The sequence below is a fragment of the Cibotium barometz genome, chromosome 14 (assembly GCF_041138505.1).
Source record: "Cibotium barometz isolate CiBa-2024 chromosome 14, ASM4113850v1, whole genome shotgun sequence".
Classification (NCBI taxonomy): Eukaryota; Viridiplantae; Streptophyta; class Polypodiopsida; order Cyatheales; family Cibotiaceae; genus Cibotium; species Cibotium barometz.
In genome coordinates this window covers 52,313,714-52,385,802 of record NC_141059.1, presented here as the reverse complement: position 1 = coordinate 52,385,802, position 72,089 = coordinate 52,313,714, and the positions used below count along the sequence as shown (strand labels likewise).

The 72,089-nt window shown below is 42.5% G+C and overlaps 1 protein-coding gene across 1 annotated transcript; it reads left to right on the top strand.

The window, feature by feature from the left end:
• The first annotated feature begins 59,642 nt into the window (after positions 1 to 59,642).
• Positions 59,643 to 67,083, top strand: LOC147632174 (uncharacterized). Its single transcript, XM_086808809.1, has 5 exons — positions 59,643 to 59,819; positions 60,052 to 61,123; positions 61,292 to 62,402; positions 62,736 to 66,084; positions 66,639 to 67,083. The coding sequence occupies exons 2-5, from the start codon at positions 60,400 to 60,402 to the stop codon at positions 66,666 to 66,668; spliced, it is 5,214 nt and encodes a 1,737-aa protein (XP_086664935.1). The 5' UTR covers positions 59,643 to 59,819; positions 60,052 to 60,399; the 3' UTR covers positions 66,669 to 67,083.
• The last annotated feature ends 5,006 nt before the right edge of the window (positions 67,084 to 72,089 follow it).

Sequence of the window (72,089 nt, the reverse complement as noted above, 5' to 3'; positions counted from 1 at the left end):
CATGGACTTTCACAATTCTGTTTAGCAGTACCCTATTGTAGTAGTCCACTGGCTTCACCTGCATGATTAAAGACATTGCCCTGCATGCCTTCTCTATGGCCTCATCTCTGATGTTCTCATATTCAGCTCCATTGGAATTATAGGAGCTCTTCTTCAGCATAGCATCCAAGGGCATCTTGTCAAAGGCATGGGTGTGTATCTTGACTGGTAGTGGGAGTTGCAGAGCTTCATGGATTAGATCTTCCGTGATCAGGACGACCTGCTCTGTTGTGCCATCGGCCTTCATTACTTTACCTTGCTTGGTAGCTTTGTCATATGTTTTGATGTACTCGGCACAAAGCTCCGTGTTGATATTCTTGGAAAGAATTTGTGCCATTCTGCCCACCTTCTCCAGTTTGTCCTTTACTTTTGCCTCTTCCAGGATTTGGAGGCACTCTAGGCTGTGGTACTGCAGTGCCACCTTTCCATGTGCCGTATTATGGATCTCCTTGCTAATGATGGAACCATGGAAGGCTTGGGCATATGGGCCTAGATAATTCATCTTTGGTCCCCACGTTAGCCTCTTCTTCTGGCTCACCGGGGAGCCCATAGCACTATCTTGTGTTACCATAGGGGTCTCTGCGGCTTCAGGGTATGAGGTCGACTTCTGTACATGTAAAGAAGATCAGTCTCTAGACTGGTGGGGTAGGTACCACTCCCTTTTTTTTTGTATGAATGGCAAGAAGGTTAATCATGATGAGAAGGGTGTTAGTGGTGGGGGCAATAAACAAAGTGTGTTAGTTGAAGAGGTCAATTAAGTAGCGTGAAGGTGCATGTGCTTAATCGTGAAAGTGCAGGTCGTGAGGAGTAATCTTGTGAGACAGAAATCCGTGAGAAGGATTTCCATGAAAGTTAAAGGCGTGAAAGTTAAAAGCATGAGACGAAAATCTGTGAGAAGGATTTTCGTGAAAGTTAAATGCATGAGATGGAAATCCATGAGAGTTAATAGCGTGAGGTGGATTTCCGTGAGATGGAAATCCGTGAGTTTTAATAGCATGAAACTGCAAGTTTTGGTAGTTACGTGAAATTGCAGGTTTTGGGCAGTTCCGTGAAACTGTAGGTTTTGATAGTTACGTATTTATGTTTTGTTTTTTTCTCAAAGATTTAATTAATGTATGCTGTGATGAGACCGCCTAGCGGAGTTTAGAGCGAACACAGTGCAAATCACAAGAAATTGTTGATGAAAATGTAAGACGGTTATTTAATGGGCAAGACTTTGTGTGCCCGACGATACATTCAATTAATCATTATCAAAGTTTGAAAAGATGAAAGAGAAAAGAAAACAAAGAAGGGTCCAAGCTCCCACCTCAATGTGTGAATGTGGATTAGAGTTTGAAGAAGCGGGGATGCAATGCAAGAAGACTGTTTGCGTGAGCACACGATGGAGGACTAATTGCATTGAGCACACAATGTAAAATGATGAAAAAAGGAAAGATTCTCGAATTTATGGTGCAGCCATCCGACTGGGCAGCTGCCTTAATGAAGAATGCCACGTTGCATCTTGCGATTGGCCCGTGAAAAGTGATCGTTTCACAGCGTGAACTGTTTCACACCAGTTCGCAGCGTGAACTGTTTTGGATTAGTTCATGGCGTGAACCTTTTTGTATCCGTTCTTCATGGCGTGAAATTTTTCGGATCATGAGTGTGCAAGATTGATACCTTCTATTTCTCTTCATGCTCAGTCATTCAAACATGCATATAAAGGAGTGAATGATACCCAATTTATTACCTTGTATCCATTTTGTGACTAATGGATACCTTCATCTTTTATTGCCATGTGAACCAAGGTGACACCTTGGTACTTCTGGGTAGGTGTTTTAAGTTCTGATGTGGGAGTGTTTGATTCTTCCCTCCACCCAACTGAACAGTTTTACCACTGAGTCCTATGGATTGGGGCTTTCATTCGTGTCCATTTGCTGAACTTTTTTTTCCCCCTTCAAGGTCCTTGTCCAAGTCCTTGATCGAAGTGGTTACTAGTATTGTTTTGGCAATATTCAACCCATCTTGTTGAGTTGTCTTCTTTCTCCACACCAGTGTTTGTGCAGTTTGAGCATTGGTTTTAGTTGGGAGTTGGTTCCGCATGCTTTTACTTCCCTTTCCTTTGTCTTCGGAGCTGTTTGCAACGGTGGCCACTAGGTGGGGTTTGGGCACCCACATTGTCTTATTGCCTTGGTAGTATCCTTGTGCCAGTAATAAATCCTTTCAGACCCAGTGCTTGTGAATGCCTTGTGGAGTATTGATTTGTCTCTGGAGTACTGCCAACCTGCTTGTGAAGGCCATTTTTTATTTTTGACTCCCTTTTGAACCCTTCTTATTGTTTCCTTATGAACCTCCTTCTCCTCCTTGTGGGGTTGGATTCTAAGTTGAACCTTGGGCAGTGGGCACCCATTACTGTGTACCCTATGACTTAGGATGATTTTTGTGTAGGGATTGCAGAATTGTTGCCTTTTTTGCTTCATGAGTTGATGTCATCATGCTTGGTGATGCTATCTCCTCAATCATGGCCTATTTTCCTATGTTTGTCAGGTTCCATAAGGGTACGGATATAATGTTGTCGCCCTCATTTAGTAATGCAGTCCTCTTCTCCCATTGGATATTAATCTAGGATCGCCCTAGGATCATTTCCTCTTCCATGTAACCTACAAGCATGACAAACACCTTCCTAACTAAGGAATTATTTATAATGGAAATGTTAACACTTAAAATTCCCTCAGCTTTCGTAGTTGTCAAGTGCGCACGGCGTACTTGTGCATTGGTAGGTTCAAGGTGCGGTTTATCTAAGGCTACCCATGTCTCATATGAGATCAAGTTATGACTTGATCCTGTATCTATTAATATGCAATGCTCGTTGCATGGTATATAGCCGTAGAGAGTTCCACCCTGAGTCGTGCTGGCTCAATGTTCAGTTCCTCTTTGTCCAGGAGAGTTAAGGAAGCCATGTTCATGTGCAACATTCTCTTATGGAGTAATTGTTTGGCTTTGGCCTCTCTGGCCTTAGCCTCTTCTTGAGCTTGCTGGATTTTTCCATTTGCGAGCTGTTTTTGTTGTTTTAAGAGATGTTCTGGAATAGCATCTCTTGGGTCAGTGGTCCAAAATATTTTTTGAGTTTTCTCCCATTGACGTAACCCTCCATCTGTACACCGTCAATTGTCTCAATTCTAACCAACACCTAAGGTTTGATCTCAGACACTTAGAAGGGTCCTAGGCCTTTGTACTTGAGTTTCTTTTTCTTGGTGCTTCCTACACCATACATGAGGACAAGGTCCCCAGTTTCCAGTTCTTTTTGTTTCAAGTTTTTGTCGAACCAATGCTTTTTGCATAGTTTCTCAACCATGAGTCCATGCGATGCAATTAGTCTGGTCTCATCAATCTTCTCTAAATCGATTAGCCTTTCAGCTAATGCATTCTCCGTCAAATGTTCTTGCACTACAATCCTTAAGCTCGAAACTAGGTATTCCATAGGAATTACTGCCTCAACACCATAAGCTAGATAGAAGGGAGTGTATCTCATCACTACCTTATATGATGTTCGGTATGCCCATAAGGCTGTTGTCAGCTTATGCTCCCAGTCCGTTCGATGACCTGCTTCTAAGGTTTTCATCAAGATAGTACACAGAATTTTGTTTGTACTCTCTGCTTAACCATTAGCTTGTGGATAATAAGGCGATGATTTCCAATGGACTACTAAGAATCCAGCAAGTAAATGATCAATCACCTCATTAATGAAATGTGAGCTACGATCACTAACTAATTCTAATGGGTAGCCGAATCTCGAGATAATTTGATCATATAAGAATTTTGCTATTGTTCGTGCATCAGCTCACTTTGGGGCTCTGGCTTTTTCCCATTTGGTGAAATAGTCCATGGACAACGATCACATATCAGGCTTGTGATGGATGTGCCACACTGGACTAATAGGTCCAACAAAATCTATCCCCCATTTCTCAAAGGGCAGTCTTACAATAATAGGGGTGAGCGGCATCTTCTCCCTTTGTTGTGGGATAGCAAATAGCTGACATTCCTTGCACCTTTTGACAAATGCTATGGCGTCTTCAAATAACACCATAATCCTGCTTAAAGTACCTTGCGAGCTATAATCTCTCCACCACAATTCCCTCCGGCTATCCCTGAATGAGCTTCATCCAATATCGTGGACGAACTCATCTTCTCCCACACATGTTCTTAGGGGACATTGTCTTTACCTAGCTTATATAGTTCTCCCGCAATTAATTGATAAGGTGCAGCAAGCTTGATAAGCCACCACATTTTATCTTTGTTCGAAGGTGTTTCTTGCAGAAAACCATAAGCTAGATAATCCGATATCTCCTCGCTCCATTCGGGTACCATGTCCAGTTTGAATAAACAAGCATCAGGGAGGTCATCATCAACACCAGTTGTTGGTTCCCCATTTGGAATTCTTGACATATGATCGGCCAACACATGCTATGTCCCTTTTCTTACTGTAACTGTAAAGTCAAATTCCAATAGTAATAGCAACCAACATGTGATTCTTCCCGTGGTGTAAGGCTTGTTCACCAAGTATAATAAGGCCTAATGGTCCATGAAGAATACAAATTTGTTGGCCACCAATAGGTAATGTCGATGCTTCTTGATAGCGTAAACCATGGCCAACCCTTCTCACTCTGTGGTAGTGTAATTCACCTCTGTATCATTCAATTGTGAGACGACCAGCGAAGCAGACTGGATAGTCCAATTTGAACTCACCGGGCTGTGCTAGTACGCATCCAATAGCAAAGTTTGATGCATCGATATGCACAGGAAATATGAGGTCCCAATTGGGGGGGTCTTAGAATTGGCGCACTAGCCAATGCCTGCTTCAATCGATCATATGCTTCATGGCATTCCTTGGTCCATTCAAAGACAATGAGTAGCTTGTACAATGGCCTGGCAATTTCAGCATAGAAGATTATGAAGCGGCGGTAATACCCAACGTGGCCCATAAATCTGTGCACACCTTTATAATTAGTGGGTGGTGGCAGCTCTAAGATCAACTTGACCTTCCTGTCATCCGTGGATATACCGTTCTTTGAGACAATGTGTCCCAATATCACCATGTTTGACCCAAAATTGGCATTTTAAAGGGTTTAGAGATATACAATATAATCGACATCGCTCAAACACCTTCCTTAAGCAAGCCAAATGGTCTGCCCATCGAGAGTGTGCACACAGATCATCAATGAATACCTCCAACCACTTCTGCAAGTAGTCTTTGAAGGCTGTGCACATCAATCTCTCATTGGAATGTTGTTGGGGCATTGGTGAGACCAAAGAGCATGACTTTGTATTGAAAGTTGTCTTATGCTAGTCCTCTGGTGCTATAGACACTTGATTGTAGCCTAAAAATCCATCCAAGAAGCTGTAAGCTTCTTCACCACCCACTCTCTTCAAAACATGTTCCATATAGGAGAGCAATGCATTCTTTTTTGGCACTATTACGATTGGTGACAACCAATCCGTATGTTCTATCTCATATACAAAATTCATAGCAATGAGTTTATCTATTTTCTCCTTTATAATTGCCGCATACTTAGGATTCATCTGGTATGGTTTCTGCCGAGGTGGTCTTGATCCTTCCATGATTGGAATCGTGGAAGGATTCATCTAGTATGGTTTCTGCCTAGGTGGTCTTGATCCTTCCATGATTGGAATTGTATGCTACACCACCTCAGGTGGTACACCCTTCATCTCCTTGTAATTCTAGGCGAAACAGTCCTTAAATTCCTTAAGGAGGGTAACGAGCTCATTTTCTTCAGCCGAAGTCAATTCCTTAGCAATATATACGGGTAACGAGCTCATTTTCTTCAGCCAAAGTCAATTCCTTAGCAATATATACGGGTTTGGCTTCCTCCCCTGGTCCCGCAATATCAACTTCCTTGACTTTAGCTTGGCCACCGTATGATGTGGACAACCCATCTTCCTTAACCCTTTTTGCCGTCAATCAGACCACTTTTCGATCGTCTCAACAGTGTAGGTTTTGAAGTGGTCTGATACTGAAAGCAAGTCTGGTTTATCCTCATTCTCACTTTTTGTTTTAGCCATGACTTTTTTGGCCTCTCGCTTAGCTTCTGCCAGAGCTTTGTTCTGTTTTCGACACCCAGCTTTCGTAAGCTTAGGTGTTTCTGGCTCTTAAAGGATGACTTTCTCCTTATGTTTTTCCTCCAATGATACCTGACTCAATTCCTCACCCCAATTCTTAGAAAACTCATCGTGTACCTTAGGGACTTTGAGGTATCTCAGCCACCCACTGGGCATCCATGGGTTTTCTTTGTAATAGGGCATTTTGTCAGGCAATATATCGTTTCTGTTTTTGTCATCTTCTGAGGCGTTGAGCGGTGGTAGTACGGTCTTATGATCTAGTCCCTTCTATGCTAGAGGCCTCCTTTTTTGATTCTTCATCAATGGTTTGCCAATTAACCATACAAATAGAGGTCGTGGGAACAGTTCTAGATTTCGCATATTGGGTCCCTCTGGGTTGCATCACATCTATGGTAGCTAGCACATGCATCCAGTTTTCGCTAAAATGCGGAGGAGGAAGTGATGCATACATTTCCGTTTCCTTTTCTTCTTTGGAATTTTTCGTTGTGGGCTGCCATATTTGTACGGATGTGGTCCGCTCATTTGTGACCGAATCATTACCAAATAGTTGCCCTTCCATGGGGTGTGCTCTCCACGTTCTTAGATCTATCTTTAAAATTTGTGAATCCCTATGCACATACACATGCTTTAATGCCCAATCGTGCACCAATTTGGATTCCCTCATGAAGGGTCTCCCCAATATTATGTCATATAAGTCTGGTTGGTGCAGGAAGTCCATTACCACAAATGTATGATGAAGCAAAACATAAAGAGTTTCATTTTCACATTCTCCAAAAGTCCAATGGGTCTTGAAGATGTTCCGTCTACCATTTTAGATCTGCTCTTTTTAGATCGGGTTTTTTCCAGTTTTCCCAGTAACGTTTTGTGATAATGCTAATCCCGACCCTACCATCCAGGATAGCTAGTGCCTGGTACCATCATGTGATGAGTCAGGATTGTAGCATTTTTGTCGTCACTTTCGTAATAACGTCCCAATTGATTAACTGGTATCTTGACTACTTTGGTTTTCCTTGTGTGTTTTAGGGCTCTTTCTACCAGAGGTGGAAGAACATCCTTTGTAGTGTCGGCTGGCCTTAGTCCACCTTCTACCCATTCCTTGATGTCTGTCCATAGTGTTGGTGAACTGCGTAGCAGTTGCCCCAATGGCATTTGCACGGACGATGTGGACAGTACAGCCGCAAGGCTTCCTATGTTTCTAGGTTCTCTAGCAATTCAGGGTTCCCTCCATGTGTGTGTTTCATATCCATCCCTAGGGAAGGAATGGATGGACTCACCCTGCACATTTTCCTCAAACATCTTGGACATCGTGTTTGCTTGAGATCCCTCTTTCGTTTCTTCTGGAGGAATGGGAGTAGGTACGTCCAATTCTCTTTCCCTTGTTGGCTTGTTTCTTGGATACATTGTATCCCTGACCCGGTTAGCCCTTAGCTTAGCTTCATGAAGCCGCTAAGGCCCTGGCGTCTTCGAGCTTCCTTATCTCCTCTTTAGCATTTGGGTACTCACCGACTCCTTTAGGGGTTGATGGTCTTTTCCCTTGCTCTTTTTGGTCAGGCTCTTTTTTGGTTGATTGCTTGATCCCCTTCTTCTCTCGATTGGGTGGATCCGGTGTCGAATCGTATCTTCTTTGGATCCATCTTGGATTGTGACCCTGGTATCACCCTTACCCACTTTTTTCACTCTTCTCCTCCGGCCAGTTCTGGAAATGGTCGCCTCTACTCAGTTCTTTCCCTTGTCCCCCAATGGGGCCTGGGCTTGTGTCAGGACATTGAGTGGTGTGATATTTCCAAGCTGCACACTAATGGTCCGGATGGTGACCTGATTGGAAGTGGAAGTTGAACCACTCTTGCATGGTATGGACAATCCTTGATCAAATGATCAATGCCACATTTAGTACAAGTAAGTACTGGCATGTCATTGGGCGGAGCAGTCAATTGTTGGGGTTGGTGCATATGAACCACATTCTTGTTTTTGGACACTTAGCGATTCGATGCGGCCCACCATAGATAAAACATTGTAACGGTCCTTTCCTCATATTTGAATTCATTTCCTTACCGTTCCACTATATTGTGGTTTGAAACACAGGTACTGGCATGTTATTCTGTAGGACATAGAATTCAGGTGCGATCTCCACAGCTTCCTCATAGTACTCTCCACTAAGTTCTACTTCACGTACCATATCAATATCTTCTGACGGCTCTTCAATCAATATTTGGTTGATTTTAGCCTGTAGTGGTTGTGGTGGTAGAACAGGTTGTGGTAGAGGTGAGGCGTCCCCTGTACCCAAAACATCCCCCTAGGTAAATAGGAAGAGTTGGGTTGTCTTGCAGTTGCAGTGATTTGCACAGGTGGTGCTGGTAAGGCCAATGGAGCTCTAGCTACCGGTAGCTATGCAACTCTTTGTAACCTTAGATATCTGCACATTGAAGTGTCATGATTCCCTAATTTTACACAGTGTGCACAATAGAGTAGTGGCCTTGTTCTTAACTCTGGACATTCAGTGGTAGTGTGATTCAATCTGCACATGGAGCACCACACTAATTCCCTACAGGGGTAAAGATGGTTATGCCCATGCCCAGATGTTTCTCTTCCCTCCTTTACCTCAATTTCTCTAGTATTGCACTACTGAGCTCATCCACAGTCATGTTTCCGACTTGCTTGCTCCGAGTTCCAATCTCTTGGTGACTCGAAACACGCGAAGTTGTTGTTGCTGAAGATATTCTGACATCTTCCAATTGCGACAATTCCAGCATATTATCTTCATATTCAATTGCCAGTTTGCAACATGCATCTAGAGTGGCTGGACGGGATAGTACCAGATAATCATGCATTTTGTGATCTCTAACTCCCCCCGGTGGGGAAGCAAGGCAATAACTGATCGTCGGTTAGCCTCTCCCGTAGTTTGTACCTTGAATTTAAGTGCTTTAGTCGAGACACATAGTCTCTCATCGACTCTATTTCCTTTTGTTTGATATTATGTAGTTGTGCCATAGGGCTCCATCTGTTGCCACTTCTGGCAAAGCTGGGCATAAACACATTCTTGAGTCGTGTGAAGTTAACCCTATTTTTGGGTTTAAGGGTTCGGAACCACTGATGCGCTTTCCCTTCTAACGTCAGTGAGAAAGCATGAATCATTTTCACATCACTGTGAGACAGGCCCGCAGGTTTTGTATGTGGATTCAAAAATCTCTACACGTTGAATAGGATCCCCGTCCCCAGAGAATTGTAGAATTAAGAGTTCCATGTGTCCTGTAGGAACGTAGGATGATTGATCATCTGCTCGATGTCCTTTTTGGTATACAGACGGTCCTCCACTTTGCCCGCCGCGCCGCTCTTGCTAGGTTATCCTCTTCTTCTAGGGTTACAAGCTCTTGCTAGGTTATCCTCTTCTTCTAGGGTTACAAACCCTTCCTCCACTCTGGGCTCTTCATCACTAATGGGCTCTAAGTTTGGAATTTCAACTTCACTTCTTCCCATGACTATTTCCGGCCTTTACCTTGTGATTGGAGTAAGTTTACACTTCCCATCTCCTTTTGTTTGGCTCTCACCCTTCGAGTATCGAGCTCTTGTTTCCTTAAGCTCAACTCTCGTAGCTGTCATTCCACCTCGATCCTTTTTAGATCTAACTCTACTTCCTTTGAGGTTGGGAAGAAAACTTGACCCGTCCTGGCCGCACTATCAATGTCTCTCCTCATTCGGGGGGGTGCCAGTGTTCGATAGCCTCGAATTTGACGTTTACATGGGCACTTCTTGCCTTGGACCAAGTCCAGCGCTAGTTGATGGACCCATGCCCGCAGATTGCGCTTCTTTGTCATGGCTGGTTTGGAGACCAAAAAATCCTCGGGCGATATCAATGATACCATTGGATCTAGTTGGGGAGGGTACTTTCTCCTCTTCCCCAAACCCAGAGTATGACAGCCCTTCTTCCATGGATTCTTCACTACTAATTTCAATGGTGGGTCAGATTCCTTAAGACACTCAAGTGAGTGCTTATTGAGTGGCCTGAACCCACACTTTTTTGATAGGAAGATCTAGGGTGATTTGATGCACTATCGTCAGGTGTAAGATCGTCTCCGATGAGCTTTCCAGACCTTAAGTGCATGTATGTATGATTTGATAAGCTATTTTGCTATCCCAATTAAATTTTGATCAGATTCTGTCGACCTGTTTCTAAGGCCGTAAAATTGCAGAGAACAGTTCATGGCGTGAAGTGTGAGAAAACAGTTCACGTTGTGAACAAATTTCTGCACTTTCACGTGTTTAAAATTTTTGCTTTTGGAATCAAAATTCCCCGTTACCTTGTTATGGGTTTCAATTTTTTCAAGACCTCCTTAGCCTTAATCTGACTATACCAAGTTCATGAGTTTGATTTGATTAAGGCGTGAGATTGCATAAAAAGTTCACGCTATGAAGAGATAAGGTTTCACGTCTTGAAAAGTAATTGGTTCACGTCGTGAACTAAAAATGGTTCACATCGAAGGGTTCTAAAATGGTTCACATCGAAGGGTTCTAAAATGGTTCACGTCGTGAACTAAAAATGGTTCACACTGTGAAGAGTTCTGAAATAGTTCACATCGTCGTGAACAATTTTTTATATGTTCATGATTCTTAATTTTGTCAAACCTCGTGGTGTTAGAGGTGGTCAGGATAAGGCTACCTATTTTTGGCAAGGTAATCCTATGAATTGCGGCGTTAATCGTGGCATTGATGCCGGGAGTGGTTCATGGCATGAAGTTACAAGAAACGGTTCACGTCATGAATGATTTTCCTGCAGTTTCACGTGGGAACTTCCCGCATCGACTAATGTGATTCTAGGTGCAAAATACTTATCCAATGTTTCCAAAATGATTGTGCCACGCCTAAGGAGTGTAATACAAGTTCAAGAAGGCACAGTCAATGGCTCCTTCTTTTTTCAATTTTTGTGAATTTTTGAAAAGAAGGAAAAACAAAACACCAACCTGCTCGTTCTCACGTTGATGATTCCAGTGATGCAAATATCAAAATTAACTAGAAAAAACAGTGAAACTCTTTTCCAAGGCCACTCCTCCACACACATACACAACAAACACAACCAATTTCTCACGATTTTTTACTTCCACACAAATCTTATCCATTCATTTCCTACACGATGCATTACCAGAATGCAAAGGCAATCATGAATCTTATGCAATGGGAGCTAAAACTCCAAGAGGAAGGAAGAAACAAAGGTGTTTCCCAGGCAGCGGCGCAAAAAATGTTATGGGCTACCACACCTCCAAGAGAGAACTCAATGCATTTACCTAAAGGAAGAGCAATAGAACACAACTATCGTAGGGCACTTATCAATGCTTTGAACTTGAGTCCCTGAGGCCTCCAAGCTCACTTGTTAAGCTCCACCTCCACGCTGTCATCGTAGAGTCGCTCGCATCATCGTATAAAGCAATCACTCTCTCCCACACAAGCATAAAACACACAAGCATAGAAGAGGCACAAATGTTAGAATTATCTCTCTCAATCTCTCTCAAGACATAAGGAAGAGCTCTCGATAGCACAAAGGGGGATTGTGTCTTTTCATTATGAGAAAATGCCTTATATATATTTGGTCCTTATTCACACTTGGACGCCCAAAAATTACTTAACTATGCCTTGGGTGGCCAATATCTCATCATGTACAACTTTTATAGTGCCTTTTCATGACACTTATTAATGTCCTCAATTGGAGGAGTATACTTGTTAATCCAAAATGGGATTAACAACACACTACAAACCTGTGCATCGGTTGCCTCTAGGTGGGGTTTATTTAGAGCTACCCATGTCTCATAGGAAATAAAGTTATGACTTGACCTCGTATCAATCAATGCAATGCTCGTCGTATGACGAACCTTTGTGAGACATTTACACTAAGTTGTGCAGGCTCAATATCTAGGTCATCCTTGTCAAGCAAGGTGAGTTGATGGCTCATTAGTCATTAGGTGCCCACCATGGGAATGGGTCCTAGGGCATAGGGGGTGCGCTTCACTCACTTCCACCTCGTGGGAGCACCCCATCATATTCATGCATGGAGAATAACTATATCTCTTAGATGTAATCGTAAAAAACAAGCACAGGAAATGAATATACAACAATGGTGTTTTCTCTCTCACATCTGTGAAATTTCCATGTTTAGGCCAAGCCTAAACACTTTGGTGATCTTGCATGACTTCTCAGAATCGGATTAAATGTCTTTCGTGTCTTCATGCTGAAGCGCCACCTTTAGTAGATCTAGGCAACAATAACAAATTTGCACGTCTGTGCTCTCGGCAAGCACATTATCTCTGCGTGCATGCGGCCATGCTGATGGCGACAAGCTCTATGCGATGTTAGCGCCAAAGAATTTGTTGACTGAAGAAGATGATGGCCATTGATTTTTATGGCTATTGTGGAAGCTATAAACACAGCACATAACTCATGCCAACGCAACCCAACTATAGGTGTTTGTTTGCGGTTGAGTCTCGAGAAACCAATGGCAACGATTGCACCATTCGGTTCAGCCAGATTTAGTAAATGATCTGGCGATAGCACCTTGCAGCAGTAGCATCCGCAGTTGGAGCCTGCTACCTCTTTTGTGGAGCCTACGCGATGAGTGGTAGCACTGCGTAGAGGTGTTGAAGGCAGATAGTGTTGAACCAGATAGAACCGAATTAGAGAACCGGTGATCCACCTCTATGGTCGCGAAGGCATGCGAACCGTTTTATCCACCATTGGGAAACCTGCAGTAAAGGCGAAGGAGGAGAATCCGACCAGCACTAGCGTATCCTGTTATCCGGTGTTGCTGATGTCTTCACCTGGGCCGAAGCTGCCAACCGAATTCAAAAATATTCTTTGCCACGTTGCACCTATGCACCAATCGAAGTCTAGATAATGTCAAACTGATCAGAGAGTTTCTAACATCTATGATAAGGTTTTTATGATTTCTCAATTCTAATACATAATCAAATTGATATTATCTTTTGAAACATACATGATTTTCAAATGGTGGGAAAAGGCATGATGGAGATTTTATGTGCTCACTAGATGTTTATTTATCTATGGGATGAGAAGTGAGAGACACTTTTGCCTTGCTTTGAGAATCGAGGGAGAGAGATAATTGATAATACAAATTGATGCATAATTATTTGGCTGCAGTTTTGAGAAATCTGGGGAGCCAAGCGTGGATCTTGGTATAGTATCAAGCTCTACTTTTGTCGTGTGCAAGATTGGTCCCGCGTCGACGTGGTGCCCCGATTATGAGCACCCACATTTCTTATTATCGTGATCAATGGGAAAGAAAAAGAAAAAGAAGTGTGAAATTTGCTTAGAGAGAGATCATAGAGCATCCGAGTGCACATTGTTACATACACCATGTCGTAGAGGGGATAAGTGCAAATATTATTGCATGGTTGATCTTGTTGAGAAGTTGTATGGAATCATTTAAAGCATTAAAGAAAGCATCATCATCTGAAAAATTGGAGAAAGCCAAGTGCAAACCATGTAATTTTTAGATACCCTAGATGATGCATATGATTATCATGGGGTAGACATAAGTCTTGTTCAAGTTTGAGGAGGATAGAAATATTGCAATCAGCCATAGAGGAATTAGAGGAAGCTTATGAGAGTCAAAAAGTGATGATGATGTTGACCTTGATAGCCAGGATGATGGAATGGATACGGTGGGAGTTGCAAGTGCATGGGAGAACCAGGAAGGCCATAAGTGCCAGGAGGAGTTCTCGGATGTCCCTAGCTTCGCATCAGATGGATCCCAGGGTTTGGCAGATAGTTAGGATGATAGATATGCTGATGTGCATAGTTCCGACTCTTTGTCTCTATGATGATGTCATATTGCCTCATAATTTTAAGATCATTGATTATGTGGTACATGATGGATGCCATGATGATATGGAGTATGATGTCCATGATGATGGTGTGATTTTTTTATTTTCCGAAGGAGGATAGTTCTATGGTTGATGATAGCGAGATTTCTTCTCATGCCATTATGATGATATTTTTACACATGATGCGGTGATGTATAGTGATATGGTGGATGATGATCTCATCTAGATTCTTGATGATGATCCAGAGAAGTTAGCTTTAGCTAGTATTGATATTGATGTAGATATGATGAGTATCTTTCACTCTATTTATGATGATCCAGCTCTTCATGCAGGTGTGGAGACTCACATTAAGTCTACTACACATGATCCAAATTTGGAGGTTCCATTGTGATTGAGCCTATTATGCATGATGGTGATGATCACATTGATATGATTTTACTTGATGATTCTCCAAATTCACATGATATTGATGATTTTACTTGATGACTCTCCAAATTCACATGATATTGATCTTCACATTGATGATGTTAATGATGCAGTAGTGATTATGCAGTTTTTACTTTCTCTTGATGATGATGATGATGATGTTGTTCCTCGTGATATTATGTTTAATTATATTTCTATGCATGATGGGATCCATGTTGATGGATTTTTAGAGGGTTTATCCCATTATTTAATAAGGCACGATGGGGCTAATTTGCCTATCCATGCAAAAGTGGGTTTACAGATATTCACATAAGATATATTCATGTTGTTGTCTATGATGGGTAACAAGACGTGTAGATCTTTATGGATATTTCCATATTCGCTTTCATATGATGGTTATTCAGGAATATGCTTATGGATTATATATTACAGCAAGAGAGTATGTATTTTCATATGCTATTGGCATGCAGATATCATACATTTATGGTTCTATGTGTTCATTTTCTTTGATGAGGATATTCTCATGCTTGGAGCACATATATTTCTTGAAGACCCTCTTTGTGCTATGTGGCGCATAGGGAGGAAGGAGCAGATTTTTCTTCACCTTAATTGGTGACATCACGATGATCATTCTTTTGATGATGATGATATCTATTGTTATACTGTATCCTAGTTAGAGTATTATGATGCTCTAGATGATATTCTAGTGGAGGATCATACTCTTGATCTAGTACCTTTGGTGGATCATTCAAATTTGATGTTTTCTTTGGAGGATGATCCGACCATCCATGATTTCTTGATCCAGATGCTTAGATCTTATTTAGCATAGTTTTATGATGATGATCTTTCACCATGTGCTTCATCGACTTATTATTTTGGTGTTGTGCCATCTTGCACATGTCCCAGCTACTGGAGGATCGACATGGTTTTATGTTCCAAATGTTGGCGATTCTTCATTGACATATCTTTATGGTGATAATCTATTTTTGGCCTATGATGCAGATTCTAGAGCTTCATGTAGATTCTTATGTAGCAGTTTTACATGCTGTTGGCTTGTATGAATGTGCTACTGGACTAATAGGTCCATAAATCAATACCCCATTTCTCAAAGGGTTGTCTCACAATTACAGGATAAGTGGCATCATGTCCTTTTGTTATGGAATAGCAAATTGTTGACATTCTTCACAAATTCTATGGTGTCTTCGAATAATGTAGGCCACCATAGCCCTGCTTGAAGCACTTTGCAAGTTGTAACTTCTCTAGAAAATTTTCCTCCGGCTATTCCCGAGTGTGCTTCTTTTAATATCATGACGAGCTCGTCTTCTCGCACACATCTCCTTAGGATATTATCTTTACCTAGCTTGTATAGTTCTCCCGCAATCATTTGATATGGTGTGGCCAGCTTAATAAGCTGACGCATCTTATCCTTGTTCAAAGGTCGATCCTGTGAAGAAAAACCATGAGCTAGATACTCTGATATTTCCTCGCTCCACTTAGGCACCATATCAATTTTGAACTGACATGCATCTATAGGAGGTCATCGTCAATGCCAGTTGTAGGTTCTCCAATTGGAATTCTAGACATATGGTCTGCCCAAACATGTTGTGTTCCTTTTCTCACTGTGACCATAAAGTCGAATTCCAAGAGTAAAAGCAACCAATGTGTGATTCTCCCCGTGGTGCATGGCTTATTCACTAGATATAATAAGGCATGGTAATCAACAAAGAATACAAACTTGTTGGCTAACAAGTAATGTCGGTATTTCTTTACAGCATAAACCATGGCCAACCCTTCATGCTCAGTTGTGGTGTAGTTTATTTCTACATCATTGAGTTGTCGACTAGCAAAGCAAATTGGGTAATCCAATTTGAATTCCCCAAGTTGTGCCAATACGCATTCTATAGCAAAATTTGACGTATCAATGTGCACATGGAATCCAAGATATCCTAGTTGGGTGGTCTAAGAATTGGTGCACTAGCCAGTGCCTTTTTCAACCTATCATATGAATTCTGGCATTCTTCAGTCCATTCAAAGATGATGAGTAGTCTATATAATGGCCTCGCAACTTCAGCATAGAATATGATAAATTGTCTATCAAAATTATGGAGATTATACACAACGGAAGCAATAGTTGATGGCAAGATAGAGCAACATATATGAGAGAGAGTAAGAACACAAGATGTATAGAAAGCTTCTATATTACCTTCTATTTTAGCCACTCCAAAGTTGGCTTGACCTTCACTTTGTGAATGTCTTGATTGTGTTACTTGTGGTACAAAAAGTGAGGCCTCCTACTATTTATATAGGGTCCACCAACAAGGGATAAGGTTGGGCTAACCCTAGATCCCTTTTCCACCCACATGCCCACTTTATTTAGGGTGTGTTCACACCTACATGATCTCTTTCTCTCACCCTTTACCACTTGTACATCATATATTTCAACACCCCCTCTCAATGCCACCATGGGACAATGCCAAACATGGAGCAAGGTGAGCATTGGCCATACAAGAACAAAATGCCCCCCTCTCAACCATAGGATAGAAGATAAGGTAGGTAGTCTTTATAAATTAGGCTTTTACAAAAGTGATGAGTTATAGAGAAATGTGGTTCACTCCCAATTATAGCAAACATGCTTCACTCTTTTATCATGTGAGGAACTTACAAAATTCCCCTCAACCTTAGTAACTTCTTTAGTACCATCACTTCCATAGTGTCTTCGTGCACCACCCTTGTTGCTCCTTCACTTTGATGAAACCATCTTCTTGCAAAAGACAATCTTCAAGTGAGATTTGGATGTACCATTCTTTATTTCATTAGCTTCATGGATTGCATCTTCATGCTTCTCCAATCCTTTCTCGTGTAGACACGCTTCATGTGTTCATGTCTCCTTCCAATCATGCTAACTTCTTTGGTCTAGCTCCACATAGACCAACACATGGCTACCACCCATATTTTAATAGCTTATGCATGTGCTTCTCAATATGCTTCTTGCTTCCACCTTCCACTTCATCATGATACATAAATACATATACCAATGTGAACATTGATTTAGGAGAGGTCTTGCCACTTGTTTATTAACACAAGGGCAGTGTCTAACTCCATTACAATACAGTAGATAACTTCCATGCACATGAGTTCATCAAAAATTTTTAGGATCGTATTTTATGCTTAATGTGTCGATTTGCTTGGTTTCAGAAATTGTGCATACCTTGCACTTCCCAAACGAAAATGGCAAAAAATAATTTCTTTCTCCGCTTGCCTCGAGCTTGAGAAAAATGAGGGAAAAAAAACCTTGAGTGCTTAGAGAAAAAAATGGTTGAGAACCCTAGAGCAAAAGGTTTAAAGAAACCTTGTAGAAAGGTTTTAAGAGGTAGAACGTAGAAAGGTTTCAAAACCTTAGAAGAGATTGGTTTTTTTTTCCTTTAAAAAAAACCTTTGAAAAAACTACAAAGGTTTAAAAATCTTTTAAGATTGTGTTTTTTTCCCCTTCTCTGAAAAACGCGATGCTGTGTTTTCGTGGATGCGCCTGTGATGCATTGTTGCTGGCTGCCTTGCTGTTGATGTCGTATGGCACTACCAGACTGCTGCTAAAGTAGTGCACAAGGCGGGCTTTGATGCAGTATTGTTGTAGTTAAAGCAACCAGACGGGTCAGTCCCATCTTGCAGACAGCGTGGCTACCGTTGACGAACGTCGACGCTGTAGTGGATGGACGGACTGAAAACGCAAAAGGGTGACGTGCCAACTTTGAAGTGCTGCTTTGCCTTGATGTAGCTTACATCACTATTGCTTAAGCAACAGTAGAGCAGCCTAGTTGCTCAAGGCGTTCTGGATGCAACGAGCGACAGAAAGACTGAATGAGTGACGGACGGCCGACGAAATCTGTGATGGACAGCGACGACAGAAAAAGACAGGTCGACAGAACTTTTGGGTTGCGTTTTTTTTTAAAAATTCGCCTATACTGATGATGTTGTGATGATGTTGCTCCCACAAACCAAACAACCTTCCACACCTTTAACTAATCATGAAGCTTCCATGCACCTTCGAAATCTTTGAAGAAGATTGATGACGGAACGATTCGATGGAATTTTTTGACAGAAAAAACTAAAAAAATTACCAATTTGCTTGCGTTTTTTCCTTCTTCTTTTTCCTCTTCTTCTTGTTGATGTGATGAGAATCTTCTTCTTCTTCTTCTTCCAAGCTTCAAGAACTTGTTGATGATGATGGAATCTTCTCCTTGATGAAGCTCTTTTGTTGCCTTCCTTCTTGATGCCTTTTTGCTTCATCGTCCTTCTTGATGAGGATGTGAATGAGAGAGAGAGAGAGAGAGAGAGAAGGGGATTGAAGGGGAACTTAGCCTTTGCAAGGCTCTGATACCATGTCAAAATTATGGGAGTATACACAACGGAAGCAATAGTTGATGGCAAGATAGAGCAACATACATGAGAGAGTGCAAGACCACAAGATGTAAAGAAAGCTTCTATATTACCTTCTATTTCAGCCACTCCAAAGTTGGCTTGACCTTCACCTTGTGAAGGTCTTGATTGTGTTACTTGTGTTACAAAAAGTAAGGCCTCCTACTCTTTATATAGGGTCCACCAAGGGCTAGATCCCTTTTCCACCCACATGCCCACTTTATTTGGGCTGTGTTCACACCTACATGATCTCTTTCTCTCACCCTTTACCACTTATACATCATATATTTCAACATCATAGATAATACCCAACATGTCCCATAAACCACTGCACACCCTTGTAGGTTATTGGTGGGGGTAGTTCCAAGATCAACTTTACTTCACTTTCATCAATGGAAATACCATTCTTAGACACAATGTGCCCTAAGATAACACCGTGTTTGACCAAAAATTATCACTTTAAAGGGTTTAAGGATATGTCGTAAGACGTGGATTGACCATTTTCCTTCACCCTTTTGGCTGTCAATTGGACCACTTTCCGCTCATCAATGGTGTAGGTTTTGAAATGGTCCAGCACCGAGAGCAGGCTTGGCTTTTCGTCCTCATCATCTTCTGTCCTAGCAATTGCCTTCTTTGCCTTTCACAAAGCCTTATTTCATTTTCTTCTTCCTGCCTTAGAGAGTTTAGGCATATCAGGCTCTTGAGGCGTGGCTGGAGAGACGGAAAACTCTCTCACTTGTAGCAAGAGTAGTATGATCCACATGTAGCTCAATCCAATGGGATTTGCATCCCTTTCGGAGCTAGGGGTTCAACCCGTACCGGTGCACAAAAGCTTATCCATTTAATGGAGAGAATGCTAGGAATACTACTACTATTGACATAGACTTAACATACACACAAGCTCAATCTTGCTATTGCTCACTCAACTCCACATTCTACTCATCCATGCATCCAAACAAGAAGAAAGCTTAGCTATTGCCTACACAAGATCAAAGCATTCTTCATTATCAAATAATCATTTCCCTAGCATGCACAAAAACCTTGAAACTATCAACCATGAAACAAGCACACTAGAGAATTGACATGAGAAGAGAGACAAATATCAACTCATTGCATTGAATTAACAAAAATAGAACTTACAATAATGTAGATGGGGAGAGAGAAGAGCTCGCACCTCTATGGGAAAAGAGGGAGAGCTAGTCTCAAGAGAGCTCAAACATGAGTTTGCCCATTGTGTCCCTAAGCTCTCAAATGAGCCACTTTTTATACAAAAACTCTAAAACTCCCAAAAGTTCCCATGTAGGATTATTGTCAAGCCCACTCCCACACTCATCTACAACTTGGAACTCTTTACAAGAGCCCTAAGTGTCTTTTTGTTACATCCTTGCATTGATCTTCACTCGTCACGCAACACTCCCCCCTTCCTATTTCGCGCACGTCCTCGAGCGCGGTAGAAGCAAGAGCTGCAAAAAACAATGGATACAAGTAAAGCCTTTTATTGAAAAAAAAAGAAAAGAAAAGGAAAGAAAAAACCAGCAATGACAATTTCACACGTGAGCATACAAGTGAAAGGCTAATTAGAGTTTTAAAGAGTACTAAAATAGATGAGTAAAGACTAGTCAAAGTGAGACTAAGTGGTAGATAGTGCTATGCAAAGGCAAGTGTGCTTGCACACCACAGGTTATGACCGCAGTCTCAATGTCCTACAAGTATTTAAGTTATTCCTAAGTGGCAAACCTACTCCTAAATATGAGCAATGGTGATTGGACCTCTTTTTGTGTTTTTTTTAAATTATTTTTTAAATTTTTTTTTTAACTTTTTGATGTGTGTGTAGAGGATGATAAAGATTAAGCTTCCATCCCAATGAGACCCAAGCAATGGCCAAGAGACCTCCGCCAAGAGAATCTAAAGGCCGCTAAGTATCTCAAGGGCGACAGACCCTTTTCTTTCTTTTATGACATAAGGAGTACCCCATGAAGATGAGGGCATCGGTCTCGAGGGCCCATAGTGTACCCCAGAGTCCTACCAACATCTATCAAGGCGATAGATTCCTTGAAGGTCTTTTTCTGAAGTTTTTAGACATCAGTGTTCACCCCATGGAAACCAAGGCATCGGCCCCAAGGTGCTAAGACAACCCCAGGTCCTACCAAGCATTCCACATGGCTGTAGACACATCATGTCTCGATTCACTTTATATATTTATTTAGGGCATATTTTTGTAAAATTTTTTATTAATCCTAACACCTAGCTCATACCTAAGCGGTAGCTACCACTAGGGATAACTAATATACCTTGAGAGCATAAGAACTTGGCATACTCCATTGGTATATATCCTACACTGTCTTTAAATAGAAATATCTTCTACTAAGTCCTCTAAGAATCTAGAAATCACTCACCACATTTTAACTACTAATCTAAAACTTAAACCAGCCAACTGTGTGTGAACATGCAAACCATATATCCAAAAGATAAAAGCACATAAAGAACAAAAGATTATGATTTGAATACACCTGTTGTAGTGCTGGTTGATGTTGTGTGTTTGCATTGATGCATTGCTGATGTTGTGCAGATTGCTTCTCTTTGCTCCTTGTAGGCATTGCATGTCTCCCCCCTTCCTAATTTGTGTGCACGGTAGGTGGACTGTTGGGGCGTGTTTGATGCTCTTGTTTAGCTGAGATCTCTGCAAAATGTTTATTAACAAACAAGAAAAGAAAAGAAAGGAATAAAAATTGTTATTGGTGCCAATCACCGAATATAGCCGAGGGAAAAAACCCAATGGGAGAAAAGTGCCCTGGCTTGTCGATCTTATTGTGGAGTCGCTGATCTTACCCTTGCGCTGGTGGTGGATCCGTGTCCACTTCTGCTGGAAAGATGGTATCAATTTCCTCAGGATGCAGGGACAACCCTTCACAAAAACCGGCCTCTGGAGAAGGTGGTAGAGGAAGGAGTGCTTCCTCGCTAAAATATGGCATTGGTTCTATGGGAAGGTTCAGCAGACAATTTCGATTTTGGAACTGCGCAATATAGGTACTCATATTGATCCAATATTGACATGATGAGGCTTGGGGAAGGAGGGCTTGCAAGATAGGTGGTTGCAAGTCATTTAAGCTTGTATCCTCCATTGTTGTGCTTGAACCTCCTCAGGTAATCTACGTTGATTTGGTCCTCTCTCTGGTATTCTCACATTAAGAAGATTATGGCGTTGGGGTGTAATTCCCACAATTTGTTTCATTAAGCCCGTGCCATATCGTCTAAAGTAAGAGCGGCATATCCAACAAATATGTGAAGCTTCTCCTAATACGAGTCGTGCACACTCGTGACAATGTGGAAATGGGTGATGCTATTGATAGAATAACGTAACAAAGTGATGCCCACAGCAATTTTCACCTAAGGGAGCATAGAAGTACCTAGAATGAGTTTGAAACGGGGGAGCACTATAACCCCCGCGATGATCAGGTCGAGTACTATCAGGGTCAATGCATGGTAGACATGTATCTCGCCAAATATCCATCAGGAGTTATCTGGACGTAGAACAATGAAATTTAGAAACACTCATATCCATCATTACAATTCCAATCAAAAACAAGATTATCTCAAAAAGAACACATCTTCTAATGGCATAAGGAACCACATTATGCAAACACTGATCTACCAAAGAGCTTCAATTGTAGTGTTAATGCCTTATCTTTGGTTTTGGGTATGTCCTTCTTAGGTGGGAATTTGAGCAATTGTCTTGGAATTTGAGCAAGATAAGAGGATTTAGGCATTGAAGTGCTAGAATCTATGCTCAAATGAGACTCATTTGGACTTGTCTTAGGTACACAAGTTGATGGTGGAATTGTGTAACAAGGAGAAATTGGGATAACTTGTGTTTCAATACATGTTTTAGGAAGATCAACACAAGTGGATTTGTAGGTGCTATCACAGCTACCTATCCTCTCTTGAAGAGTTTGTGTTGATTTCTTTTACACCCACTGATATGGAAAACCTCGGGGGGGTCACTCACAAAAAAATGTAAATATCACGTGCGTTCAACAGAAGCATAATTTTAATTTATGAAACTTACAGAAATATATTTACATAAGGGTATGATTTAAATTTTTTTCAAAAAAATTTACAGATTCATAAAGAAAAGGGGATATTATATAGATTTAAAAATTCACAAATAAGGGATTTAAAATATAGGCCTTGAATTCACGCGATAGGGATATTTTACATATAGTGACCCCCCCGAGTGGAAAACCAAGGGTGGCTTTTGGAATCTTTCTGATACACTCGTTTACCCCTAGCAAACCATGGAATTTTGGAAGCCAAATTGCTATTGCACCCTCATAATAGCCTTGTGCTTTAAGAACATGTTTTGGGACCCAAACAACGAGTAACAATCTGAGGTTTAGGCTTGGAAAAGATGTGCTTTTTAGGAGGCTTAGCAACTGGGCTAGATGGTACAAGTTTATATGCATCTTTGGGTAGCCAAATTGATAATTCCTTCTTGCCTGGCCTTCTTTGAGTAGTGACTAAAGTAGTTGAAACATGCCAGCCATGGCGCTCACTTGAGTACTCATCAATTATCCACATCATTTGTGTTGGAACTTCAAGAGCAGATTTTGAAAGTGGGTTGTGTAGGGTAGAAACACCACCCTTTTGACATTATAAAGCTCGTGGAGTAGCAGATCCCAAGATGCAATCAGAATCAATTTGCAACTTGTATTGTCTATTCTTCCAATCTAATGAGCAATTGGTAGCACTTAACCACGATCGACCGAGAACAGTGTTAACCCATGGCGGACATTGCGACATACTATATTTTACGTCATTAATTTAAATATTCTGAGTCATGGGCCGGGCTTGTCGGCACCATATGTTAAGGATGAAGGGATTGGGTGATCGCCGATGAGAGGCGCACCTTGGATATCAGTCGGATAAGGGTTAGGGTCGGCCGGCCATGTATGGGCGCCCAAGTGTGAACGGCCAAGTCACCTATATGAGTCAAATGTAACCCTAAAATCCTCATTCTCATGTGTTGTGAATAGAAGAGTGCTCTTGCCTTATCTCTTTGGTTTCCTTCTCCTGCGTTTGTGAGAGAGAGAGAGAGTGAGTGAGAGAGCGATCGAGCACTGTGTAGCGGCACGGCGGCGGCGGAGAGGCGGTAGAGCGGCGACGGCGGCTCCTCCTTCACGGCTGCGACGCGGGAATCCTTCAAGGCGGCAGTTAAGCGGTGAGTGACACACCTTTTGCATTCTGTTTTGAGCTTGCCTTCCTAGTTGTATGCTTGCAGCCATTCGTGGCTCGCATACGGTGTCCGGCAAGTCCCCAGCTACGACCTGTGCGGCAAAAGCGCACATTTTTGGCGCCGCTGCCGGGGAGTTGCCCTGCACCAAGCTCCAGTTTGCAGCTCGGCTGCTGCTGCGTGAAGTTTAATTTACACTACTGTAGGAAAGGCGTCTGTGTTGCTGTTGTGGTGTTTCTGTGGTTTTCAATCTCCGTTTCTGCAAGTTGTCTTCTGCATTTCTGTTTCTTTTTTGTTATTTTTCCGCTCCGCGTGTGGGCGTGCATTCTGTTATCTGGTTTCCGCGTGTGAGAGGGATTTCTGAATCCCCAGATTGCGAACTGCACCGCGGCCAAGGCTGAACCCTAAGGAAACCCTAGAAAACTTATCTCATAAAAAAAAATATAAAAAATAAAAAACAAAAAATTAAAATTTATTTTCAAAGAAAGAACCGAACATGTGGAGAGGAAAGATTTTCTAATTGGAGAAAAAAATTTTGAAAAGAAAGAACCCCAATTGACCCACGACCCACGACCCACGGCCCCGGCCTCGGCCTCGGTCTCGGTCTTTTGATATATATATATATAGGAGAGTGAGCCTCCATAGCTTTCTCTCAAGTGAGAGCTTATGGGAAGTTGTGCCCTATATGTAGCCCACTCCCCAAGGAGTAAAGTGAGCATGTGGGATAAAGCCCTCACCCTTTCCTCCACAAGCAAATAGGCTTTTGCCCTTTTCCCCCAAAGGAAACGGACTGTTTTGAGGACTACAGGAGCTCTAGATAGGCGAACACGGTGCTGTAAAGCACACTAGGACCCTTTAAACGATACGCTCGTTTCGAACTATCACACGCCCTAGTCCAAGTTCGACCGTAGGTAAGGGGGTCAAAAACGGGTTAAAAACAACACAAAAACAAGTAAAAACGGGGTGCGAAACACCTAAGAAACCACTTGTGTGAGTTTCAAGGGTAGTTACCAACGCACGTAGGGTACCCACGTCACATGCATCTACGCTCTGGTCGGGTGCTGGAGTCTGAGCCACTAGAAAGCGTTTCAGTCTACGCAGGCTCACACCATCCCTCCACGTTGGCATCTTGGCCTTCGGCTGGAACCCAAGGGAGTGCAACCCAAGATCCACGAATAGTGGATAGTGACTCATCCTCCGACTCAGAAGCCATGGAAGGACACCCTACCAAGAACCCTGAGGAGACAAGCCAAAACATGCCAGTGTGGGCCCCACAGCCCGGATCTAGCATGTTTAGTCGTTTAATAGAGACCTTTAGTAGAGCTACACGCTCTGAGCATGCGACAAGCGAAGTAAATGAGGAAGGAGGGGTAGTAGATTCGCCATTCACATCTTATGTGGACCCTACCCTCCCAAAGAGTGTCCATGTGGATATTCTACCCACTTCGTTTAATGAGGGCCCTACTGAGCTACCACATTCCGATGCTCTTCCTAAAGTAGAGGTCCCTAGAAGCCAATCCATAAGAAGTGACATTGCGTCCACTTCAAGAGAACCGTTTGGCACACCAAGTCTAGATGGGATATTTCTCAATGAAAATTGGGAATATGATCTACACACAGAGACTCTAACGGACCTATACACGGGTTACACATACCATGTAGGTTGGTTAGAAGTCCTACGATCTACATCTAGCGCCACTAATCTAGAGGAGCAACAACACATGATATGTGAGGTGATTCATAGAATTATCCAAATTGAGAGGCAAAATAGGGGAGTGGACCTAGTTTCCACTGGCCCTATGAGGTTTTTGGATACGGGCAAGGCCAAACAACCAACCCTATCACAATTGGAGACTCCCTCGGTGAGTCCCATAGACCCTTCATATGTTGTTTCGCCTGGAGTCTCAATGCAGGTTGAGCCCACGAGTAGTAACTTTAGTTTTCCAACCTTGGCTCAACTTTCCATTAAGGAATCCGCAATGCCTACCCCAATGATGAGCATGACAGAAAGCGCACCTGTTACCACTGTAGTTAGTACGACACCACTACCTAGTGGAACAGTACCTACAACAGTGCGTGGCAGTGCCTATCGGCCTTATGTACCTATTGCTACTCATGCTCATGTAGCTCCTACGCCTCCTAGTATGCCAATGGCGTATGCTCCAAGACTGCCTTATCATAACCATTATCCAAGGGGAGCTAGGCCTAGCCACATATCATATCCTACGTCATTTGCCAACTTACTCAGACCAACGCCAACTCCTATCAGCCAGGCTATCCCAGAAGTGCCTCCACCAACTATGCCTGCTCACTTAGGTGATCTCGCAGCATTTGCTCAGACGATCGGACGATCCATTGCAGAAAACATGCGGGGTATGCCTGAGAGAGAACCTAGAAGCAAGGCAGTACAAGTGGCTAAGCTCACTCAAAACTTCAGTGGTAACGAGGATGTTAGGAAGCACATTGAAGTCTTTGAACACGTGTGTGATTCCTTGGAAGAGCACAATGAGCTGCACAAGTGTAAAGCCTTAGGCTTAACCTTGAGTGGGAAGGCCGGAGATTGGTATCGAACCTTAAGGGTTGAAGAGCGCACTCACTACCCCACTCTCAAGAGATTGTTCTTGAAAGAATACATACGCGAGGGTGTGCTTTGGGGGGTAGCATCTCAACTCCAAAAAGCTGAACGCGAGGAAGGGGAGTCAGTGAGAGACTTTATAAGTCGATTGAAGCATCTAAATTCTCGCTGCACTCCCGATGAACGCTTCAATAACAACCAACTCCTCGATAGATTCATCCGAGGATTGCGCCACGAGGACATTTACAATGGCCTAGTCATTAGAGGTCTTACAACGTGGGAAGCAGTCACTGCCAATGCAATCCAGTTAGAAGACAACTTGATGATTGCAGGTAAAAAGGTGTCTTCAGAAACAAAATCTGTTAGTTCGCAAGTATCTGGGCACGAGCCAATGACGGTAAAACCTATTGCCAAGGAGCCCAAGATATCTGAAATGTCTGTGACCGACCTTACTAAGGCTCTCCAAGAATACTTTAGGGGTAATCGAGCTCCTCAGAATAGCCATATGTACCCAAGGAGAGAGCAACAATGGTGTTCGGTGTGCTTAGGACCACATAGCACGAGTGAATGTCCCACATTTAGAGTCAAATTCAATGGGAATTGCAATGCATGTGGTAAGTATGGCCATCAATCTAAAGATTGCCTAACACTTAAGCGAATGTTGGCAAACCAGGCACCACTAGCTTGGTCAAACACACCTCAAGTACCCGCGCTAATGCCTGCACAACCTATCGAGCAACCGTCACAGCACATAGTTCCAAGGAATCCGAATGTAGTCCAGTCTGTGCCGTTACCACCGCCAGTGCTAGGACCACAACCTCCACATCCAAGGATTACCCCTGTAAACCAGATGGGTTGTGAGTCACATAGTGCATGTGGAGATTATGAAGAGGAGATAGACCCCACTGCTCCATACGGGATTGATACGTTTGAAATGATTCCCCAGTACTACATGGAGGATCATTTCGGGCAAGTCAAGCCTGTATATCAAGCGGCTGCTCTTGCCACAAGAGGGCAAAACCTTAATACCATGGCGAGGAGACCACCTCTTCAATGTTACGAGTGTGGTGGACCGCATCGTGTAGCGGAGTGCCCTAATAGGTTACAAAAGATCGCTACTCAGATGCAACCAAATCAAGGGAGCACATCGGGAATGCCGGTACTTACATGTAATCGTTGTGGCATAGATCATTTGATCGCTCAATGTCCACATAATCCTAATGCACCCAAGATTACGCCATTGAATTTGGTTGAGGTCACCAACCAAGCACGAAGAACCACACCCGTTGTACCCGCGAATGTAGTTACACGGTCAATGCTTCAAAATCAAAACTACATTCTTGAAGAAAGGGATACTGCATCAATCGCTCAGGCAAAGAAAAAGAAAACACGACGGAAGAGATCGCTTAATGCCACGAGCTCCAAGCCTAGTTCAAAGACTAACATAGGGACCGGAGACGACCCCGTGTATATGAATGATCCTGAAGATGATTCCGATTCAATAGAAACCATGGGGACCAAAGCCACTACCTTAAGGGAGGAACCCACTCGGGAGCTCAATGAAGGAGAATCAAGCGAGTACAAAAATAAGGGGAAATAGAAGGAAACTTCCTCGGCCCCACAACCAAGTCAGTTAATGCCCTCTCGACCACCCAAACTGACTGAGACTCCCCAAGACAAGCCACGTGGGCCAAAAACCCTCAAGAAAAAGATTGGAACTTACCCAAACCCAGTTGAGGAGATTGAACAAGTGCAACACTTAAGGGGTTTGGTGGAAGAAACACAAAGAGAACTGGAGCCAAACCCGAGAAAAATCAAAATTCCAGACACAGTGTTTCCTACGCAAGTTCAGCCTCACAGGAACCATAAACCGTTAGCTATACCGAGTATCATTCGAGAAGAAAGTGAGGATAGAACATCCGGAAGTGGGCAAACACCCTTCTTGCTGGAAAGAATGTTTAGTGAGGGAATGCCTGACCCCATCGAAGAGGAAGTGATTCCATCTTCACCAGTCCCTAGTCAAGGGGCGATGTCTCGAAAAGTACCGTTGAATGTGTCTAAGCTAATGGATTTCATGTCCTCTGAGATCAGAACCACGATCATATCCAAATTATACGGAGATCCTGAGCTATTCTTAGCTCTTCGGGCATTTCTCAATGGAGAACTAAAGGCGGGGTTACCACAATTTGCAAATATGGATAGACCCGACACGCTTCAAGATGAAGGGGAGCATTGGGATCTACAACCCAACCTAGATGAAGATTCGGTCGTTGAAATACCTGTGAACAAGTTGGGACAGTACTTTGAAGGTGACGAATCTAATGCCACCCTCCCCATTACTACCAAGGGATTAACTCTAAAGGGAATCCTTGATGGTGGTGCTGGAGTGAGCATTGTGACTAAAAACTGTTGGGAATCTATGGGAAGGCCTCACCTCGAAGTCACAAACATAGTGGTTAAGATGGCAAACGGAACCATAGCCAAACCTATTGGAATGTTAAGGGACCTCAAGATCAAGGTCCTGGGATACAAGGTAAAACATACCTTCATTGTAATGGATTTCTCCAAGCATCCTATGTCATATCAAATGATCTTAGGACGTCCTTTCATGAGGGAAGCACAAATGGTGCATGACTGGTCGAAAAACCATGTCTATCTACAATTCCAGGACTCTGTCATTCGAGTTGATCTTGAGAATGGTCGTGCGCATCCTTTAGGAAGCAAGGTTATCATTGATAATCGATCAGATACCACTATTCACTCCGCCCCATTAAGGTATTGCTATACATGCAAAAAAGAGACTGATGATGGAAAAGATTCTCCTTACATGGATGTCCTACCGGGTATGACTGAGTCGGATAACGTGGATTGGGTACACCTAGCGGCAACCATAGACACATGGGGAAATAGAGGCATAAGTTGGGTAACACCTGAGGGGCAAGATATGCCACCGTTAGTGCCAATAAACATGATAGGTGTTATGCACATGACTCCTGATGGCGAGAACGTGGCAAACTCCACCGACACTGAAAGTAGCGAAGACTCTGACCAATGCAACTCTGAGTATGAATCTCAAGAAGAAACTGACCCTGAGCCTGATGGAGAAAATGAATCAAATATTCACCCAAATGTGGAAGCAAGGTGCTCAACGCCTAGGACAGTGGCCTCCTGCAGTTCATCCGAAAGTGAAGATCGACCAAGTGAGTCCGAATCGGATAGAAACAAAAATCAAAAACTTGGTAAGAAGAAAACGAGACATAAGCGCCAACGCTATCGAGCTAATGTACGAACTGCAATAAACAAGGAAAGATCCACTGCAGAATGGCTTAGTTATGTAGGAGCCATTGATGCTCATCGGAAGATAGCGGATAATTGGGGACAATACCTCCAAAGTGTCATGTGGTGTATTCCGCAACCTCATGACGTCGCCCAATTAGAAATCGAAGAGAAGCCGAAACTAAGTCGTACTGCAAGAAGGCGGCAAAACCAAGAGTCGGCTCAACAATAAAAGGAAGCGGAATTGAAAGAAAAAAGTCTGGCACAACAAGAACCAGTAGACTTACACCCCGCACCCGGGCATTTCAAATCATTCACCACAGGGGAACGTAAAGTAGTCTACACAAAAGCCCAACGAACGCCTACCAATGGGAGTAGCGGTGTCTACGATGGCCCTGCGGTAGTTAAGGAGATAGACTTAGCAGATCCGGGTGAGGAGTCTAAACCAGTTTATATTGCTCAAGACCTCACCAAGGCGGAAGAAGCTGCACTTACGAAGCTTCTTAAAGAATTCAAGGACATATTTGCTTGGACATATCATGATATGAAGGGTGTTCCACCCTCGGTGGTGCAACACACGATTCCAATGATTAGCACTGCTAAACCAGTCCAGCAACGTCCCTACCCAATGAATCCTAAGTACGCAAAGATTGTACAAGAGGAAATTGAAAAGCTGGTAAAATGTGGATTCATATACCCAATTGAGCACTCAGAATGGGTTTCTCCGATAGTCATCGTGCCAAAGAAGAATGGGAAACTCAGAGTGTGCGTTGATCTCAAAAAGGTTAATGCAGCCACCAGAAGGGATCATTACCCCTTGCCATATTCTGAACATGTGCTTGAAAGAGTGGCAGGCAAGGAGGCATATAGCTTTTTAGATGGGTACTCGGGTTACAATCAGATCACAATTGCAGACGAGGACCAAGCTAAAACAGCATTTATCACGGAGTTTGGAGTGTTTGCCTTTCGCGTCATGGCTTTTGGCCTGACCAATGCACCTGCAACATTCCAACGATTGATAAACACGGCCTTTAAGGAATATCTAAGGGACTTCTGTGAAGCTTTCTTAGATGATCTTTGTGTTCATTCCTCTTGGGACGAGCACTTGATGTGTTTACGAAAAATATTTGAAAGATGTAGATTATATCGCATCTCCTTGAATCCTTTCAAATGCCAATTCTGGGTTAAACACGGAGTTATCTTAGGGCATATAGTGTCCAAAAATGGGATTTCCACTGATGAGAGTAAAATCAAGGTCATTCTGGAATTACCCCCACCCACCAACTACAAGGGAGTCCAACGCTTTATGGGCCACGTTGGTTATTATCGAAGGTTTATTCTCTTCTTCGCTGAGATAGCTCGACCATTGTATAAGCTTCTCATCGAGTTTATTTGGACCGAAGAATGTGACCGTGCCTATGAGCTATTAAAGAAGGCCTTGGCGAGTGCTCCAATCTTGAGAATGCCTAACTGGGATTTACTCTTCCATGTGCATATTGATGCATCAAACTTTGCTATTGGGTGTGTGTTAACTCAACCTGGAGAACACAAGCTAGACTACCCCATTAGCTTTGCTAGTCGCCAGTTGAACGATGCTGAGATGAACTACACCACTACGGAGCGAGAAGGGTTGGCAATGATATATGCAGTAAGGAAATTTCGTTATTACCTCCTTGCCACCAAGTTTGTTTTCTATGTGGATCATCAAGCATTGTTGTATTTGGTAAACAAACCATGCTCCACAGGAAGAATCACACGATGGCTATTGATTCTTCTTGAGTTTGATTTCACGGTTGTTGTGAGACCTGGCAAGAAACATGTTATGGCTGATCATTTGTCTCGCATACCCAATGGTGAGGTTCCTACAGGGATTGATGATGACTTACCTGACACTTCCCTGTTCATGGTGGAGACAATGCCTGAATGGAGTGAGAAGATTGTTAACTTTTTGGTTAATGGCTTTCCACCCAAGGAGCTTCGTAAAGATCTAGCTCGAAAGCTGATCAAAGAATGCGAACCCTATTGCCTGATAGCCGGGACTCTTTATAAAAGAGGAAAGGATGACGTTCTTAGGCGCTGTGCCCGAGAGGATGAGTATCTATACATTTTACAAGAGGCACATATGGGCGTAGCCGGTGGTCACTTCTCAGGAGACTTAACTGCGCGAAAGATCTTACAATCAGGGTATTGGTGGCCCACTATGTTCCAAGATGCATCACTCTTTGTGAAGGGTTGCGATGAATGCCAACGATACAAGAAACCGCAGAGGAAAGATCAGATGCCCCTACATCCGATCAAAGTAAACCAACCATTTGAAAAGTGGGGTTTAGACTTTGTAGGTCCAATTAGTCCAGCGGCCCGAAACAAGCGAGAGTCGAAGCCAACTTGGGAATTACGCAAGTATTTTTCGAGGAAGCAGAGGAGGATGCACTGGAATCTGACCCACCTCTAAGATACCCAATTGAGTTACAGAGTCCTTACGGGGAGGTGCTGTATAATGCATTATTGGATACAGGAGCTCAACATAATTTGCTATCATATGGCGTGTGGTGTCAACTGGGAAAACCACCTTTAACCAAGAGTTCTATCCAAGTTCAAGGAATCAACAAGAAGAAAACCCCTGTATCAGGAATTCTGCACACTCCGGTTGCCTATGACAAGGGAACCATAATTCAAAGCTTTTTGGTTATGCCTACTGGTACCATGGGAGGGACTGTAATCTTAGGGCGCAAATGGATGATGGCCACCAAGTGCAATATCGATTGGGCAACCAGACAAGTCACAACGCAAGAACCAACACTAGGTCTGACCGCTCAAAATCCCGCACCTAAGTCATCCACTCAAATATTAGATAACGAAAAATCACAAAGTCCAGTGGCAAAACCATCTTCGATTGTTGGCCACCCCTCTAACGCTTCAATGCCAAGAGTGGAAACAGGCAAGGTGGTCCCTAAAGCTTTACTTACTATGCCAAAGAGTACATACAAATGGGTCCCCAAAGCTTCGTTAACAGCTACTTCCCCTGCTCAATCTCGTTCAGCCACCAAGAAGCCTCGTAAAAGGAAAGCAGCTACCCACCCGAGAAAGGGCAATGTAACATCACGATGGATCCCTAAAAAATTATTAGTAGCCCAAGGGTACTACGAGGGGAATGACCAGATTTGGGTCCCTAAACATAAGGTGAATCCCTCTACATCACCTGTAAAACCTTGCAAACCAATTGTTGCCACCCCAATGACAATTCAAGACCGTGGTAAGGGAAAGGTAACAGAGTGCTCCGCACCACTTCCAGAGTTAGTTTGGATTCCCAAACGATATCGATCATTACCACCTAGCTCAGGAAGGGGGGAGCCACATGAAGCTTCTAGCTCCTCATGCCAGGCACACACTCATATAGAAATTTCTACATGCTCTACACCTACTCTTGTCAACACCCAACAAAAAACCGATGAGCCTACATCTCCCCTTGTAATAGTATCGATGGAAACCATTTCCTCCATTCGTCAATGGGAGCGTACACTACCATCTCTGCAATTGGATGTGGCCACAAGGGTCATAAAAAGCTATCTGCCCACATCACAACCTATGACCCGCTGGACAAATTGGTTCCAAGAGGCTGCAACATCATTGCAAATAATATGATCTACCCAAGGAAAGGGGGAGCATGTACTCACGCTCGACATTCTAATGCTTCCTCCTTAACCTTCTCCCCTGACCATGTAATTGCCAAATTCAAGGGGATGTATATATATATAGCTTCATACATTATAAAAAACAAAAAAAAAACAAAACAAAGAAAAGAAAAACAAAAAATAGTAAAAAGAGCAAGAGCACAAAAAGAGGATAAATATCCGTATACAATCAAGAACTAGATTGACCTGTCTCACAAACCTACTGATGCTATATCTGTGTTTGCAGATATGGCAGATGCACGATCATCATACACTTCATCCACTCCCGCCTTTGATGAGAGGTATCATCTGTACCTTTCTCAGATATTTCACATGTGCTATCCTGTAATTGAAACTGAATGGGATCATATAGATGTATTAGCCAGAGAGGAAAATGTTGAGGAATTAGAATGGCTAATTCGCCTATTAACCATGACTGACCCCTACTCCGTAGAGGACATATCCCCGATAGCCCAATGCTTTCCTTTTCCACAAGATGACTATCCTCGCATCGTTACATTCTTGATGAGTCTATGTGGATGGGAAAATGAAAAGGAAATATCTGACAATGATGAATGGACGGATGAAACTCATGGCACTACTGAGGTTGATTTTATTTATTTGGATGATGCGGATAGAGGCTTAGCCTTAGGGCTAGAGCCAGGACTCTACAACATCCTCTTACCGTATCCTCAGTAGTAGTGTGGTGACTGGTAGGTAGGTTAGTGTTTTCAAGTTTTTTCTAGTTTAGATTCTTTAAACGAGTCTTGAATTTTCACACTCATGTGCCTCTCGAGGTATAGTGCTTGTTAGTTGATTGTACAGGTTAAAAAGTTTGAGGTGGGTTCGCTTCCAAGTCCAGAGACTGCCGCAACGTTCATCAAAATATATCTACATCAAATTGCAAGCTGTCTCGTCAAATCAAGGAGATCTCCAATTACAGGTGTAATTCTTCCATACCCACTCTCTTTCCTTTTTACTGTTCAATCAATTGCATAAACTATAATGCATGACCACATGGAAATTATCAATGTGCTACTTAGTTTTTGAAGTTGCTTGCATGCTAGTGTAAATCATTAATGAGCTTAACTTTATTGGAAATATTCCTAGGCAGCATGACGTCTTTAGTTAACCTTGGAATATGATTGTCTTAGGTCTAGGGTCAAACCATCTTAATGTTTGAACACCTGGCTGTGTGTGTGTTGACCTCTAGGACATAGATTTTACCCCTTGTCGAAAAGATGTAAGAACACATTTTAGTTCAGGAGCGAAGATCAAAACAAACTTTAACAAAAAAAAAAAAAAGCCTACAATAAATGGCAATACAAGTCTATGATGTGCTTTAATGTTGGCCTATCGCCTTATTGATACTTGGTAGGCGAGGAGTATTCTACTCCAGACCGATGCCTTGGTTGGTAGGGGGTAGCCTTGCCTAAAGTGAGCTAATAGATTCCTGGATAATGCCTTGTGTTAAACATGGTACCAGGATCGATGTTAGTTTTGCCTTAGGAAGGTCGCCATTGTGTATAAAAATTGTCATGTGCAAAAAAAAAAGAAGGCAAAAGGCTCCTGTAACTCTGATGTTTCTTGTGTCCCTAGGCTCGTGGTAACTACTTGTTCTTAGAGTAGACACAGTATGGTCATCTGTTTATTTATTAAGCTTGGTTATTTTCCTTGACTTAGGCTAGTTATAAACCTTGATTAACCTTTGACACCTTGCTAACTCTTGAATTCCTTTCAATAATTTTAAACTCCTATTAATTTGCTACACTAGCTCACTCATGTACCCTTAAACTAAGTTCTAATAGCAACATCCATTGTGGTCTCACACGCTTGAATTTATACACTTTATATCTTTTGAATTCCAGCATACCTTCACTCTACTTCCCTGTTTTGCAGACGTTCTACCACAACAACCCTCTCGAGCTTACCATACCATAGCTTCCGAGGACGGAATCTACATCAGGAAGGGGGGCATGTTAACCCATGGCGGACATTGCGACATACTATATTTTACGTCATTAATTTAAATATTCTGAGTCATGGGCCGGGCTTGTCGGCACCATATGTTAAGGATGAAGGGATTGGGTGATCGCCGATGAGAGGCGCACCTTGGATATCAGTAGGATAAGGGTTAGGGTCGGCCGGCCATGTATGGGCGCCCAAGTGTGAACGGCCAAGTCACCTATATGAGTCAAATGTAACCCTAAAATCCTCATTCTCATGTGTTGTGAATAGAAGAGTGCTCTTGCCTTATCTCTTTGGTTTCCTTCTCCTGCGTTTGTGAGAGAGAGAGAGAGTGAGTGAGAGAGCGATCGAGCACTGTGTAGCGGCACGGCGGCGGCGGAGAGGCGGTAGAGCGACGACGGCGGCTCCTCCTTCACGGCTGCGACGCGGGAATCCTTCAAGGCGGCAGTTAAGCGGTGAGTGACACACCTTTTGCATTCTGTTTTGAGCTTGCCTTCCTGGTTGTATGCTTGCAGCCATTCGTGGCTCGCATACGGTGTCCGGCAAGTCCCCAGCTACGACCTGTGCGGCAAAAGCGCACAAACAGCCTCTACTACTGCCTTGGACTTACTTGCCACATAAAAGGGCACTGACATCTGGTGATCCTGAATGGACATCATAATGACACATTTTTCCTCTATAGGATTATCTTCACCTGAGAAGCTTCGTAAGTCAACAGGAATATGCACAAGTGTTGGTTGTCTCAAGGCTATCCATGTGTCAAACGAGAGAACATTATAATCTGCACCCGAGTCAATTAAGGCAGAGACAAAGTAGGTAGTCTCATGAAGATGAAGGCACACTTGAATATTGAATGGATCGACATATGGTTCATCAGTAGCCAACTGTAGGGCCAACATAGAAGCTTTGCGACGCTCCTTAGCTTTTGCAACTCTAGCTTTAGCCTCTTCTTAAGCCTGATGTTTAACTAGGTCAAGTGCTTCTTTCCGTGTTTGTGCAGCATGCATTTGTTGAAGCATGGCTTCAGTGAATGGTTCATTGTATTTCTTGAGACGACTTCCATTAATGAAGTTAGGCATTTGCTCACCTTCTAGTGTCTCTAAACGCACTGCTGCACCACTTGGAGTAAGCTCATTAATCATAAACGGTCTTAGGCCACATTTCTTGAGCTTTCGTTTATGTTTCTTAAGTGTGTACAAGAGCACTAGGTCCCCTTTTTTGAATCGGCCAGTTGTTACATTTCTATCATACCATTGCTTTTGTCTCCTCTTCTCAGCATACATCCCCATTACCGCCAATAAGCGGGTCTCATCAAGCTTTTCCAATTCATCAATGCATTGTGAAAGCTCACGACCAGTCCAATCCAATTGTTTAGCAACTCGTAGAGTAGGTACAAGAAATTCAATGGGAAGAATTGCATCTAGCCCAAAAACAAGCTCAAATGGGGTTGTGCCCACAGATGTTTTATAGGCTGTCCTATATGCCCAAAGAACTGAGTGCAACTTTTGCTCCCAATCAGTCCTATGTCCCTCAACAATCTTTGTTAGTGCTGTGCAGAGAATCTTATTAGTACTCTCAGCTTGTCCATTGGTCTGGGGATGATAGGGTGCAGAACGCTTGTGAATTACCATAAATTCTTGAAGCAAAAACTCTATGACCTCATTGGTTTTTGTCGCATGGGTTGTTGAAGAACAATCTTCCAATCTTGAAGAGTGTACTGTGTGAAGTTGGGGGGAACATTGAGACCTTGTTCTTGTCCACTTGAGTCATCACTCATTGACGACCATGCGGTTTTGAGCTCTCCTTTGCCATCTTGCATCGGATTTTTTTGTTCAACCGTTATCTTTGCACTTCCGACACTCTCTTTTGAATCAGTTTTAGACTTGAGTTTTGGTTTTTGTTTCTTCGTTTTTTTACGATTTTTGCTAACAGTTTTTAGCTTTTCTCCTGCTTGGAATCCATCTGATCGTTTTACTTGGTCTTTGATACTATCTTGTGCTTGGACATAGTATAGATATCCGTTCTTTCCTGAGAAGTGAGGTGGTGGTTGAGAGTGTTCACTCTTAGACTCCTCCTTTTCTTTTTGTAGTCTCTCACGTCGTTCCCTCTCATCTTGTTTACTGATTCTCTTATGGCTCTTACAGCATTTACATTTGGGTCAGCTTCGAGGGATCTCTGCTTGAACCTCTCTTCCTCTCCAGAGTAGGCGTGCCTTTCCTAACTCTTCCTCAGGGATTATCACATTATTATCAAAATCAGAGTCCCATCCATCTTCCTTATCAGCATCATTAGCAGATTCGAGTGTTAAATCCTCCACTGAGACTTCCTCGACATGCAGAGCTATTGTGGATGCATTCTTATAGTACAAATCATCTAAAAGGTCACGTGGTTGTACCATTCGTATAGGAATAATGTCATATCCATCTGAGTCACAAAATTGAATTGGCTTAGGTAAAGCACATGTCCGATAATGTTGCAAGGACATGACTCCATTCTAGTGGATCAATTAAATGCTCAGGGAAGGGTTGTGGAATGTATGCCTCATCTGATACACTTCAATTACCCTTAAGATTCTCAGTGTTGAAATCCCTACATGAGGCTCCACACATCCACAGATCTTCTCGTCCGTCTGACAATGTAACTCTTGAGCCCTCAGATGAAGCAGAATCAAACTCATCTATTGGAGACCTTGTTACATCACGATATGAGTGATTCCTTAGGTTGACCCTTGTGATGACAGAATCATGTCATAGGTACAAATAATTGTATCCCCAATCTTGAATCATTTGAAATTATCGCATGAATGGTCTACCCAATATCACTTCATAGTTTGGATGTTTTCCAAAATCCACTACTGCAAAGGTGTGCTCATATTCAATCCCACATGTGGTGACCAATATGTTCTCAAGCAGCCCAAGGGGATGTTCTAAGCTTCCATCTGCTAGCTGCAAGCGCATCCTAGTACTCCTAATAGTTGGTTTGCCCCACTTTTCCCAAATGGACCTTGTCACAATGCCCACTCCTGCACCACTATCAAGTATTGCAGTTGAAGCTACTTTTCGCACTTCTAATGGGAGGGTAGCATTTCCCTGATCGTCCTCACAAAATTTTCCTACTTTGTTGATAGGAACTGGGAAAACATGCTTTGTCTCAGGGTGTATAGTACACTCATGGTGACCCTTTTGTAGTAATACCCGCTCTGACAAACATGTGGCAATATCATTCCACAACTCAGGTCGAATTTTTATCAAATCAAGCAAAGGTAAGGTACAAGCCACTGGTGCTGACAAAATAGCTTGCACGATACCCATATCCATCTCCTTTGTCAACCTTTTATGCATGGAGTGTATCCTCAAGGTTTGAGAACAGTTCTCATATTCTCCCAGATATGATGGTAAGGTTTTCATTGTATGCTTACTTCTAGGAGAAACAATTGTTTGAACTTCCTCCTGGATGCTTGGGCGTCTATAGTTGTTTTCCGTGCCCCTGGTAAAATCCACCTCAGAGAATGGAGGTGAACTAATAGAGGCCATGTTCTCATTAACTTTCTCATGAACTGCTGCCCACATCTCATTTGCCATGTCCTCGTTAGCATCAATAACTTCATCATTGCATGGGAAGGCAAGGCTAGGTGGTGGCAGAATTTCTTCTTTCAATGGGGTGTCAATTGGTACAGACTTCTCGCTATATGAGCTTGTGAGATGAGCTCACTTCTCATTTCCCGACTTGATGACACTTCTGGTATGGTTTCTAATGTTGGCTTAAGAGAGGTTGGGCCCCGAGGAATAGGTGGTAGTGGTCCCTCAAGTATTGACTGAGCTTCCCTAATGAGTTGCTGATGTACAGCTAGATTGATCTTCTCCTCACGAGGGTTTGGGTATTCTTGAAGCTTCTTGGGTAGCTCAGATAAAGCTTCAATGCGACTACTATGAGCATCAATGATGGCATCTAGAGTCTCATTCACTTTATCCACAAAAACAGAATCCCCAGAACTATCCTCAGTCGTACTAGCCTCATCTTGTTTAGCACTAGGCCCAGGTTGAGGTTGATGCTCCTCATGCACTTCTTGGGATGTAAAAGTTTGATCCCTCATGTTTTGTTTAGAGGCTTCTTGAGAACTAGTGGACGCACTTTTAGTTTGCTTGTTGCGGTTCTTTTTCCTCCTAGTGGTTTTTTTTCTATTGGACTGTAGGGTCTTGTTCACTAGATTTGCCTTTGCATCCCTAGTTCGAGGTGTCTCATCAGTTTGCATTTCAGCATTTCGTGTCTGTGATCTGGTCATGACTCTAAGTGGCACGACATCCTCATTCTCAGATGAAGGTGGCGATGGAACTGCCCCTACAAGGTTGAGTGAGACCTTTGGTTGAGAGGTGCCTTCCTCATGTGGTTTCAGCAAACAATCCTTTAGGAAGTGTTCTACACAACAACCTAGACAATATCTTTCAATTGGTGGAAACTGTGGTACTGTTGTATTGGATCGAGTTGCTTGCCTTGAGCGATGTGGACAATCACGAGCCCAATGGGGTTCTCCACACTCATAACATGGGCCCATTAGTTTGGCTTCTACTTTCCTTTGCTGCCATTGACCTGAGGGGCCTGGAGTCCTAGGTTGGTAGTCGCCTAGCAACATCAAAGAGTTTTTTCCCCTGGTTGAGTTTCCAGTGCTTGGCTTGGGTATGCGAGACTTTCAAAGAGATTTTCCTTGGATGAATATGATGCGTATTCCTCCTCCACATAGCCTGGGTTTACCAAGTCTCTACACATATTTGAATTGTCGTAGTCCACAACCCTCACAGGAGCAGTCCTCCCAGGAGCAGGAGGTTGATCACCAAGAACAGGTCGTGCTTGCTCTTGTGCCATTGGTCGCTTACGTTCAAAATTAGTATACTGTTGATACATTTGTGGAGCCACTCCACCCCTTGGCTGCTCACGTTCCTGTCTCATTCTTGCAATGCAAGTACATTCCTGTGTGGTATGGGTAAAGTTCCAAGCACAGGCTTGGCACCACTTTTTTGTGGGTTGGTTTGTGACTAGAGGAGAAAAGGTATTACATTCTTCAGTTTTATGGTTATCGCCACATGCTCCACAAAGATGAGGACTTGTAGGTAGTACACTCCTCATTCTCTGCTGCTGTTGTTGTGGCTGCATGGGTGCTGTCCCAATCTCCTTAGTACTAGGTTAGCTATCTGGTCTGGATTTACTAGCGCGCTAGACCCTGAACTTTGGTCATCACCCCACTGATCTCTAGGTTTCACCTCAGGGCCAGTACCATCTTGGAATTTGAAGTTATCGGTGAAATCCATAGCATCATGGCAACATTCATTGAAATTTGTATGCTTCTTTGCATAGAGATGTGTATGCAGTGTTGAATTTTTGAGTCCTTTTAAGAAGAGAAAAATTAATCGACTTTGGGCGGGCTTCTCATCTTCTGGGCAACGATTAATGTACTGCTTCATTCTATTTACACAGTCTCTAACACTCTCATTCTCGCCTTACTTGAAAGAGTAGATGTGTGCTACCATGTCATGTTGAATTCCCATCAGGGAAAAAGCAGCAATGAATCTCTCTTCCAGAACTCGTAAAGAAGATTTGTCTGAAGCCTCTAGTGCCTGAAACCAAGCAAGGACCTTTCCCTCAAGAGTGAGCCCAAATCCTTCAATTTGAGTATGCTTGTCAGCCACTTGCTCAGCTCGAACTACTTGCCTAAATGTTGCTACATGGTCATATGGATCTCCCGACCCTTCATACTTCTTTACCAGTTTCTGAAGAGTTGATGGCCTTACTTGTCTTGAATACTCATCATAGGGCCTTCTCACTCTCAGTGGGAATTGTTCCTCTCTTTGGTAAGATGGTCCACATGCATCCCAAATTGGTGTGGGTCCCCTATTACTAGCCTCACCAAACCCCTCCAAAGATCTTGTCACCCACATTTCAGGATGGGCATTTATGGGAGGCCGAGTTGGCTCCCCTACCCTCCGATTGTTATAGTGAGAAAAATGTTGTTGTGGTGTGACTTGTGGTCGCACTTTTGGTGTAGGACAATATCTTGGTGCTAGAGTTGGGCTACTAGCAGTGGTCCACTTTGATATTGAGGGTCCCTCTCTAGTGAACTCTCGTAGGGGAGGAGCAACAGTTTCTCCAAGGCTGTCTCTCCTGGTTTAGCTGTATTTGTTGAGAACACTTCCATGAATAATGGTTGTCCTTTTCACGTGAGCTCCCGAATCTCCTTCCAATCTAAGGTTCGGTATTCATTGGCCCATTTATCAATTATTCGGTTCATATGTCCTGCAAGCTTCTCAGCTACCACCACCAGTGCTAGAGGAAGATCTAGCTCTGGCAATCTAGTTGTGGCATAATATCCCTCTAAAGAGTCCTTATAGACCTCTTGAAGTGGGTCGTCCTGTAAGACCTTTGTCACTGGAATTTGTTGTACAAACTCCCATTGGTTCTCAGCCCCTTGATCCATTTTGCTCTTGCCTTTCCTATCCCTTTCCAAATTTAGATCTACAAGAAGTAAATCATCTATGGATGGCTTTGAGGACTGGGTATTGGAGGGTCCAGGCATGTCCGGCTCAATGAGCCAATCATCTCTAGACTCCCTTGCTCTGGAAAGCTTCAATAAGTCTAAGAACTCGTTTTTAGAGAGCTCCCCTAATTTGTCTACATTCTCTGGATGGTAGGTGACTTCGTAGCGAACACAATCTCCACCCATGTACATGTTACCCTGGTCATTGACTAGAGGTGCTCTATCAAGTTCGGAGAAAATGTCTGCGATCTTAACAAGATACCGTTGTTGTGGATCCCTAAAGATCTCAGCTCCTTGAGCATTCGTGTAGACATATTGGAGTTTCACATTGAGTGTTAACCCCATGGTGTCGGCTTCAAATGGATTAAAAGATCTTGTGGGTGTCCTATTTGGGGCTAAGGGATGACTATTTGACAGCCCTAGATTGTCCATGGACAATGAGCTAGTTGTTCTGGGTGTCGGATTGGGATTGGGATTAAAAGATCTTGTGGGTGTCCTATTTGGGGCTAAGGGATGACTATTTGACAGTCCTAGATTGTCCATGGACAATGAGCTAGTTATTCTGGAGGAAAGGGTGTCGGATTGGGATTCGGAAAAGGTTTCAGTAATATCTGCCAAATTTCCTACTGATTGGGTCCCACTTTCCTGCATAGGTACTCTAGAAGGTGCCCTAGGCCCTATGGCAGAATCTATAAGACGTCCCGACCGCAAGTGCATAAGGTCAAATTTTTTTGGTTTTTTATGTGTTTTTTTTTCTTTTTTGTTTTGTTTTTGTTTTTTTATTTTATATATATATTTTTTACCCTACCTAACCACTAAATGCAACTAAAATGAATATGTGTATAAATACCTATCTTTTTTTTTTTTGAAAATGATTTTTTTACTTTTTTCTTTCTTTCTTCCTAATTACAAAAAATATGAATCACGCTAAAAAAATATTAATTATGCACAAAATTATAAAAATTTTAAAAAATACAAGTACTCTAATTATGCAAGAAATTACAGAAATTTTAAAAAAATAAAAAATTGTAAAATATGCAAAGAATATGGACTCCTAAAAAATACATAATTTACAGAATTTTTTTTAAAATTTCTTTTCTTTTCTTTCCTTCTCTTTTCTTCTCTTTTTTTTTTTAAATTTATTGTTTTATGGTTTTTTTCTTTCTTTTTTTTAATCTCTCTCCTTTTTTTTTAAACTAATAAATTTCGTACTAATTACACAAAAATATGAATTACGCAAAAAAAAACTAATTATGCACACAATTACAGAAATTCTAAAAAAAATGCAAGTTACTTTACTTATGTAAAATTTTACAGAAAATTAAGAAATGAAAAATGGACTCAAAATACGAACACAATAATTGTTTTCTTGTTTTTTTATATATTTTTTTAAATTTTTTTCTCTCTTTTTTTCTCTCTTTTTTTGCTTTTCTCTCCTTTTTTTTCTTTTCTCTCCTTTTTTTTTTAAAAAAATATATTTTTTTATTATTTTATTATTTTTTATTATTACTATATTTTTTAAAAAAAATAAAAAACATGAAAAATTAATTAAAAAAATAAATAAAAAGGAACTAACCTTATCAGCTCCGCGCCTCGTCGGATTTCTCGCTGCACCCACGCGCTCGTCTTCAACGTTTGCCAGCTGACTGCAGCTCTCCACCGCCTTCAACTATTGCACGCAGCCGTCCGCTTCACCCACTTCGACGCTACCACACGCGGCCTCCTTCCACGGCCACGTCAGCTGCTTCGACTGCTACACCTTCCGCCTACACACCTCCCATACGCCTTCAACTGCAGGTGCCTGGTCGCCTACAGCAACGCCTTCACGTTGCCTGCACTTCGACCTCCTCTTCGACGCTGCCTCCAACTGCTGCTGCGAAGACCTCCTCCTTGATAGAATGTGCAGCGGAAGAAGGGAAAGTGGAAACACAGGAGGGAGAGAGAGAGAGAAAGATGGAGAGGAAACACAGGTGAGAACCTGCTCTCAATATCATCATCAAAAGGAATACATGTCCCGAGCAAGAGGGGAGAACCTCGTAAGTGAGGGACTGCAACTAGGCAAGCAGTGAAAATATGAGGGAGGCATGCCGGCTATATATACCTCTACATGAAGGCAGCCGACTAGGGATAAAAGACCTCCACGACTGGGGAAAATCCCAAGACCATAAAATGGGGAATAAATATGGGTAAAATATGAGTGAGGGGTGACCAGCCCCTCTGACTAACATGGTCAGCCCTAGAGGCTAAAATAGGACACCAAATAGGAAGCCAGCAAGTAGGGGATGATGTCTAACACCCCCTCTCAGCACCGGATGCTGAGCAAACTCCAAGAAGCCAGAGACGCCGTCCTCGATCAAAGATGAAAGACTGTAGAAACAGGTACCAAGAAAGCTCCACAAGCAATCTCCTCAGCAACTCAGCTACAAAAGCAACAAAACAAGCTGCCAGGTACACCGTTCCTCTGGAAGAAAACAACCATATAGGCTGCGACGTGCTGCTCCAAATAATGGTTCCAAACCCAAGTGTAAGAACACTCCCCGAAGTCGAATGTCGTGTATCCAGCCTGGAGAAGGTATGAAAAAACCTCATAACCAACCAAGATCAGATCCTGTATATAATCAATCCTGGGAGAAGCAAACTGCTCCTCACTGGAACCCTCAAAAGAAATAGAGTCAATCTGCTCCAACTCTGTACCAAGAGTAGCCAAATGCTGTATAAAAGCATCCTCTGAAAAGGTCGGCATCGCAAGATGTAAAGACTCTGTAGAAAATATGGGGTCCATCTGCTCAAACTCCATAACATGAGTTGCCCAATGCTGTACATAAGTACACGCCACTGAGGTGGGCATCGCAAGATGAAAGGACTCCACATCCCCCTCTAAAAAATGATATCGTCGGACTGGTACAAGCCCAACCTGATTCTCATCCAAATCCAAAAAACTCTGGAAGTACCACTGTGCCCCAGGCACGATTAGCAACCACAGATCCAAAGCATCCCACCGGGTCCAAAAAGCCATCCTCCAAAACAACAAGCCATCAGAACTGGCAAGAAGAGGGGCATCCTCAGAAGCATCACAAAGAGAGGCAGAGGTAGACTCCTCACAATGAGGAAGGGAAGCAGGAATATAAACTGCAGTGGCAACAAAGTCCTCAAAAGCATCACAGATAGCAGAAGACTGTTCCAGAAGTAGAACCAAATCCCAAGAATCAGCAACAGATAAAAGATCCATGTGAAAGGATCACACCGCAAAAGGGCAAAACACCCTCCTTGTTCTGCAAATACTGCAAAGAACACAAGCTCGGACAAAATATACTCTGCTCAGGATCTCTGAAAAGATCACTGCTCTCCTCCAAATAACTGTAAACTCCTGTCAAAGAAGAATGTCTCCACAGATACAACACAGCTCCCGAAACTGATCCTCAAGTGAATTAGCTGGAGAAAGGCCCCCTCTGAGTGTAGAAAACTCCTATGGGAAGCAAAACGCAGCCAAAACACTGCTATCCAGCAAAAATAACACTCCACCGCCAACCGAAGGCAAGGAACATGTAGAAACCGGGAAACCGTGTAGGCCAAGAACAAAACACAGGTATAGATGCTCCAAAATCAGCAAAACGCTGACTGAAATCAGAAATTCAGAATCCTCCTCAAGTACCAAACTGCCTCCAAAGCCACAATCCAATCAAGAAACCCCCTCTGCAAGTGATCTCTGTCCACTGGAGAAGAAAACGCAGCCAAACAAGGGCTACAAACCTGAAAATTCAGGCCAACCAGTGTCCACACCTCCTGTGAGGAAAAACGCTGAAGAGAAGGTACCTTCGGGTCCAATAGATGAAGCCCAATTGAAGGTAGAGCTACCAGCAAGATCGGTTCAGAAAAAACGCAGCAACCATGGCTGCAAATCTGAAAACGCAGAGGTATAAGGGGCTGAATATGGAAACACTCTGGAGAAATAGGTACACCCAAGCCTCAGATCAGCAAATCAGCATCAGAAACCTGTAGAAGAAAAAAACGCAGCAAATATGCTGCTGTTGGCCTGTACAAAACAGGCGACCAGCACTACAGGGGGGGTATGAACGCTGAGAACTGCTGCAAACTGCTGTAGACAGCCACCTGAAGAAAAACGCAGCAAACTATGTGCTGCTGTCCTTGCTGAAAACGCAAAAACGCAGGTCTGTCCAGGGGCAGAAAAAACGCAGATATAAAGAGGTATAGGAGGGAGCATCCAACGCTGAAAATCACCGGCGCTCTGATACCATGATAGAATGTGCAGCGGAAGAAGGGAAAGTGGAAACACAGGAGGGAGAGAGAGAGAGAAAGATGGAGAGGAAACACAGGTGAGAACCTGCTCTCAATATCATCATCAAAAGGAATACATGTCCCGAGCAAGAGGGGAGAACCTCGTAAGTGAGGGACTGCAACTAGGCAAGCAGTGAAAATATGAGGGAGGCATGCCGGCTATATATACCTCTACATGAAGGCAGCCGACTAGGGATAAAAGACCTCCACGACTGGGGAAAATCCCAAGACCATAAAATGGGGAATAAATATGGGTAAAATATGAGTGAGGGGTGACCAGCCCCTCTGACTAACATGGTCAGCCCTAGAGGCTAAAATAGGACACCAAATAGGAAGCCAGCAAGTAGGGGATGATGTCTAACACTCCTTGCCAGCCACTAGTAAATCGTGCTACTACTGCGCCTCCAACTACTCACCTCCCACAGCCCGCCTTCACACTGCTGCTGCGCCCGATGAAGACGCCCCCCCACAGCCCGCCTTCTTCCACACTTCAGCATAAAAATACAGCCCGCCTTCTTCCACGCTTCAGCGTATATATATATATATATATATATATTCTTTGCTGCGCCTCAACAACTGCAGCTACTCTCCACGCAGGTCGGCTTCACAACTCCACGCAGCCTCTTCGACGGCCTCTCCACGCAGACCCACACGCCCTTTTGTGTGTTATCTTTTTTTTAACCAAGGAAAATATATATATATATATATATATATATATATATATATAACAAAAAACAAAATTTCAAACTCTCCTCTCTTCCTTTCTCCCTTCTCTTTCCCTCTCTCCTCTCTTCCTTAAGGAGGCTTCTCACTTGGGAGCCTATGGAGCTTGCATAAGCTATGGAAGAGCTTAGCAACGCACCTCTTTTCTTCTTTTTTTTATTTTTATTTTTATTTTTTACTAATTACATGTTAACGAAGAGCATGAAAGCATGAAATGGCAAAAAAAACAATGAATGTAAGCATACTGACGGTACTTGAAAAGCAATAAAACATAAAAAACAATGCGGGAGAAACCAATGGTTTTTTTTTTTAATCCTAACCTTATCCACTCACATCGAGATCACTCACCCGAACTTAACCTAATCACTCAATGGTTTTGCAACCAAAGGAGGAAATAGTGGTGGTTTCCACACACTCTCAATCGGATTTGAGTCTTCTCCCCGGCAGCGGCGCCAATGGAGAGACGGAAAACTCTCTCACTTGTAGCAAGAGTAGTATGATCCACATGTAGCTCAATCCAATGGGATTTGCATCCCTTTCGGAGCTAGGGATTCAACCCGTACCGGTGCACAAAAGCTTATCCATTTGATGGAGAGAATGCTAGGAATACTACTACTATTGACATAGACTTAACATACACACAAGCTCAACCTTGCTATTGCTCACTCAACTCCACATTCTACTCATCCATGCATCCAAACAAGAAGAAAGCTTAGCTATTGCCTACACAAGATCAAAGCATTCTTCATTCTCAAATAATGATTTCCCTAGCATGCACAAAAACCTTGGAACTATCAACCATGAAACAAGCACACTAGGGAATTGACATGAGAAGAGAGACAAATATCAACTCATTGCATTGAATTAACAAAAATAGAACTTACAATAATGTAGATGGGGAGAGAGAAGAGCTTGCACCTCTATGGGAAAAGAGGGAGAGCTAGTCTCAAGAGAGCTCAAACATGAGTTTGCCCATTGTCCCTACGCTCTCAAATGAGCCACTTTTTATACAAAAACTCTAAAACTCCCAAAAGTTCCCATGTGGGATTATTTGTCAAGCCCACTCCCACACTCATCTACAACTTGGAACTCTTTACAAGAGCCCTAAGTGTTGTTGCATCATTGCATTGATCTTCACTCGTCACGCAACAGTGGCTTTCCCCTCTTGTTTCCTGCCAAGGTTATCTTACTCAATTCCTCACCCCAGTTCTTAGAGAACTTCTCGTGCACCTTAGTGACTTTGAGATATCTTAGCCACTGGGTGTCTGCGGGTTTACTGCATAATAGGGCATTTCATCGAGCGATATATCTCTTTTGTTTTCGCCACTTCCTGAGGCGTTGGGTGCTATTGCTACCTTGAGGTCCATACCCTTCTGTGCTGGAGACTTCATCCTGTGTTTCCTCTTCTCTTGGTTGCACATCTACCATGTGCACTGAGGTGGTGGGAATGATTCCCAATTCAACATATTTGGTTCCTCTGGGGAGCAACGCATCTATGGTGGCAAGTACATGTATCTAGTTTTCACTAAAGTCCGGAGGTGGAAGCGACACGTACATTTTGGCCTCTTCCTCTTCCCGTGAATTCTCCTTAACTGGTTGGCAGACTTGTAAGGATGTGGTTCGTTCTGTGGTGACAGAATTATCTCCAAACGATTTCCCTTCCATGGGGTGTGCCTTCCACCATGTATGTAGATCCATTTTCAAAATTTACGAATCCCTTCAAATATACACTTGGTCTAACACCCAATCATACACCATCTTGGCTTCCCTCAAGGGTCTGCCTAAGATAATGTCATGTGAATCTAGCTGGTGTAGAAAGTCCATTACAACAAATGTATGATGGTAACAAAATGAAAAGACCTTAAGCCAAATGTTTTTCAATAGCCCCATAGGTCTTGAGGATGTTTCATCCGCCATCTTGACGATTAGATCCGCCCTTTCTAATTTCGGTTTTTCCCAATTTTCCCAACATCATTTGGTGATAATGCTTACACCCGCACCTCTATCCAAGATAGCAAGTGCTTGGTACCCATTATGGTGGATTGGAATTGTGGCATTCATGTCATCACTCTCATGATACCAGCCCAATCGGTTGACAGGTATTTTGATGAATTTGGGTGCTTTGCCTTTCTCAGGCACTAGGTTCTTTTCTGCTAGAGGTGGCTGGCTCTCCTCTGTATTGCACATTGGGTTTATTCTTCCTTTTACCCAGTCCTTGACATCTACCCACAATGTCGGCGTGTTGCGAAGCGATGGTCCCAGCGGCATTTTGACAATTGTGAACAGTATTGCTGCGAGACTGCCTATGTCTTTAGGTTCTATGGCAAGTGAAGGCTCCTTCCACGTGTTTGTCGCATATTCAACCCTAGGGAATGAATGGATTTACAAATCTTAATCTGCCTCCTCAAACATTCTTACCATGAGATCACTATGAGTCCCTTCCTCGGGATCTTTTGGAATTGGAGTAGGTACATCCACTTTTAGCAGCTCATTTCGTGGATACGCTATATCACTAGCCTTGTTAGCCCTCGATTTGGCTTCATGGTTGCATTGGCACTCCTCAACAAGGGCCTTAGCTTCCTCAAGCTTCCTTATTTCCTTTTCAGCATTTGGATATTCCCCAACACCCTTTGGGGGTTGCTGATCTCTCCCTTGCGATTTCTTGGGCGTGCTCATCCAGTTTTGGCACTTGGTCGCCTCCTTCCTTTGATAGGGTGGATCTGGTGTCAATGGTATCTTCTTTGGATCCATCCTGAATTACGACCATGGTCACCCTTGCCCACCTTTTTCACTCTTCTCCTTCTTCCAATCTTAGAGGTTGTAACACCTCTTGTGTTTTTCCCTTTGTCCACTTGTTTTGCTTGTGTGTGCGTCAGGACATTCAGTGGTGTGATGTTTCTAGGCTGCACACTTACAGTCCTGATGGTGGCATGGTTAGAGGTAGAAGGAGAACCATTGGTGCGATAGGGACAATCCTTGATTAGATGTTCAAGCCCACACTTAACACATGAAAGTGTTGGCATGGCGTTGGTCTACATTGCGATCGGCTGGGTTTGGTCAGCATTAGCCACATTCTTTAGAGAGCACTCTGCTACTTGATAAGGTCCATTACAATGAAAACACTGTATAGGTCCCCTTCTCATAGTCAAGTATATGTCTTTTCCTTTCCACTCTACCATGGTTTGAAACATTGGTATTGGCGTGCTATTCTCTAAGACATAATCCTCCAGTGTGATCTCTGTGGGTTCCTTGTAGTAGTCGTTAATTGACTTTTACCTCACGCATGACTTCTCCTTCTTCCAAGGGCTCCTCAATCAACACCTCATTGATCTTGGCTTGTGGTGGCTATGGTGGTAGGACAGGTGGCGGCAATGGCAACATGTCTTGCATTCTGAACATTCCTCTTGGTTAGTAGGAGGTATTCAGTTGTCCTGTAGCCGAATTGGTTTGCATGGGTGGTGCTAGTAAGGCTAGAGGCACTCTAGGTGTTGGTAGTTGTGCCAAAGGCTGGATCCTTCAGTATTTGCACATAGTAGTGTTGTGGTTCTCTAATCTCTAACAGTGAGCACAAAAGAGTAACTGCCTTGGTCTTAGGTGAGGGCATTCGGTGCTCTATGATTTTGTCTACAGATTGAACACCAAATCAACTCTCTCCGAGCGTAGAGATGGACATTCCCTGATGCTTCTCTCCCATCCCTGACCTTTAACTTCTCCAAGATGGCATTACTAAGTTCTTCCAATGTCACCTTGCCAACTTGCTTGCTCTTAGGTCCCACATCTTGATGGTCCCACATCTTGATGACTAGTAGAGACTCGTGATGTTACTACCACCAAAGCTGCCTTGGCATCTTTTGGTTGTGGTGGCAACTCAAGCATGTTATCCTCATATTCAATTACCACCTTGCAGCACGTATCTAGAGTAGCCCGTCAAGCTAACACCAGATAATCATGCATCTCATGATCTCGGACCCCTCTCCGGAAACAGGGCAATAACTGATCATCATCAGTTAGCCTTTTCCTCAACTTGCATCATCTTGAATTTAGGTACTTGAGCCAAGAAACATAATCATGCATGGACTCATTTTCCTTTTTCTTGATGTTATGGAGTTGAGCCACAAGACTCCATCTGTCAGCACTTCAAGAGCAAAGCTCGGTATGAATACATTCTTAAGCTGAGTGAAATTGACTTTATCCTCATGCTTTAAGGTTCGATCCATTGGTGGGCCTTTCCTTTTAAGGTTAGAGAAAAAGGATGTGTCATGGTTACATCACTCACTGGCCCACATGTTTCACAGGTTGACCCAAAGACCTCTATGTGTTGGATCGGGTCCCCATCTCCTGAGAACTTTTGTACAAGCTTTGAAATGATGTGTGGCTTCATCTGGGATGGTCTAGATTCTAGGGCAGTGCTTAGTTCCCTAACCATGCCTCTGTCCATTTTTGCGGCTATATTCAACAGATCTGCCCTTGTGACGGCATTTAGATCTGTGTTAGGATCCACAATTGGCCTTCTCGGAGCTACCCTCCCCCTAGACCTCATCCTTTTCCTGCATTGGTTCTTCTATTCAATTCGGGTCTATGGTTGGGTTTAGGAAATTCCTCATCACGTGGCTCATTATTAGCGGCCTTAGCCCACCTTTTTGGATTAAAAGTTCCATGCTCTGCAAGAATGTGGGATCATTGATCATTTCTTGTATATCCTCTCTTGTGTAGAGTCGATCCTCTCCTCCTACAAGTGCCCTAGGTAGATTGTCCACATCTTCTTGTGTTTCAAGGCCTTCATCAGCCTTTGGTTCCTCACATTGATGGGTTCTAGGGTTGGTATCCCTCCTTCTGTCATCCCCATCCACATGTTATCAGTGGCATTTCTAGATGTTTCTATATCCTTGCCACGTGGTCCAAACAAATTCAAATTATCAATTTCACTCTGTTCCGCCATCGTTCTTCGTGTATCGAGATCTTGCCTTTTTAAGCTCAGTAATCGAAATTGTCGCTCTGCTTCTGCCATCTTCAAGTCTATTTCCACTTCCTCAGATGTGGGGAAGAAGATTTGACTTGTCTTAGCAGCATTTTCCTTATCCCTCCTAACCCTAGGGGTCATCCCACTAATCCTCACTGTGTTAGCAGTCCTGGGACCAAAACTTAGGGTTTTTTGGGTTGGTAGGTTCGGTATTAGACCGTGTCCTATGCGTGTTGACGGGCCAGTGCCTATAGATTGCGCTTCATCTTCTGTGCCGTGCTGGAGACCAAAAAAATCCCTTGGCCGTATTAAAGATTCCGATGGACTTCGTAGGAGACGTCAGTTTTTCTTCCTCTCCAAAGCCAGAGAATCGTAGCCCTTCTTTCATGGATTCTTCGCTACTTGTTTCTATGGTGGTCAGATTCCTCCAAGCTACAACACTCAATTGAGTGCTCAACAGCCTGAACCAACACTTTTTTGGTAGGAAGAAGCTGGGTGATTTGAGGCACTGTTGTCGAGTGTAAGGTCGTCTCCAATGAGTTTCCCCGACCTCAAGTGCATGAGAATGTGTTTCAATAGGCTAAATCACTACCCCGACCGTTATGATTTGTTTTCTGTCGAGTTGACTCTTCTTGTGGTGAAACAAAACAGATCTTCGTGAACTAGCAAGCTACCATTCACGTTGTGAACTAGCAGATTGTGTCTCATGTTGTGAACATGGTTTCACACCGTGAACCACTCATGTTTCACGCTTTGAAATCTAAAATTAAGCTTGTTTACTAAAGTGGTCCACATGGCACTAGTAGAAAATCCCATAATGAAGTCCATTCATATTTTTTCCCATGGTTCGTAGAAATGGGTAATGGCATCAATAGGCCTTGATTCTTGCCTTTGTAGCTTTTGATATTTTCACAAATCATGCACTCGATAAAAAATCTAGCTACATCCTTTTTCATAGGCCAAAATTATATAGTCACACGACATGTAATGTTTTTGTTCTTCATTCATGAGGTAAGACAGATGTCAATAACTCCAAGTAATTTGATCTGAGTGGTAGAAAAGTTTATTTTTTTTCCAATGTGCTTGCACAATGAAAGAGATCATCAGCCTTCATATCACCGTTATAGAAGCCAAGATGATTTGGTAGCTTTTTGGAGATGTTTTCCCTTATTTCTAGGGCATGAAGACTATGCAAAAGTTTTGTGCAGGGATACAACCTCTTTTATTTGGCTCTTAATTGTGAAAAAGGACACAAGCTTTGGGCCCTAAAAGTAATGTAAAAGGGCTATTTTTTAAATCCTTATGTGTACAAAGGCTAATAAAGTGGCTTCAAAAACATAAGTAGCCTAGGAGAAGCTCATGAATTTGACACATGGGATTGATGCTTAATCTTTGCACATAAGGCATCCATGTTTTTGTATATATGGGACCTCCAAGGCATTATTGCTCAACATCTGTGTAATCAGATCTTAAAGAGATTCCCCATAGAAAATTTCCTTATGATGAATGATAGTAGGCACTATTATGTGTGAGGTTTCCCCATCTTCTTCAAGCCTTTTAACTACGTAATCCTTTGTATTAAGGCTTAAAGCACCTAGTTTCCTTGCTTTTGCTTCCTTCTTTGTCTAAGGGCCCTGCATAGCCTTCCTTTGAACTTAAGCTTCTTGTTTACAAGATTTTGAAAATTTTCCTTGATTCTAGTACCATTAAATTAATACCTTGGCTCTGGTATCATTGATAGGATCTTAGTACAAGGAGAAATCTCTCACCACTCACTAACCTTTCAAACTAGAATTAAACAACATGTGCAAATAAATCAACCATGGCAAAAGAATATGAAAGCACATAAAAGCATGAAGCAATCAACACAAGATAAAAGCATTGGGTGAAATCTCCCCCCTGGAGGTGAGTGGCTCCACTTCCCACACATGGGTATTTTTTATATTTCTTTCAAAATAACCCAAGTAGCCATAAATATCTTTCCTTAGAGAATTGGGCTTATTTTTTACAAAATAACCATCAATCTTGTAACTAAGGTTACAATCATAAATAATTTCACTCAAAAATATAACATGGCCCAACTATATAAAATGGGTGTTGAACATAATAACAAAATGTCAACATGTGTCCAAATAATTATCATAACTCCGCATGATATCGCATGCATTAAATATGCGCTATGCATAACCATGCCCCGTACGACATCCTTGTAGGCTTCATCGTAGTGCTCATTGCTTATTACTCTCAACAAATGCAAACCATGTTAGTTACATACAATCAATTGGACTCCTTACAATCAACCCCAAAATGATAGCATATGATTGGCACAAACATAACATCGGTAGTACTAGCTCAGTATATAACACGATTTACCTGCAATACAATAACACTAGCATGGCCCCAAATAAGTATACATCAAATAACACTAGCATGGCCCCAAATAAGTATACACCAAATAACACTAGCATGGCCCCAAATAAGTTTACACTAATAACGCTAACATGGCCCCAAATAAGCATACACCAATAACACTAGCCTAGTAATATTTAATAATGGAATCACCCATGATACCAACTACCAACATGGTATCCCTAATCTACCATCTAGAAGGATCCAGTTAATAACATAATTTATAGTTTAGGCATGCCAGATAGAGTCATTGGGCTTGTTCTAGTTAGTTTAACCATAAACATAACCATATTTTGATGAATTTTGAGGAGCAAGTTATGGCCATTTTAAGTTTTCGGCCTAGGGCCCACACCAACCTTGTCCCAACTCATCGATTACGATCTTTCTTTCAATGTAGCCCTCTCTTATATTGAGTCTTGTTTTTGCTATGTCTAGGACCCTTCCCCACATGTGCACATACTATAACTAAGAACTTAATCCATGTACAAGGAATATCAAAAGCAAGAACCACTTCCATGTGATCCCCACTTCGCATGAAACCAACACGTGGCTTATGAATCTTCTTGATCCATTTGCCAAATGGGGAGTCCCCATTAAATAGGGTCCCCATTAAGTAAATTTGTACTCCATAGATTCTAAAAGGCTTCACAAGTTCAAAGAATGTCATGTCGGGCTTCACCAACTCGAAGTGGCCTCCTACCTCAACAAGGTTGGCCTCAATGTCTTCCAACCCAAACCGTCATTGTACACTTCATTGAGTACTACCACAACACTTATAAATTGGGGGAGTTAGAGATGCCAAATGGGCCATACTACAGGATCACTCAAGGAGGGCCTACTTATAGAAGAGACCATCACCGCCCGACACCCTCAAATACGGTATATCATAGAGGTCAGTAGGCTCTTGGTTGAATTCATGTTCAAGAATAATTCCATGGGTTTCCTTTATCAATTTGTGGTTCTATGCATGTGTATTAGAGAGTGAGAGGAAGATTGCCTTGCATTGTGGTGTGAGCGACTTCATGGATAGCATGGAGGTGGAGATTGGAGGAGTGGAGCTTCCAAAAGCGAGCTTGGAGAGCCCCAAGGGACGTGAGCTCGAAGCATTGGTAAGTACCCAACAAATAGTTGTTGTCTATTGCTTCTTCCAACCGTGGATGTGTGGAGTTCTCTCTTGGGAAGTGCAGTAGCCCCTATAGCATTTTTGGCGCCACTATCGAGGAAACACCATTGTTTCTTCCATCCGCTTAGAGCTCCAGCTCCCATTATGCAAGATTCACTATTGCCTTTACATTTTTAAGGTGCATTGTGAAGAACTGTGTAGATAAGGTTTGAGTGGAAGAGAAGAAATTAGAGCAGGTGTGGAAAATCGTGTGTTTGGAATTGTGAGTGAGTACTTGGTATTGCCTAGAGAAAAGTTACACTTGGTTTTTCTTTAAATTTTGTTGTTTTTGTCACCAATTTGCAATTGTGAGCTGACACACCTTGTTATGTTTTTTCCAAAAAATCACAAAATAAGGAGCCATTGGTTGTGTTGGTGACTTGCATTGCATTCCAATTGCTTGGTACAACCTTTTCTGGATCTGTTGGATAGGGAAATTGCACTCTAAACATCATTTTGTTGACTCGGCTATTAACATGTGAACCGTAGTCTACTAGTTCACGAGATGAAACACTTTCCGCAATCAGCGTAAAAAATTTTGGGATTGCCTTACTAAAGTTAGGGCGCCTTATCCTGATACGTCTGACACAAAGAAACGCAAAAACATTATCTCGTGAAAGTGCAGCGAAATAGTTCACGATGTGAAACACATTCTAGTTCACGATGTGAACCAAAGTCTACTACTTCATGGGGAGACTTGCTATTTCACGATGAGAAAAGTCTTGTTCTCAAGAAGTATACACTAAACAAGCAAACTTTATTTATGGGAAGGTTGTACCCATTCCTATTTCTTAGCTTTCTCATAAAATAGAGGATGGTGATGATTTTACTTGAGAGTTTAAGAAGATGTTTCAACAAGTATGCCAAGCTACATAAATATCAAGAAGCGTACGTTAAACAAGAAAACAAAAACCATATCTTTTATGTTCTCTTACGAATTGAAAAGAGATGTCTCAAGAGTGTTGAGAAGAATCCACTCATGAAATTGGCACCAAGGTTTTATGGATCATGGGACCACTTCCTTCACATCCTACTTATGTGAAGAGCCATCTCTAATTGTCGATAAAGAGGAAATACTTGAGCCTGCCATAATCATTTATCATCAACACACTACCACACACATGTGAAATACTTACACCAAGTATTTCCCGTGATGAACATGACACAATCATTGATCATTAACGCACCACCACACGCACGTGAAATACTTACACCAAGTTTTTCTATCGCGAACATGACATAATCATTGATCATTAACACACTACCACACTCATGGAAATACTTACACCAAGTATCTTTTGACTTTCAGCAAACCATCCTTAAAAGAGATGCTCGATGAATGTATGAGTGACTTGCCCAAACCTCATCCTCTCACATAAGCAAACACGTAATGGAGGATAATTGCAAATTCAAGCAAGAGGGATGATAGCTAGATCCTTCTATGGTAGATTAGGGACCATTACACCATGTTAGTAGTTGGCATCATGGGTGATTCCATTATTAAATACTAACGGGCTGGTGTTGGTAGTTGGTATCATTATTAAATACTAATGGGCCAGTGTTATTAGTGTATGCACATTTGGGCCATGCTAGTGTGTTATTGGTATTACGGGTGATTTTGTATTATATATTAAGTTTATGTTATTGGTGTTTATATTTGTGCCTACCATATGCTGTCATGTTGGGCTTAATTATGAGGATTCCGATTGAGTTAGTGTTATTGGTGTTTATATTTGTGTCTACTATATGTTGTCATGTTGGGATTGATTGTGAGGATTCCAATTGATTGTGTGTAATTAACATGGTTGACATCGTTTAAGTAATAGGTAATGAGCTCTATGAGATAGAGCCGACTAGGACATCGTATGGGTGCAAGATTGTGCATACTGCATATTTATCATTTGCCGTATTATGCGGAGTTACTTCATTTATTTGGCCATGTGTCGATATTTTTTTATTATGTTCACATTGCCCATTTTTTATAATTGGGGCATGTTATATTTTGTGCACATGTGAGTGCAACTATTTATAGTTGTAACCTTAGTTACAAGACTTTTGGATATTTTTGTAAACGACAAGCTCAATTTTGCAAGGAAAGCTATTTATGGCTCCTTGGGCTATTTTAAAAGGAATATAAAAATAATATGCATGCTAGAAGTGGAGCCACTCACATTCATTTGCACTTTATTTATACTTTGTTTTTCCAGTTTAAGGTTATTAAAAAGTTAATTATATAAATTCCCTTGTGTGTAAGTTTCTATATCATTCTTTATATTTTTTTGGGTGAGCTTAGCACAATATCACCCTGCATATATGGTGTGTATAAGAATTAAAGCTTAAAAAATTGTGAGCTTCCAAATATCACTATTGGTGAAAAAAAAGGACAAGTAGAAAAGCTCACCATTTTCTCTTAGAAGCTCACTACAAAGCTCACCAAAAAAACACACCTTGGAGCGCACACCAAAAAACACACCTTGGAGCTAACAATCATGGGCCTAGCAATCCTAGGTACCATGAAGATACCATGAAAGTGTGGTGGGTACGACAGAGGTTGTGACTACTTAGAGTCCAAGCTCTTCAGGTGTTTTGAAATCAAGCAGAATTGGCCAATTTACTAGTTCTAGAGAGTATTCCTCTGAGTAGTGAAGTTGCAGGAAAACATCTTATGTCTGTAAGTCCTGGATAAGCCAACAGATGACTCATGGAGGTCGCGCACAATTGATACACTGAATTAGTGGGTCAAACTATTACTCTCAAAGGTGCATAACTGACCCCACACATGAACACATTTAGGGGCATGATGTTTAAAACCCACTAGGTTCTCAAGGATAGAAAGAAGATAGAGCAAGAGAGTAGAGCCTAATTTAGTGAATGTCACCGAGGGATGCTACACCATAGGAGAAACTTTGAATTATACTTCTCGATTGGGGTAAAGTTTTAAAGTATGTTGCAACTTGTTTTACTAGAAAATGAAGTGCTTACACACAAGTTATTAAGAACATACCTAAGCCAATAAAGCAACTTTATTGCATGGGTCTATAGGAGGATGGGTTTCTTCATTTCTTCTTGGTTCTTTATCCTTCAAAACAAGAGCCGATGGATGCAAGACTTCACTATCAAATAGTAAAGATCTAGGGTAAAGAAGCACTGGATGGTCCTTTGAAGCCACACACAAAGAAATGAAGAAACATGTAGATGCATGGTATAATCTCATGACTAATCTCGTTGACATAACAAATCAGATGATGCTATTGTAGTTGGAGATCATTGCCACTAAGGACGATGGAGAAAAGAACCTAGGGGGGAAATGATACTATCTAGAAGGAAGCAAAGATTAAAAGCCCAACCAGAGATTAGAGTAGAGATGACCAAGCATTGTTGGTAGGCCAAGGCCGGAGATTAGGAGAATAGAGATGACCAAGCGTTGTTGGCAGCTAAGGCCAAACTCAACATTAGGTCCATACATGATTTTGTAGAGGCAGATGGGAATCAGATTAAAGAGTTGGGCATGCAGGGTTGCTTCTTTGCACACATGTCATTGGGTGGACCTATAAATAGATTATTCTAGAGTCATTTGCAACATTTATCATTCTAGAGCCATTTGTAACATTTATCGTTCGTAACCTTTTACCATAATTGTTATCTTTGTATCTTGAGAGCTCATGGGAAGTTACACTTTCTGCTATACTTTCTTAATACATTGAGCTGTGAATTATAATCACTGGAGCACATTGTATACAACGTACTATTTGGTGGAATACAATGAGTTGAGGAGTTTTGTGATCAGAAAAACATGGGAAATTTCTAATGGTGAGAGAATTTGAGACTAGATTAAATCATGAGATTGTAGAGTTAATACTATTTGTGAAGAGATTAGAGGGTGAACTACTAGGACAATCTTGTTGTTTGGGAGGGGGGGCGATGAGAGCCATGGGCTTAAGGCCCAACCAGCCTATGCACTAAACTAAACTAACAACTAATGAGTTGCTTAAAAAAATAATAAATGGATTTTTAGCTTCTTGCTTTGGCATATAAGGTTCTGAGCAAAGAGAGCAAGCAACAAAGGTTATTGCTGACGTGGACAGCGTTTATATACATAGGCGGCTTCTTCTTGTTCGGTGTGCTCCTCTGCGGTGGTGGCCTTCAAAGCCCGCGCTCCAACAGGTTGAATACAACAGAAAAGAAGAACCCTTTGCTGCGAGGTAATCTATGCCCCTTCGTTTTCGTTTTCGCTCGATTTCTAGTTTCTTCGTTGTAGAGCTCAGCTTTGAGGGAAAAAGAAAGCTAGCTCCGTAAGTATTCCACATGCACGACGAGATGAATTAGGGTTTCCTTTTTCTGAAGTGTCTATTCATGGAGTATAGGAGTCATGAAAAGGTTGGATTAGGGTTCTCAGCTCCTCATGTGGCATCTCATCTACATTTGTTTGTTCAGGATGCCTCAGCAGGGTTCGACAGAGATGTAAACTCGAGGATAAAACCTGAGAGCTTAACCCATCACATGTGAAGTGGTGCCACTTATATCATCAAACACGAAGTGTGCTCGGGCGGCATGCCCTACTGATCAGTACTATTGTCACATGTGGTGCCGTACTGACCATTCATATCATCACATGTGGCACCCTACTACTGAGCAGTGATGTTATCACATGTGAAGCGTGCTTGCTTGGCGTGCCCTATTGATCTGTGATAGTGTGCTTGCTGCAGAACAGGCCCCACCTTTCTGGGGACAGTGGAATAGGCAGAGTTGTGGATATTTTTATTTTTGGTTTGGTTTCACAGAATGTATAGGCCTGGCACAGATTCTCAATTCCGGCCCAGAGCTGCTGTCCCGCCTCCACCTCCACTAGGGATGATGAATTATGTTCCTCCTCGCCCAATGCCTCCTCCCATACATGGAAGGCCTTATGCAATGCCACAGTTTACTTTTCCTTCTCCTGCATCAGGCCCGCCTCCACCTCCCATGGCACCACATGTACCATCATTTCCCTCATCAGGACCACCACCAGGACTACACCTCCCACCTTTTGTTCCGCCTCTGCCATCAGAGCTTCCTCCCCCTCCCCCGCCTAGTCCCCCTCCTCCTTCCCCACCCGCTTCCCCCTTCGAGGTCTCTTCAGCAGCCAGTTCACTCCCCCTGGAGCCTCCAAAGCCCAGGGATACTGAAATGCTAAAGCACATTGAGCTTTTAGCTGCATTTGTAGTGAAGAACGGTCCAGATGTCGAAGGCCTGGCACGTCAAAGACAGGGAAGGGATCCCAAATTTTCCTTCCTGTTTGAGAATAAAGGAGACTCTGAAGCTGCCATTGGCCATGAATTTTACAAGTGGAAGAAGCAGAGTTTGTTTCTGCAATCACAGTCAGAAGCTGAGAACAATATCAATAAGCATTTGGATTCAGGAAATTTTGTTGGACAGCTTCAACAACATGATAATCAAAGGTTTGGTCATCAACATATTGCGAACAAAGAGTTAGGGTCACCAGTAATATTGGATATGGACATGGAAGGTGTGTTATTAGTTCTCCTACGTTGTGTTTTTAGTTAGGATATTGTGAGTAAGCATAGCCCTTTCTTCATCTGCCTGCCAGGATGTTGTGTGTTTTTTAATTTATTATAGCTTGCATTAAATGACTTTGCTTTGCCTAATTCTAAAAGAGTGCTGGCTGGGGAGTCAGGAGGCTCGAAGTTGGAAGAGGCAGATCGTTTGGGTATGAAAAATACAGGGACATCTGTGGATGGAGGAGTGAGTTTGCCAAGTCAATATCCACATCGTGCTAAAGAGAACAGGGAAAGTTTGCCTTTACATTTTTCTGGAAGCAACAAAGAAAGTCCAGAGAGAGCAGACATTTTGGACCTAAGCATAGCAAAACAGAGGAGGCAGATGAATGTTGATGGTAGCTATCATGGTGCTAGAACTGGTCTTGGTGAACAGGAACACTTGAAGATGGTGACGGACCAAGAGGAACATTCAGAAAAGGATCATGGAAAATTTAGGTCAGAGCTAGAGGAACGATTAGAAAAGGGCCTTCCTCCAGTTGACACTGTTTCTCAAGCTTCAGATGGGAGGCCTTCTGACCACCATGGGATAAAACAGGTGATGGCTGTACCTAAGGTGCGTGCTGTGGCAAGGTTGTCTAGATGGGGAAGCCCTCCACCCTCACAGCCTGTTCAGTCTGTGAATGAAAGCCGAGATTATGACAAATTAATTCCGTTGGCTGGTGGCAGAGAGAGAGCGTGGCACCCGAGTCGTGGTGATAGCTTACGTAATGCTAGTGATTTGCGAGGACCAGTCAGTGCAGACAGAACTGGTGACAACTCTAGGGATTCCCGAAAACCAGTTAGTGCAGACCGAACTGGTGACACCTCCAGGGATCTGCGAAGACCAGTTAGTGCAGACAGAACTGGTGACAGAAGTCTCGGGATTGACACATCGACAGATGCTGTACAGCAGCAACAAGGAAAGAAGAAAGGTCCGACTGTGGATGAGTTTGGGAGGTTGATTCAGAAAGGGGCGGCATCAGCAAGCGAGTCAGAGGAAGATAGGCGCCCTCTGACTGTGGATGAGTTTGGGAGGTTGGTTCAGAAAGGGGCCTCAGAAAGCGAGTCAGAGGAAGATAGGCGCCCTCTCAAACGAAGGAGAAGCTACAGTAGAAGCAGAAGCAGAAGCAGAAGCAGAAGTAGTAGTAGTAGTAGAAGTCAAACCAGGTCATCTGGAGAATCAAGGTGGAGAAGACGAAGCTTCAGTCGCTCCCCTCGCAGAAAGACGAAATGGAGCCGATCGCGCAGGTCAGGAAGTTTTCTCATTGAGCACTCCCTTGGAGGTTACATGTTTGAATGCCATCCTTCATGTTAAATTACTACAAGGACATCTGCATGCATGCTAGCATGTAGAATTGTGCACGGGTGTTTGTGTGCATGCTGCACTATGTTTGTGTGTGCACATAAGCCTACCCATTGGCACTGAACATGCCCGTGTAAGTTCATTTTACAAACCTTAGGCCTTTTGACTCCACATGGTTTTTTGTTGTGAGGGCATGTTTTAGATGAAATATATATTTGCTTACATTTTTATGAGGTTCTGAAGATCACAAAAGCTTTCTTTACGATGTGCTTGTACAGTCGATCTCCACAATGGCGAAGGAGCTATAGCAGGACACCACCAAGGGACCTGAGGTGGGGAGGTATGGGTAGAGGAGAAAGAGATTGGAGAGATGATCGTGACTATTTTGGAAGAGGAAGGAGAGGAGGAAGAGGATCTGGACCCAACCCTTGCTTTCATTATGCAAGGGGCAGGTGCTTTAGAGGTAGTGCATGCAGGTTTCTTCATCTAAATAGGGAGCCTATGGCACAAGAGCGGGGTGGTTGGAGGAGAGATGTTCAGTCTGAAAGGCATAACTTTAAAGATGTAGAAGCTTGTCGAGAAGAATACATCGCAGAGAAACAAGATCGGGGGGCTTGGAGGAGAGATGTCCAGGCTGAAAGACATGGCTTGGAAGACGTAGAAGCCGGCCGAGAAGAATACATGACAGAGAAACACGAGGGAGAGATTGTTTCAAGCCCCCACATGTTCCCACTTGAGGAAGGATGGGTTGCAGCTGGGGAGTCAGTATCTGACAGATTGGCAACTCCTCATCTGAAGGAGGAACCATTGGTACCAGTCCACAGTGCAGAAGCAGAGGTGTTGGTTGGGAAACCATACATAAATGATGATAGGGTGGTGGTTGAGAAAATGGGAATTGGTAAAGAGCTGCAGATGGTTGATAAGTTGGAATGCAAAAGAGAGCCAGAGCTGTTTGAATTACAAGATGTCAGCAAAGAGGTAAGTAGTGTTGTGATACCACACACACATGGAGAGGTGGAGTTGGTCAGAATACCAGATTCTAGGAACGAGATGGAGATGGCTGAGGAATTGGAATCCATTCCAGAAATGGAAGTGTTTCCGAAAGTGAATGTTATAGAGACAGCTGAGAAAGTGGACACCAGCGGAGAATCGGAGGAGTTTGCAAATATGGATGCCAGCAAAGAGAGAGAGGGGTTTGAGAAACTGGACACTAGAGAAGACTTAGATGTGTTCAACAAACTGGAAGCCGGCAGAGAAATAGAGGTGGTTGAGAATGCAGGCATTAGTGGAGAAATGGAGGTGGTTGGGAAATTGGATGTAAGTAAAAGATCAGAGGGGGTCGAGAAACTGGATATCAGCAGAGAAACAGAGGTGGTTGAAAAACCGGACATTAGTGGAGAAATGGAGGTTATTGAGGAAGTGGACATGAGTGCAGATGCAGAGGTGGTTGAGAAGCCAGCAGATAGGAGCCAGGGATTGGATGCAGCTGAGGAACAAGAGGTGAAATTGGAGATGGGTGCTGCTGGGAACAAGGGCATTGGCAATGATCTTGCAGTGCTTGCAAAGTGTGGTAAGTTAGATGCTGCTGCCAAACCTGAACCTTTCTCCGAAGTGGAGGTGACTGCTGAGAAGAAGCCAAATGTAGAAGAGAAGGTACTGGGAGGTGTTTCAAAGGCAGAGGTGATCAAGGGGCCTGAAGTAAGCACAGAACTAGGAATCGTGGAGGTGCCTACAGGAATGAGTACACAAGATCTTGCTTTGGAAGAAGAGGTACTTGAGAAGTCGAAAGTAAGATCTGCTGAGAAAGCAGAGGATGAGGATGGAATCAAGAAATCACAAGTAAACACTGAACCGCTGAAAGATGAGCCTCGATGCCAGCCTCATCTAAGTGCTGCAACGGCAGCTGTTGCTGCTGTTTTGGTACCTTCGCCTGTGGAATCTGTTCGTCCTGTATTACCCCCACCCCCCCAAGTTCAACCACAGGTGTCTTCTGGTCAGCTGTATGCCCATTATCAGCCACCTAGCTCGGTGCAACGTCCTTTATTTGCAGGAAATTTGCCGCGGGCTACTCAATCCAATTCCTACAGACCTCCTGTAAATAATGCAATCACGAACCCACAGCCTTTACACTTTGCAGATCAAGTTTCTGGCCCAAGGCCAAATTTTATCAGTGGCAATACAGGGTTTTCCTCGATCGGTGGATGGAGTCAGCAAGCTTTCCATCCTCGGGCTCCTACACAAGAAGTAGCACCTTTCCCTCAAGTTCATGGGCCACCTAACCATGCCTCTTTCCCTCAAAGTCATGGGCCATCCAACACTGGAGCTTCTTTCTATGGGCCATCCAATCCTGGAGACCTGTTCTCTCAACATCACGGGCCACCCAATCCTGGAGTGCCATTCTCTCAACATCATGGGCCACCCAATCCTGGAGCCCCATTCTCTCAACATCATGGACCACCCAATCGTGGAGCCCCGTTCGCTCAACAACCCGGTCATGGAACTCCTTTTTCTCAAAATTATGGGCCTCCTAATCATGGAGCCCCTTTTCTCTCTCAGCCTGTCTCTCAAAATTATGGACCACCCAACCAGCCTATTTACGGGGCCTCTTTTCCGGCTCAGCCTGGTAATCAAAATCCAATTTCAACTCAGCAATCAGGGCCTTCGAATCAACTTTTAAACATCTCCTCAAATCCCCCCTTTGCACAATTGCAATTTCCATCTATGCAACAAGGGTTTAGTTCCAACACCTCTTTACTTCCAGAGCAGCCTCACATAACGCGCCCGTTCGCAAGTGCTAATACAAATCAAGTTATGCAGCCCAATGTGCTGAATGTTGGTCTGCATCTCAACTCCTCTTTCTCATCATCTGCACTGCCAACACAGAACAATGTGCCATGGACATTTCATGCTGCTCTCGAACATTCAGCTCCACAAGCATCAATGTTGCCACCAACAGGGCAATCTATATCTTATTCTTATCCACTCACAACAATACCTCCTCTTTCAGGCCTGGTGAAAGTCCCTGAAACCACTGATTTGCCCATGTCAAGCGATCAGTATGATCCATTGTCGGACGTCCTTGACTCCGGTTTGGATGATGCTTCAAAATCAATGTCTTTGGCTTCTTTCAGGCCACCTGATAGTGGCAAATCTACTGGTGCAGGGACAGCTGCAATGACAGCTTGCTTAGAGAATGTTAATCGTGATCTAAATACAGGGAAGGCAAACATTCTGGTGAGCAGACCAGATACAGTTGAAGCTGACACTGCAAATACAAATGAGGCAGCTGCTGATGTTGGTTTGGTCGAGAATGACAGTCCTGAAAATTGGAGTCCAGGGCAACCGGCAGAGGAAGCAGAAACTGGGCAAGAGCAGGCACAGTCTTTGAGCAAGAAAAGCAGCCGGGGATTGAAGATGCTTAGGTCTGCAATTGCTGAGCATGTGAAAGAGGTACTGAAGCCAACTTGGAGAGAAGGATACATGAGTAAAGAGGCATTTAAGACCATTGCCAAGAAGGCAGTGGATAAGGTGATTGGGAATTTGCCAAGTCATCACATCCCTAAGTCACAGGAGAAGGTTGATCAGTATATGAAGGCATCCCGCCCCAAAATCTCAAAATTAGTACAGGTTTGTGATTCCTTAAAGCCATTTGTCCTTTTTTATTTGATGATTCTTTGGAGCTCTTGCACAAAGGCAAAATCTTTGTGGTTTTATTTATATTAGTTTCTGGTGGCTCCAATTTTATTTTGCCTATTAATTAATCGAGATTATCCAGGCCTGTGTAATTAATTGAAGGTCTAGAGCTTCAGGATTAAGGCTGAAGACCCCTACCTACACCTTTTGGTAACCTTTTTTTTTCCTCCCTTGAGTAGATCCTTATGTAGTAGCAACCTGAGTGCCCGCCTGAAGGCAGCTCGGTCTCCTGCTTGAAGGTGGTACAATTATGGCCACAAATATCCTGGATGCTGCTGGGGAGCCTGCAGGGATTTGAACTCGGGACCTCCTTCCCGGTCACAAACCCACACTGCTAGGCTACGCACCCCTTGGCACCTTAGGGTAATCTTTAAAGGCAAACTTATCCAAATCAAAATTTCAGCCCGAGGACATGTTTAGAACTATACATCCAACCACTATGCTATGTATTCCTTCATGACAGACTTTGTTGTTTCTTTTGTTTGCAGGGTTATGTAGACAAGTATCTGAAGTTGTAAATGAAAGGCCATCTTTTGCCACATGCTCATGTTGAATGGATCCCATGGTATAAAATGCGTATGATGGCATTCACCTAGTCTAGGTGCCCTCGAGTGCCAGGCAACAGCATACGAGGTAAGGCCAAGTACCTCTCCATCATACCAGCTATGACCTTGTCGGTATGTACAGTTCTTTTCGTATTTATAGGGAAGAACTATTGATGCTCCCATGGAGGTGGCTATACGATTCAACTCATGTGGTTGGAAATTTTGATACTGATGCCATAGTTCAAAGATGTAATTTTAAGCCTATGGAGACACTTTACTGTGTGTATGTGGGATATCAGGGTGCTGGATTTTAGTCGTACAGAAAAGGATTGTTTCCTGTGTTTTTGTGAATGCAGTAAGAGTATACTTTAAGGTGACTTACTCTACATATCCACCTACTCTTCTTGGGCACTGATAACGTGGGTAGGGATCTTGAACTTGTACAGTTGCTTTGCAATGTGCATGGTGACATTGATGGCTTGTGATTCATGCATCCATCTACCTTTCTATCCACCTATCTATTTCCCGATCCACTGATCCATCCATCCATTTGCCTATTTATTTATCCATTAATCTGTCTATCTGTCTATCTATCCAACTATCTATTTCCCAATCCATTGATCCATCCATTTGTCTATTTATCTATCCATTAATCTATGTATCAATCTATCTTTCCATGTATCTGTGAGTGTGCATGCATGCTCTTATATTCATGGGTGCTTGTTTAATCTTTTGCTTCTCACTAGTTAAGTCGGGTTTAGCATTTACACAATTTTGGTGAACTTTCAAAATGTGAATTGACAATGGCCTGCCCATGAAAAGTCATGGTGAAATCAAGACTATGTGCCCTAATGGCCTGTGTATGTAAATCCGTGGACTATGTGCCTTGGAGGAGGAAGACTGATCGTAAGGCGAGGTGGATGGTGCTATTCTCTCTGTATCACTCCTCTCCAAACTCTAGACGACAGCTTCTAATTGTAGACTGAAGATTTATTATGGGCGGTCTAACAGGGTAATTCGTTTTTATTGCTGGAAGCTTTTCTGTATTCTTTGGTAAATGTTTATTCAGGCAAATAGTACTTTCTCTGTTTACTGTTTCTTTTTTGTTTCAGTGCTTATCTGTTTGTACAGTACAGGTTTGACGGAGCCAGAACTTACTGGCCATAGCTGAGTAGTTCTGTGTTGGTCAAACACTGCATGACCTCACCAACCTCCAGTTAGGGTCAAACACTACACGACCTCACCAACCTCCACACAGTAATTATGCTCTCTTCTCTCAGCCTTACGTCGATCTTGGGAATGCTGTTTTGGTACCAGCAGCAGAGAATAGTATTGATCCTTTCACCTCTGCAAACTAGAAGAGGAGAGGAACATCAAGAAGAAGTGAGAAGAGGTAAGGGGAAACCTCAAATTTGGCCTCTCTCTCTCTCTCTCTCTCTCTCTCTCTCTCTCATGATTGTATGCGGTCTCATAGGTCATTGTGGCCACCAGCTTATGTTAGTAAGCTTTACCCCCCCGTGCCCCACGCTGCATTTCAAATCAGATGTTGCATGGCTAGACTGTTTTTTTGGCTGGCTTGATGAAGATCAGCATTCGAAGAAGTAATAAGTAGAGGGGCGTTATGAGCGGCACTTGATCATCTCAAATTTATGTGAAGTGAAAATCAAGGGGATTCCCACTGTGTGTATTTGTGGCGGTTTATGGAAAGCTTAGGCATAAGCTTGGGAGATTAGGGGTGAAATAATGCTGAGCTTGAATGGAGTGGTGAAAATTATTCATTCTGAAAAGAGGAATGTAGAGCATGTCCAATAGCTGTTACCCACATCCTTGAAGAGCAGCTAATACCAAGAAGCTGCTTTCTCACATTTAACAAATCTTAAGAGCAGCTAATACCCCCCCATATTCCACTTGGCATAGGAACAGCTTATGCCTTTTGCATTGTATATCTTTTTGCCAATTGCCACTGGTAATTTGAGGAAAAGCCAAAGCTCACATAGTCTACTTTATTTTGAAACATGGTTACTTGTGGCATGGGGAAAGTACTGACAAAACCATGTACTGAAATAAAAAATGGAAAAGCGACAAGATACAAGAGCATGGCACAAAATTATGACTTTTTCCATCAATGAAGCACGATGACAGCAGTCCTTTAGGTAATGCTAGATGTAGTTGAGGCTTAATTGTTGTATTTACTCTTAGTTTGATTAAAAGTGGAGAAATTAGGGCCATCTGCCAGAAATCGGTTTAAGTGCATGATTTTGCATGATTAAAAGTGGAGAAATTAGGGCCATCTGCTAGAAATCGGTTTAAGTGCATGATTTTGTAGTATTCATCGTTGGAATCGAGCAATATGAATGGGAGTGAATTCACAGATTTTTTTGGAAAAAAGAAACAAAAGTGCATCCATTGCTGATTGGTAATTAGTTTTGAATCAATTTCCTCTATATGGAGAGTTTTTAAGTGCACGAATTGTTTGGCAATTACAAGCACTTTTCCATGGAATATATTTGGGGATACTAATTAAGGAAGGAAAATTTGGGGCAGATTCGGAGGACAAAACCTATGCCTAAATTGATGTTATTTTCTTAATTAAGGTGGATTATCTCTATACGTTACAGGGAATATCTCCCCACAAGAACGAGGGCTTCCCACCTATCACACATTTACCATCTCCTCTTGTCACTTGTCATAACCTCAGTTTTCCATTTTGCCACTTGGTGCAGCCTCCTTTTGTAACTTGGCATTGGTATTGGCCCTCCACTTATCATATGTTTTGGCTTTATGAGTGAAATAACTTGAGGTCCATGAGTGAGATGATGATGTAAAAAGTTAACTGGTCACCCATATTATTTGCGATTTAGAAGAATGAGGAATCATGAGTGTAGCTAGATGAGCTCAACATGGCCATTATTACAAAGATCATATGGCATGGTTGGGCCATTGCAAAGTAAAATAGAAGTAGGTATCAATAAACACAAAGGGATCCAAATGCAAAATATCAATTGATGTGGTGATAGTGACGTTACTTTCTTTAAGTTCTTCTCCCAAGTTGTTCATGTAAGGCTAGCCCATGTGCATTGCCATTCAACACTCGCTCTTAATTTTTTTGTTTTTTTTTGTTTTTTTGTTTTTAGAGATCTGTCATGAGAAAGATGAGAACTATTCCCAATTACTTAGTACTCAAAGTTATGAGGATTTCTACATTATTCTATTATCCTTTTTTTGTTGCTAGACAAATTCAAAGTATACCTTTGGCAAGAGGCTTTGGCTAGCTAATGTGTGCATGTTTTGAACTAACACTTACCACCACTTGAGTTGAAAGAAAAGTTGGATGCAACCAATTACACTCTTTGGAAGTTTAATTTGAAGTCAAATTTTCCATCATTCTATTATTAGATGAGTTGGACACTGTTGGAAATTAATACGATCTTGGAAGAGAGATTAAATCAAAATAAACTAAATCAAGTGGTTCCTCTAGATCTTTCCCTTGTTTGACATGGGGAAAAAGGTATGCATATATTCTATATTTTATGGTCACCAATGTCAATGATTTTGTTATGAGTGTAATGCAATACTTCTTAATAACAACAGAAGCTTTGGAGGATATTGGAGCAAATTATTAGTTACACAAGGATTGCCAACCTTGGAGAAGCATTATAAGGGAAAAGAAACAAACTTATTTCTCGTAAGTATCAAGGTCTCTCCATGATGAGATGGTAGTGATAAGGATTTTCTAACACTTATGATTTGGCATGGTGGTTTTGAGATGTTTCTAGCTTTTGCCTCTTCAGGAGAAGTTGAGGATTGGGGTTGTCAAAGAGACATTGCTTTATGAGCTGGGATATGGCTTGGTGAGGCACATGGGGTGGATGTTCTTTGCCCATGGCATGACAAATGATCTTTGTAAGCATGTGGACACAATGTACCTTGTCTATCATACTCTTGCACAAGCCTTGGATTTCATTGGTAAAGGCTTCAACCCAATTTATGGGTTGGCATGAAAGTAGCTTGGCTAGGATGATGACTGATGCCCTATTGTGTCAATCCCTAGCCTTCTTAGTGAGTGAGGAAAGTGAGCACACGGGTAGGGGGGCACTGATTTATGGACTATGATGTCTTCAAATTTGGCCCAATTGGAATCGATACTTTGGTGACCATGTCCCAAACCTCATCCATGGCTCCTTTTCCACTTTGGAATTTTGTTGAGATGGTTGGAAGGTGTAGGGCTCTAATGAGATCCTTAGTGAGTAATTTGATGGTGTGACCCATCTGCCATCTTGACCTCTTTATCATTATACTATTATGGTAGGACTCAATGAAGTACATGAGAGAGGGAGGTTTGGGCCCCATGATGATTGGTTTCACAAGGCTATGAGGCCAACCTTGTTGAGATAGGGGCTACTTCAGGTAGTTGTGGAAAACAACATGATATTCTCGTGATGGATAGGCAAGCCTAAAGTGATTCCGTAGGGAGGGTTTAAACTTGGGCATGAATGAGGGGGGTTCCCCAAACTTTGCAGAGCATGTCAGGGTCGAGGGAGTTTTCCATTTTGCCACTTGGTGCAGTCTTCTTTTGCAACTTGGCAGCATTGGTTTTGGCCCTCCTCTTCTCATATGTTTGGTCTTTTGAGTGAAATAACTTGAGGTCCATGAGTGAGATGAAGATGATGTGAAAAGATAACTAATCACCTATATTATTTGCAATTTAGAAGAATGAGAGGAATCAGGAGTGTAGCTAGATGAGCTTAACATGGCCATCATTACAAAGATCATATGACATAATTAGGCCTTTGCAAGGTAAGATAGTAGTAGGTATCAAGAAATATAAAAGAGATCCAAGTACAAAATGTCAATTGATGTGGTGATCGTGACATTACTTTATTTAAGTTGTTCTCCCAAGTTGTTCGTGTAAGCTAGCTTATGTGCATTGTCATTCAACACTCGCTCTTGCTTTTTTTTTTTGGCATGTTAATTTTTGGGGTTTTAAAAAAAATAAAAAGATCTATCAGATGAGAAATATTTCAAATTATTTAGTACTCAAAATTATGACGAATTTTCATCATACTACTATCTTTTTTTGTTGCTAGAAAAACTCGGTATACCTTTGGCAAGACTCTTTGGCTACCTAATGTGTACAAGGATATAAAGAAATTGCATGTTTTAACTAAATGCAACCTCAAGGGTTGACTCACCACTACTTGAGTTGGAAGAAAAGTTGGATTCAACCAATTACACTCTTTAGAAGTTTAATTTGAAGTCAATTTTGCCATCATTCCATAATTATATGAGTTACGGGATATTGTTGCCAAAGAAATTAATATGATCTTGGAATAGACATTAAATCCAAATAAACCAAATCAAGTGGTTCCTCTAGATCATGCTCGTATTTTAACA

Excerpts from the sequence above, each read along its gene's own strand:
- LOC147632174 (XM_086808809.1), top strand. The coding sequence starts at position 60,400 with ATGTATAGGCCTGGCACAGATTCTCAATTCCGGCCCAGAGCTGCTGTC. Across the intron at positions 61,124-61,291 it reads ATTGGATATGGACATGGAAG|GAGGCTCGAAGTTGGAAGAG; the intron begins GTGTGTTATTAG and ends CTGGGGAGTCAG. Across the intron at positions 62,403-62,735 it reads AAATGGAGCCGATCGCGCAG|TCGATCTCCACAATGGCGAA; the intron begins GTCAGGAAGTTT and ends GTGCTTGTACAG.